Source organism: Capsicum annuum, chromosome 5 (assembly GCF_002878395.1).
Source record: "Capsicum annuum cultivar UCD-10X-F1 chromosome 5, UCD10Xv1.1, whole genome shotgun sequence".
NCBI lineage: Eukaryota > Viridiplantae > Streptophyta > Magnoliopsida > Solanales > Solanaceae > Capsicum > Capsicum annuum.
In genome coordinates, this window is record NC_061115.1 from 181,714,048 (window position 1) to 181,786,136 (window position 72,089).

Sequence of the window (72,089 nt, forward strand, 5' to 3'; positions counted from 1 at the left end):
ATATGTTGCGCCTAATGAACCCTTTATCTAAGAGGTATTTTAATTGTTCTTTCAACTCTTTAAGTTCAGGTGGAGCCATTCTATATGGTAGAATAGAGATGGGCTGTGTATCAGGAAGAAGGCCTATTCCGAAGTCAATTTCCCTTTCAGGAGAAACTTTGGGGAGATCTTTGGGAAACATATCTGGAAATTCACTTGCGACTAGAACTGACTCAAGATTAGGATTCTCAGAACTACAGTCTTTGATTCGCACTAGATAATAGACACATCCCTTGGATATCATTTTTCTCGCTCTAAGGTATGAAACAAGTTGAGCCTTAAGTGTTGTGGTACTACCCCACCATTTTACAAAAAGTTCATTCAGGAACTAAAAATAGACAATTCTGCTCCAACAATCAACTGAAGCATACCATGAATGGAGCCAATCCATGTCGAGAATGACGTTAAAATCTATTATCTCTAGCTCTACATGGTCTGCTGAAGTAACTTTCTGAGACACCATAATCGGACTGTTCTTGTATACCTGCTGGGCTATGGTAGACTTACCCATTAGAGTAGAGACTAAGAAAGGCTTTGTTAGGATTTCGAGGCTGACTCCAAAGTTGATGGCTATGTAAGGAGTTACAAAAGACAAAGAAGCTCTAGGACATAACAAAGCATAAATATGTAAATAAAAGACTTGCAACGTCCCAGTAACCACATCAAAAAACTCTCCTAATCCTGTCAGGACTGAAGTGCATAGAGCCTGTTTGGGCGCTGCCCGCTAGTGGTACTGGAAGAAACACCCTACTTAGATGGGTGACCAGACTAAATAGAGGGACAGTTATGCTAACTCTGTGAACCCACCTGAGGACATTCTCTGATCCTATGGCATAGCTTACCACACCCAAAACACACGGCGCTGCCAGCCCTGTAGATACCCTCATGGTTTCTGCCACATGTTTTGTTAAAAGGATTTGTTCCAGCACATTTCACACAACACTAAGATTTAGAGCCTGGCGCCCTATTCTTATTATCATTCCTAAATTTGGGCATCAGCGCACTAGCCGAAGATAGAGCTAGGACAAAAGATTTTGGGTGGAACTGAGGACAATTTCCACCTTCTGACTTTGGTTAAGAGAAATTGAAGCTTCCTATCCTAGCCATTTTATTCTCCCTCTCTTTCTTCTTAGTCTTCTATTTATCAATCTTTTGAGCATGGAACATCAACCTAGATAATTACATCTCCTTAATCAGCATTAAGGTCCTACACTCTTTAAACACACTGTCAGATACACCAGACACAAACTTGCTCATCTTAGACCTGCTATCAGGTACCATATGAGGAGCATACTTGGCCAACTGAGTAAACTTAAGGGAATACGCTTTCACATTAATGTTGACCTGCTTCAGATTGATGAAATCTAATACCTTAACTCCCTTAACTCCAACAGAAAGAACCTATCTAAGAAGGCAGTAGGAAACTCTTCCCATTTTATAGGCCCTGTATCTGCACCTCTGTATACTTTTCACTACTTAAAACATGTAGGAGCTACATCTTTCAGGTGATAGGTAGCTAACTTATCACTTTTACTAGAAGTTACCCCCATAATGTTTGTTACTTTTTGAACTACGTCGAGGAATTCCTATGGATCGTCTTCATACTTAGACCCCAAAATGAAGGAGGGTTCATTCAAGTGAAGTTTCGAATTCTAGTTGCATCAATATTGGCCACTGGGTTAGCCTAAACATCAGCTGGCCAAACATTCTGAGCTACCATAGAATGGGTAGAGTGGTGAATGCTGCTCTGAATTCTACCTGACAAACGTGCTCATTCAGGGGATCTTCTTTAATGGGCGATGGTGTTTGCTAGTTCCCAATTCTTCTTCCATTAGTCTTTCTGGAGGCATGTTCAATAAATGGAAGGAAAAGTTGGATTAGGCAGAGTGTTTCACTTGAGCTCATGATCACTCACATGATATGAACACCAAAAGAAGAGACTTTTCCTAAAAATGCCTCGTAGCCTCTTGCCCATGCATAAGACTCTACTTGATGTGGCTTTTAGGCCCCCTAGGACACTTTAGAATCTTAAGCTCTGATACCATGTTTTTAATGCTGGGAGAGTACACCCTGGGCGTCATATGATGGTTACGACCTTGAAGGACCACAAGCTAACCCATGACTGGTACCTATCATGAATACTGAATAATAATCATAAAATATATGTGGAAGTAAAGCTGAAAATGACATAAGCTCCATAATAATGAAAATAAAATACTAAGTACATCTGTGGAATAAATGCTAACTAAAAGTATCTGAAAGCCTCTAAACATCTAAAATAAAAGAGTTGGTTGGACAGGCCCCAACTAACTCTAACTACAGTCTGAAACTAACTAAACCACTAAAATACTATAAGTAATGCAATGACTAAATGAATATCATGTCCTCGATTGATGAGGACTGACAACTCTAGATATAGCTGATCGAATGATCCTCCTTAGTACAGTCAGGAACCCGAGCATCCGAACCTATGATATGAGACATCATAGCACAAAGAGAGTATATATCAGTACTTTGAATGTACTGGTACGCTAGGTGAGGTTAAGCAAATATGCATAGGTTCATGTGTATGAGTAATAATAACTAAATATCATGAAGGAACTGGATAAGAGTACAAGAAAGACTGGGACTACTGAAAGTACTGAACGTATAATACCAAGCATATATCGTCTGCTTAAATTAGACTAAAACTAAAGTACTAAGTTCTGGTAACTGAATACTGATAACTGAATTTTAGACTGAAACTGAAGTACTGAATTTCTAATAACTAAATAATTAATAACTATAAGTCATGATCATGTAGAACTGAACTGGGTTCTATACTAAATAATGGATACTAAAACTGACACTGTAGGAGTTATCATCTAACCGAGATATCTTGATTATAGACTGATTTGGGGTCCAACCTGTAACCCTAGTTGGAAGGCTGTTAGCATAGTGCCATGGGTTACTAACACCGATTGGGTTAACCCTAATCTGGTAGGAAGACTCCTAAGATGTATAAGGTTATGTCAACCCTAGTCTGGTAGGAAGACAATTTACCCTATGCAGGCTATGTAGTTTTGTAACTCAAGGACTGCTACTAGGGGTCAAACCCTACACTGGCAAGAATGCCTCCATCCCTAGGTTTTCTTGGTGCTAAATCCTACTCCCAACTAAATTAACATTGGAACTGATGACTAGACTGTGCTAGGATTGACTGAACTCACATTGATTCTGTTAACTGACCAAATAATATTGTTCGAGATACCACAGAATCATTATATTTCAATTGGGGACTAGATAAATAGATAATTTTGGGTATTCAGTACCCCCAGGACATGATACCATAGATAATGGAACCATATCTCAACTTTAAAAGCATCACACATAGGTTACCATGCTCAATCCATTCACATAGACATTTTGTCAAACACCTAGGATGCATACTTCTTGTACATGAGAATGAGTAATATATGAAAGTCATGACTACCACATTAAACATCAAAATTCAAAGATTTAACATGAGGGTTACATAAATCAACACACATTCTAGTTTATTTACATGAAACTTAAAATCTTCTTAGCTTGAAACCCATACATCAACACATACATGAACACAATTCCATTCAAGTATGTAAATCATAATCTAAGTTTTGGAAAAAGATTCTTGAACTCCAAGGGTGAAATGAACCCAAGGATGAACACCTAACATACCTTGGTTTCTGAATTAGTGAGAATTATTGGTTAATTCTTGATACTTGGACTTGAATTTGATGAACCTAGGGTTTTGTTCTTGAGAGGTTTTGTGAAATAATGAGTGAATTTTCCTTTTGGAAGGCTTAATTTTATGTTGTGGATGAATAATGTAAGGGTAAAATGACTAAACTGCCCCTACAAACCCATAATTAATAGATAAAAATATGCCAGTGATACGATAGGGGACACGATTGTCGATGCACTGCGTTGATGGTGACGATGCGATGGCCAATGTGGTGCATCCTGATCATGTTTTCACACTATTTTGGTTATCCAAACATGTCTTAAACGATGTCCAAGAATTTTGAAACTCACCCGAGATGACCTATACATAACCCTAATTGACAATCTAAGGCCAGGAAAACCAGAAATGAGACCATTGAAATATTGAGGCAAAAAATGAGACTAAGTCATAACACTTTGCTAATTTTTTTTAAGTCTGAGACCTCTTTTGGCATGCTATATAAGATTCAAGTGGACTAGGACTTTATGAGGTCTTACAGTACCAAGATCGTCTTAATACATCTTTTTACCCTCAGATAGATGGTCAGGCAAAGAGGACCATTCAGACCTAAGAAGATATATTGAGAGCGTGTGTTATCGACTTTAAGGGTAGTTGGGATGATCACTTGCCTTTGATCCAGTTTGCCTACAATAACATTTACCATTCCAATATTTAGATGGCTTTATTTGAGGCTCTGGATAAGAGGAGATATAGATCTCCCATTAGTTTGTTTGAGGTGAGTGAGACAATGTTGATAGGGCCTAATTCAGTATTGATGCATTAGAGAAAGTTCAGTTGATCAGGGAGAAGCTTAAAACAACCCAAAGCTATCAGAAATCCTGTGCCGATGTGCGGAGAAAGAATCTTGAGTTTGAGTTTGGCGACTTAGCCTATTTGAAGATGTCATCCATGAAGGAGTGAAGACATTTACCTATAAGGGGAAACTCAGTCCTCGATATGTTGGTGTAACACCCCCATTTTCTAAATCAAAATGCTACATGGTGATTATGACCCCGAAGGACCACAAGCTAACCCATGACTGATATCTATATCTATACACTACATAATATAACATGAAAATGCTGAAACATGTACTGAATGTCCATAAGGTTCAAATCTGAATAAACATCTGATAAGACAATGTCTGAAAATGGTATAACAATACCAAAATAAATCTAAAATAACTGTCTGACATGCTATAGTCTGGAAAGCCTTTAAATTGTCTGAATAAGAAATAAATGGGACATGTCCCCCAACTAACTTTATCTAGCAACTGAACTAAAATAGTAAATGAAGCAATAATCATATCGTCCTTGAATGAGAAGGACTCACTGCAAACTTTGAACACTAGAATGCTACTACTGATCTAGAGCTCGTGCCTCTGAACCTATAGTGTAACATAATAGAAACCACCATAGCGCAAATACGTCAATACGTCTGAATGTACTGAGTATACGAGTTAGGTAGGCTAAATACAAAGGGTTATATGCATGAACAATACTGACTGATATGAACGTAAGAATGCATACATGCATATGTAACTGTTACTATACTCGTGGAGATACTAACTACTGAGTCTGAATACTGACAACATGAGTACACTGATACTGAGATACTAAATAGATGAACGACTACTTCTGACAGTTCAAATTATGAAGAATTGGTCTGAATGACTGTATCTGGAAGTCCTAAAATTGAGTACTGATAGCATGAGTTTACTGATATCTAATATAACTGACAGATGAGTTTTGATAGCTAATATAGCTGATAACATGAGTTTTAACAACTGATATATCTGATAACATAAGTCACTATATCTGATAGCCCTGATATTGATTACTGATAACATGAGTAACTATATCTAACAACCCTGATACTGGATACTGATAGCATGAGTGACTATATTTGATAGCCCTAATATTGATTACTGATAACATGAGTGACTGTATCTGACAGTCCTAAATCTGAAAACTATGGGAGGTAGTTGTTTAACCAACATACCCCATGTATGCTATTATAGCTGAGCTGGGGTCCAATCTCTGCCCTGACTGGAAGGGTGTCAATACTGCACCACTGGTAAAGACAACGTGTGAGTAACACTCATATAATAGGTAATTCTAGTGAGAACAGTGGGAACCCTCATATAACAGGTTAAGTCACCTCATCTACCCTCATATAATAGGTTGTGATGTCTCAACCTATGCAAGGCTATATAGTTCTGTAATGCAAGGATGACTACTAAGAATCACACCCTCATATAATAGGTGAGTTCCCATCCTTGGGTTCACTCGGTGCTAACTCCTACTTCTATGTAAAGAGACTGAACATAATCTAACCGAATAGGTTAATTGACTAAACTAAACTGATTTATTAAACTAAACAAAGTGACTGAACTAATTAAGTGAATTGATATTAGTGGAATTGTTTAGCGGAGTTAAACTGAGCTTGCTGGATTCCGAAGACTGACGAAGTACTACTGATATTCGGTAGCTAACTGAGTTCATGAGATTATTGATCTTACTGAGTACTGAGCTCATGAAATTTCTGAGAGTACTAAATTATAGAGATATCTGAAGTTTCCAATATCACTGAGTATTGAGATTAACTGAGTTTAACTAAGATTGACTGAGTTACTAAACTTTCCTGAGTCACATGACTGACTGAATTTTTTGGAAAATGTCTTGACTGAGAGTATCATGAATACATGACATGCCTCTAGGCACACAACTATGTTTTCTGGGACAAGTACCCCCAGGACTCGATGGAAGGAAACTGACAAACATGACTTTCTAAAATGCATGACCAACATCAACAATCCATAATATCATAACTAAGGGAATTTCATAAAGTACATGGTTATCATACATCTTTTACATAAGTAGGATCTTTGCAAGTAAATATGGTATAGTCTCATAAGACTAGTTCATGAACAATCCAACAACATTTATTAGACACAACATCAACATGAAAGTCATTGGAACATAGGGGCATATCATGAATCCTTCACTTAGTCATAATTTATCTATATTGCATGATTTATAGTTCCTTAGGCATTTTATCAAACACCTTGCATGCACTCTTTAAGGCATAGGTATATTCATGAGTTTCACCATATTAAACCACTCAAATTCATGAGTTCCAACTAACATGATCATAATCTCCATGAAAATACATCAAAATACTACTTTTCAACATAAATAACAACCCCCAACATGTATAGAATCATATCGCCATGAAACAATCATAGTTTAGTATTTAAAGATTGATTCTTGAACTCCACGGATGAAAGGGATCTGTGGATGAACACTACGCATACCTTTGTGATTGAATCTTGAAAGAGATCTAATATTTCTGAAGGTTCTTAAAGAAATCTTTAGGCTTGCTCTTGAGAAGATGATCTTGAGAGGAAATCCTAATCTTATGGTTGAGAGTGTATGAGAGAGCTTTTTGAGATATTTAACTAAAGAGAATGAAAGATAATATGTTTCTTGAGGGTTATAAGTCATGGGAACTGAATTAAAAAGACTAAAATACCCTTACTAAAACATCCCTTAATTGTTGAAAAAAATAGCTGAAGACATTCATGACAAGCCACCATACTGTTGATAGGTCGTCACAAATTATTGTCATAAAAAGGTGAAATCTTGATTTTCTGGTTAAGGTTGACGACATTGGTGATAGGCCATCACGGTCATAACGGCTTGTCACAATATGTTGCCACTGGAGGTGAAAATCTTCCTAGGGATAACGACATTGGTGATAGGTCATCACGGGCGTGACGACTTGTCACAAAATGTCGTCACGGGGTTTCCCAGCCTGACATGCCGGAGTAAAATGGGCATAACTCGTTGTTCTGATATCGTATTTAGGAAAAATTGGTATCGTTGGAAACATAATTCAAAGAAATTTAATTTTATATATAGTAATCCACTCAGTTCATCATATATAATGAGTTATCGTTGATTGAAGTTAACCCAAGTTTTGATGCTCACTAAAACTTGAACGATAGGAAAGCTTTCAACTTGTACTTGAGTTAGGGGACCTCTATGATCTAAATTCATGCTCAAATTGATTCCCACACTACATAATTGATTAACACACTAAATTTACATAGGATTCAAGGATTTTGAAACATCTACGCATAGGAATGATGGATTTTCATCCTAGTTCAAAATATGGGGTATTACAATATCTCCTTCTTGGGAACATTTATCCTCAAATGAAAATTAACTGAGATAATAGAAAAGACAACTGATGTGGACATATAGCATGAAAGACTGATCATGATTTCATGGTTGACATGATTGATAAGTTGAACATATCATACTAAACATGCATATGTGATGCATGTATAACTGATTCATAAGTATATGAGGGAGAGTACTGATAAGCTGATCACACATATCAGATGCATGAATATTTGAATAAACTGGCTCATGATTATGCAAACAAATATGCAATGGTAAAGATACCAAGTTTGAACTGGGAATTGAGCATGGAGCGGAATACTAAGTTTGTACTAAAGTTTGAACATGAGAATGATTAAGCTCAAAGAAGACTGCTACCATGAACTAAAAATACCGATGAGTCTGAGATTGATTACTCAATATGAATGAGCAGAGACATAAGAACATAACTGAGTCTGAAACATGATATATGAACTGAACTAAGTCTCTAATGCGTGACATGGACAGAGTATCGTATCGTGGCTACACTGAGCCATTGAGTACATGGCTTACTACTGAGTTTTGAAGCTAGAGGGTTGGCTCATGAGTAACACTTCCTCTAAGATAGATGCATCAAAGAAAAAGACATGTATAAATCAAGAAAGTTTGAGGGCTATATTGTATCTCCCCCTTGGGATACTATGTCCTTTGTAGGATACTGGAATGACCTTGATGATATATTGAGGAAGTTAAGGTGATGCATAAGTTACCTAGGTATGAAATTGTGACTGATTATCTGAGATCTGAAATTGAAGCATGATGCATGAATGCATAGACATACTAACTTATTTGATTAACTGAGTAACTAGTTACTGAATATTGGGTATGCAAGACTGAATAGTACTTAATCTGAGTAGATGGGCTGAGGCCATAAAGTATTATGCATATAAGAAGGGACTGACTGAGTAACATGGGGTAACTGATCATGGATTTCATGAAAGCTATATTGTCTAAAAATACAGGACCAAGCATATTACCTAATTTGGAAACATTCCATAGCCTGAGGTATTGGAATACCTATAACTGAGTAGCTGATAACTGTATGCTATGGTCAAGCAAGTCTAAAACTGAACTGAATTTTTCAGCTGACTACAGATCTGAAGCTGACACTATAACTTAAGACTATAACTAGGATCCATACTGGAACTAAATGTTGGGTCCCAATAATTGAATACTGAAACTGAGGTTTTGACTAATACTGAAGTGCTTAATTCTGAGACTGAGCACTAATTACTGAGTGTTGAGTATTGAAACTGTAATTGAGATGGAAACTGAGTTATGATAGTAGCACCATGAAGGCTGACATAAGTCAAGGATCTGAATATACTTTCACACTAAAATTTTTTTCCAATTTCTAAGTACTACCTCTTGCTAACCCTTTGCTTGCATACTAACAGGATATTCAAGCCTATCTTCGTATCTACACCCTCGTATAAAACATGCATGCAATAAGCTGCTTTTAACATGAAACATTAACTCTCTCCCATCTAAGCAATTTCTCAACACTACACTATTCTCATAAAGAGAGCTCATAAAGGGTTAAATCAGGAGAACCTGAAACATGAATGGATATTGGCTGAACTTGACACATGAATAAACCCTGTGAAATAGAATATCAATAACATAGATTTACCAAAAAGGTTTGAACTGAGTATATACATGATATAGTCTAAATTTATCTAATCAATGGGGGCGTAGCATGGGTCATGGAAATTGAGTATATTGGGGAGCATGATATGTGTACATGAGTCATAAGTTGTAGCACCTGAGTGTGGAATTTCTGAGTTCATAGAACATAATTTGTAACACTGAGTGATCTAGAACTGAACTTCCTACACTGGGAACTAAAGGCACACATAATTCTATGGAATACATGTGAACATAAGCTATATCCATGGAATCTTAGACATGAATAATTCATAGACACTATAGTGACTGAAGTACAAAGCTTTACGCTGAGATAAGAATGGGTTGGGAATCGCCTTTCCTAACTACTTTTCTGCACATACTGGCACTACTATTGAAATCTAAGAGCCTAACTTAGTTACTTGATCTACCATCTCCCCCTTGGATTTAAGTCATCATCATAAGTCTATGAACACTTTACTAAGTTCTGGACTAAACTTCAATCATCACCACATACTTACACTCTGCTCGACACATGCTTGCCTTACTAAACACATTATCTGCTACTATTTCCTCATATACTACTAATATTGCATCCATACCTTCATGCCTAATTTCAAGTCAATAAAATTAAATTTCTAAATCCCACTGTTCAAGCCTACTAATTTATTCTGGCACAACTACCCCCATGCATACATAGTCTGTTCAATCTGCATATCATTATCCCAATTTATCTACTGCAAAACTCTTGAGTTCATGCTTTTAACTCTGGGTCATATGCTATTATAAGATTCTGAGAAGGTATCTTATGGCATATCTTAATCTGGGTTTAGGAACGAGTTCTCATGAACATGAATGAGATCCGAACAACTTTAAAACATAACTTAACTAATGGGATACTATCTGAGAAAGCCCTATCTTTAGGACTTGAGCTTTACTATTTCTATTACCTTGAAAGTAAGGTGGAATTAACATGAGTGAAACAAGATAAGAATCTATATGAGTTTCTTAGAGAACCTTACTATAGTACGATCCGAGACATGAAAGATGGGAAATTGTTCCTAAAATATCTCAAAGCCTCCTGTACATAAGTGTGGTGTACAATACACGCATGTACAAGACTCTACTAGATGTGGCTTTCAGACTTCATAGGACTCTATTGAACCTTGGGCTCTGATACCAAGATTGTAACACCCCGATTTTTCAAATCTGAAAGCTACACGGTGCTCATGACCCCAAAGGACCATAAGCTAACCCAAGACTGATATCTATACCTGTACACTGCATAATATAACATGAAAATATGGAAACATGTACTAAATATCCATAAGGCTCAAATCTGAATATACATATGATAAGACAATGTCTGAAAATGGTATAACAATACCAAAACAAATCTGAAATAACAATCTAATATGATATAGTCTTGAAAGCCTCTAAACTGTCTGAATAAGGAATTGATAGGATATGTCTCCAACTAATTCCATCTAGCAGCAAAACTAAAATAGTAAATGAAGCAATAATCATATCGTCCTTGAATGAGAAGGACTCACTTCAAACTCTGAACATCGGAATGCTACTACTGATCTGGAGCTCTTTCCTCTGAACCTATGGTGTAACATAAGAGAAAGAACCATAGCGCGAATGTGTTAGTACGTCTGAATATATTGAGTATACGAGTGAGGTAGGCTAAATACAAAGGGTTATATGTATGAATAATACTGACTAATATAAACGTTAGAATACATAGATGTATACGTAACTGTAACTATACTCATGGAGATACTTACTACTGAGTCTGAATAGTGACAACATGAGTGTACTGATACTGAGATACTAAATAGATGAACTACTATTTCTGACAGTTCAAATTATGAAGAATTGGTCTGATTGACTGTATCTGACAGTCCTAAAACTGAATACTGATAGCATGAGTTTACTGATATCTAATATAACTGACAGATGAGTTCTGATAGCTAATATAGCTGATAACATAAGTTTGGACAACTGATATATATGATAACATAAGTAACTATATCTGATAGTCCTGATACTGATTATTGATAACATGAGAAACTAAATCTGACAACCTGATACTGGTTACTGATAACATGAGTGACTATATCTGATAGTCGTGATACAAATTACTAATAACATGAGTGACTATATCTAACAGTCCAAAATCTGATGGAAATATCTAAGTCCCATACTATATCTAATTTGACTGTATATGACTGTCATGATATACTGAAATCTAAAGATCTGAGTTTTTTTACTAAGATTAAGAATGAAAACTGTGGGAGGTAGTTGTTTAATCGAGATGCCCCATGTATGCTATTATAGTAGACTTGGGGTCTAATCTCTGCCCTGACTAGAAGAGTGTCAATACCGCACTACTGGTAAAGACAACGTGTGAGTGACCCTCATATAACAGGTAACTCTAGTGAGAATGGTGGGAACCCACGTATAATAAGTTAAGCCACTTCATTTACCCTCATATAACAGGTTGTGATGTCTCAACCTATGATGGCTATATAGTTCTAGAATGCAAGGATGAATGCTAAGAATCACACCCTCATATAACAGGTGAGTTCCCATCCTTAGGTTCACTCGGTACTAATTCCTACTCCTATCTGAAGAGACTGAACATGATCTAACTAACTGGGTTAATTGACTAAACTAAATTGATTTATTTAACTGAACTGATTGACTGAACTAATTAAGTGAACTGATGTTAATGGGATTATTTAGCGGAGCTAAACAGAGTTTACTGGATTCCTATAACTGATGGAGTACTGCTGATATTCGATAGCTAACTAAGTTCATGAGATTACTTATCTTACTGAGTACTGTGTTCATGAGATTTCTGAGAGTACAAAATTATGGAGATTTCTAAAGTTTCTGATATAACTGAGTATTGAGATTAACTGAGATTAACTGAGTTTAACTAAGATTAACTGAGTTACTGAACTTTCCTGAGTCACATGACTGACTTAATTCTTTGGAACATGGCTTGACTAAGAGTATCATGAATACATGACATGGCTCTAGGCACACAACTATATTTTTTGGGTACAAGTACCCCCAGGACTCAATGGAAGGAAACTTACAAACATGACTTTCTAAAATGCATGACCAACATCAATAATCCATAATATCATAACTTAGGGAATTTCATGAAGTACATGGTTATCATACATCTTTTACATAAGTAGGATCTTTGTAAGTAAGTATGGCATAATCTCATAAGACTAGTTTATGAACAATCCAACAACATTTACAAGACACAACATCAACATGAAAGTCATTATAACATAGAGGCATATCATAAATCCTTCACTTAGTCACAATTTTGCTATATTGCATGATTTCTACTTCCTTGGGAATTTTATCAAACACCTTGCATGCACTCTTTAAGGCATAGGTATATTCATAAGTTTCACCATATTAAACTACTCAAATTCATGAGTTCCAACTAACATGATCATAATCTTCATAAAAATAAATATCACCATGAAACAATCTTAGTTTAGTATTTAAAGATTGATTCTTCAACTCCACGGATGAAAGGGATCCGTGGATGAACACTACACATTCCTTAGTGATTGAATCTTGAAAGAGATCTAATGTTTTTGAAGATTCTTGAAGAAATCCTTAGGCTTGCTCTTGAGGAGATGATCTTGAGAGGAAACCCTAATCTTATGGTTGAGAGTGTATGAGAGATCTTTTTGAGATGTTTAACTATAGCTAATAGAAGATAATATATTTCTTGAGGGTTATAAGTTGTGGGAAGTGAAGGAAAAAAACCAAAATTCCCTTACTAAAACGTCCCTCAATTGCTGGAAAAAATAGCGGACGACGTTTGTGACAAGCCGTTATACTGGTGATAGGTCGTCACGTATTGTCGTCACGTATTGTCGTCACAAAAAGGTGAAATATTGGTTCTTTGGTTAAGGTTGACGACATTGGTGATAGGTCATCACGGGTGTGACATCTTATCACAAAATGTTATCACTGGGGGTGAAAATCTGCCCAGGACTAACGATATTGGTGATAGGCCGTCACGGGCTTGACGGTTTGTCACAAAATATCGTCACTGGGTTTCCCAACCTAAAATTCCAGAGTAAAATAGGCATAATTCCTTGCTCCGATATTGAATTTAGGCAAAATTGGTATCGTTGGAAAGATAATCCAAAGATACTTTATTTGATATATAGTAAGCGACCAAGTTCATCGTATACAATGAGTTATGGTAGATTAAAGTTAACCCAAGTTTTGACGCTCAATAAAACTTGAACAATAGAAAAGCTTTCAACTTGTACTTGAGTTAGGGGACCTCTATGATCTAAATTCATGCTCAAATAGATTCCCATACTACATAATTGATTAACACACTAAATTTATATAGGATTTGAGGATTTTGAAATGTCTACACATAGGAATGATGGATTTTCATCCTAGTCCAAAATGTGAGGTATTACAGTTAGCTCTCACATAATCTTGAGCCGCTATAGGAAAGTAGCATATGAGCTTGAGTTGTTCGCAGATTTTGGATCCGTTCACCCAGTATTCAATGTTTCTTTGTTAAAGAAGTATATCGCTGATCCAGCTATAGTTGTTCCTTTAGAAAGTAGAAATTCAGTGTTGCCTTTCTTACGAAGAAATCCCAATCAATATCCTGATCGTTAAATTCGTGGACAAAGGAACAAGGAAATTTCCTTGGTCAAAGTTCTTTGGCAGAACAAGTCTGTTAAAGGAGCCACTTAGGAAACAGAAGCAAACATACAAATCAAGTACCCTTATCTCTTCTTCAGAAACTTAGACTCAGTTTAAGGTAATAGATTTCCTTAGATTGCATCTTTTCCATTCTCATTTCTAGCCATGCAATCACCTTCATTTCATTATATACGTTCACGAATTAGTTTAGTTATATATCATATTTCAGGCCCAGATATGTAACCATGTTTTCAGTTATACATAATCAGTATGTACTCTTAGCACCTCAGTATTCTCAGTTTAATCAGTATCATTCAAGGACAAATGTTTCTAAGGGGTAGATATTGTAAGACCCCATAAGATCCTAGCTCATTTCATCTACTATTGTATGTTAAAGGAGTCCAAGACTTAGAAAATTTCACTAAGTGTTAAGGCTTAGTCTTCTCCAAAGCCCCTTAAAATTCGATGATTTTATTTTTGACCTTCCTGACCTTGGAAAGTTAGTTTCTAAGTTGATTCATGATTGAGGTTGTCGATAGTTCATATTGAGTGATTTTGGGATTTTTTGAATGATGTTTGAGACTTGTTTGGATGGCCAAAATAGAGAGGGTCCGTAATGGGGTCATGGTGCATCGCATTTTGCGTTGGTGGGGGGTATCGCGATGCATCATATTTTGTATCGACATAGCTACGCGGTGCACTGTATTTCTCATTGGCTGGTCCAGTTCAATTTCATTAGTTTCGGGTTTAGAAGGGTGTTTGAGTCATTTCCCTCACCCTATCTCACTCATAACGTGAGATTTTGGTCCTAGAAAGCATTATTTGTCATCTTTTACACAAGATTCTCTAAAAAAAAAAAGCAATTCTCTCTCAAGAACAAACCCTTACCTCTTCAAAATTCAAACTCATGCTTTAGGAAATCACTAAGAACTTTCACTAGTTCATCAATTAAGGTATGTTAGATGTTCATCCATGGGCCCTTTTCACATATGGAGTCCAAGAATCCATTTTCAAGTTTGAAGTTATGATTTTTATATGTTATTATGAGTTATCATCATGAAGCTATTATGAACTTTGATTACTAATTATGTTTACAATGTGTTCTCATTAAAAATTGCCCTCAACACGTTTGAATGGTGATATTCACATGTCAAGTCCTTAACCCATGTCTTAATATTGTAATCATGTTATTATCACATGATTTAACTATTCTAATGTTTTAACTCATGACCCACATGTGTTTGATAGAATGCCTAAAAGGTTAGGTTTGGAACAATGACTAGTTATTATGTTTCCCAAAGCTTTAGTATGATCTTATTGTTAATGTTATTAGAGGTTATGAATACCCAAAACTTAGCTAATTACTTAGCCTCAGTATATTCAGAATGGCTTTAGATGCATTTGAGCATTGTCACTATAGTTAGTTATCATATCAATAAAACTTAGATTGGATCAGTAATTCGAGTCAGTTTAATTGGGAGTAGGATTTAGCATCGAGTAAACCCAGGGATGGGGATTCACCTGCCAGTAGAGTGTGTGATCCTTAGTAGCAATCCCTATGTCTCGAAACTACGCGGACAACATAGGCTGAGATGTCTACCTGGCAGTTAAGGGTTGACACATATCTTTTTAGAGTACCTGCTAGTTGAGGGTGGCTCGCTAGTCCTCGGGGACATTAGTTTAGTGGATCCACATAGCCATTGTAGTTCCCGTGGCATGGTACTGACACCATTTCATCTTGTGTCATAGGTTGGACCCCAAGTAGCTCATATTGGGGCATATCAGTTAGATGATAGCTCCCATAGTCTTTGTCCAGTATTCAGTATAGAATTTAGTTTCAGGTTTGTTTGACCATATCATATAATTATCATTTATTCAGTTATTAATATTTCAGTTTAACGACTTATTCAAAATCAGTTTATATGATTAGTCATGCATTCTCAGATTTTACAATTTTTATGCATTTAAAATCATTTATCTCATGTTATACATTCAGTCATTATCTTATACACATAACCCTATGTATTTCAGCCTAACCCCATCTCGCATACAGTGCATTCAAAGTACTGATCGCATATATTTTCTTTATGCTATGATGTCTGATATCATTGGTTTGGATGCTTAGTTTCCTAATCTCACTTAGACAGATTTTCCTATCAATAGCAGTAGTCGTGGTGAGTGCTCATCTATCGAGGACATGGTTATTTATTTCAGTTATTTTAGTTAGACAGTTGGAGTTAGTTGGGGCCTGTCCCATCAACTCTTTTTAGTCAGTTAGAGGCTTTTAAACAATAGACAATTAGTTAGTTTATCAGTGTTTTTATTTGACTTTTAGTATGTCTTTAGACTCATAATTCAGTAATGATCTCAAAGTTTTAAATCATTGGCATTATTCAGTTATTTCCGTACATATGTATTTTATACTATACTATTCAGTGCTCATAGCAGGTACCAGCTCATGGGTTAGCTTATAGTCCTTCAGGATTGCAAGCATCATGTGGCATCTAGGGTGTATTTCTGGGGCATTACATGTAAAGAGCTGAATGAAAGTCCTCCAAAGACAACTAAGAAGGTAGAAGCAGAGTTGGCTCCTCAATAGGCAGATGACAAAGTTGTTAATAATTTGAGAGTGTCTGAGTACTAAAAAACAAAAGTTGTTGAACAGGTTAATGAGAGACCTCTACCACCATTTCTACAGAGGCTAAGAAAAGCACAAGAGGATACATGCTTCAAGAAGTTCTTTGATATGCTTAGAGAGCTTCACATTAACCTTTCTCTTTTAGATGTTTTACAAGGAATGCCCAAGTATTCTAAGTATTTCAAGGATATGACTAATAAAATTAAGCAGCAGGTTGTTTAGATAGTAGCACTCACTGACGAGTATAGCTCTATAGTAATGCAGAAGATGCCCAAAAAACTCAAAGATCCTGGGAGTTTTACTCTCCCCATTTAGATTAGCAAAAGTGAGGTGGTCCATACACTAAGTGATTTGGAGGAAAGTATTAATTTGATGACCCTATACTTATTCAAAAATTTGGGATTGAGGAAGCCAGTACCGAGCTCTGTGATACTCCAATCGACAGACTGGACCCTAGCCCTTCCTGAAGGAATCATAGAGAATGTTCTTATCAAGGTTGATAAGTTTATTATTCCTGCTGATTTTATTGTTTTAGATTTTTAGGTAGATAAAATGGTGATGGTCAACTTGGGACGTCCATTCTTGGTGACGAGAGTAGAATTGATAGATGTGAGAGAAGGAACACCCACAATAAGGTTGGAGAATAAAGAGACTATTTTCAAAGTTTACAAACCACTCAACACACTATCCCACTACAAAGATTTGTGCATAATTATAGTGATTAAAGGGAATAAGTGTAGGGTGGTGAAGTTTAGTACACCAAAGACCTCTTCAAACTTTCTCATTGAGCTTCCCAAGCCAAAAGTACCCCAGACTGAAGTGATGCTGATTGATGAGCCTAGAAAGGCTATTGTTGATAAAGTTGTTGACCTTGAGAGTTCACACTCATGAGGTCAGAAATAAATAAGAAGATGTCCTCCAAGTAGGAGGAATGGTATGAAGGAAAATGGCTAAGTATAATATTAGGTCATGCCGCGACACTAAATCAGGCGCTTCTTGGGAGGCAACCCAAGTTAAGGTAGGTTTTAATTTTTAGTATTTTAATTTTTACTTCATGTAGATTTTTTTCTTGGGTCACAAGTTGTTGGAAAGTTTGAGTACCGAAAATCTAAGCTAAGGAGCTTGGAGAAGAGTAAGTGTGGGGTCCCTGAACCCTCTTGATGTATAAAGATTAAACTAGCTAGGCCTAGAGGCTTCAGGAATTTCTATCTCTACTTTTAAATACACTTTGGGGACAAAGTAGATTTATAAGTGTGGGTGGGGAAATTTTTAATTTTAGAAAAATTTTAAAAATTTTGTATTTGGAATAATTGGGATATTCTTGTTGGTACTAACTATGATTACATGATGCAAGTGTTTTGATTATAAAGAGCATGTTGATAGGGTGAATTATTACTTTTTAGACTCCTAGGCTCATGATTATGATGATATTGTACTTGTTGGCTTAATGTTGAATTTATGCCATTATTTGGTTGAGAGTCTATAATGATCCTACTTGAGTTGAGCATGTGCCATATGTGTGTGAGGTGTTTATATATTCCTTGTTGCATTTGATGCTAGAACTTTCCTTGTATGTATGCAAAGCAAAATAAAGAGTGTCGGATTAGTAGTTGATATAGGCATTTATTTGATAGCCATGTTTAATACCCTCTTCTGACCTACCATTGTGCATAATCCTAGTTGTCCCCATTGAGCCTCTAGCTTATTTTCTTTGGCATCCTAGTATGTAGACTATATCCCTTTCTTTGATTGAACGTAATTTGATCCAAATCTCCCAAGCTCTTTAGTTAAATTTTCAATTGAGTGAAGGAGTTTTAAATTTAAGTAGGAAAAAAGTGAAATTGAATCCCCAAAGTAATAGCTCTTAGTGTTGAAGATTTGATATGTGTGGTAGTTGGGAGTTGTGTACTGAGAAGAATAAAGATTGCTCAAATCGAATAATGTGTACATTGAATACTCCCACCATATTGTATGTTACTAAGCTTAATGAGATGGGGCAATACAAAAGATATGGGTAGACAGAAGTGGTGGAATTTGATTGTTAGAGGTGAATTAAATGAAAAGTGAGATTTATTAAAGCTCTTAGGGAAGATTGTCACTATTCTTGGCCAAAATAGTTCCTACCCGTACCTTAGAAAACATGACAACCCTTAAATACCTATTTGATCCTAATATTCATCATTCTGATACTAGTGGAGTACTATACTAAGGGTAAGCCTATGTTTCATCTTGTGTACATTATGAATTCTTTGTTTGAGAGAGTGTAACTAGATTCTTATACCCATTATGTGATAATTTAACGCCCCAAGTCTGTAGCCCGGGTGCAACACGATGCTCATAATCCCGAAGGAGCATAAGCTAACCCATGACTGGTACCTACTGTAATAACTGACTAATAATACTGTAATTATGCAGAAATTAGGAGGAAATCTACCATAAGGTTCAAATAAGAAATAAATACTGAATATCAATACTGAGAATGGAATATTGATATATCTATCTGAAATACTCTAGTCTGAAAAGCCTTTACTGTCTGAACAAGCAGTTGATGGGACAAGTCCTCAACTAACTTTGACTGCTAAAATAAATTGAGTACTGATATAACTGAAATAATAAATCTATCCTCGAACTATGAGGAATCACCACTAACTCTACTACTGATAGACTGGACTGCTAAGCATGGTCAGGAGCCCATGCGTTAGAACCTATGATATAAGACATCATATTGCAAAAAAAAAGTATGTGTCAGTACTTTGAATGTACTGGTATGCTAAGTGAGGTAGGATGATGTACATAGGTTCATATGCATGAACAATAACTTACTGAATAACATGATCATAACTGTAAAAGAGTACATGTATGAATACTTAAACTATAACTGAGGTCATAGTGACACCAAATACTGAGTTCTGAATCACTGGTTTAATGATATCTGAGTTTATTGATACTGTATTACTGATAACTGAGTGACTGTATCTGACATTCATAATTTTAGTAGAATTATTCTGAGTTCAACATTGAACTGAGTGACTATGTCAGACAGTCTTGATTTTTGTAGAATTGAACTTAGTTCTATACTAAGACTAGAACTGAAACTAAGACTATGGGAGGTAATCATCTAACCGACATGCCCCTCTCTAAACTGATTAGGGTACAACCTGTAACCCCAGCTAGAAGGGTCTTAGAAATGTTTCACGGGTAAATACAAATGTTGAGTCACCCTCATTTGGCAGGTGCTCTAGATGAGAATGGTAGTACCCTCAACTGGAAGGTAAAACACCTCATCAACCCTTAACTGGCAAGTTGATGTCTCAACCTACATTGGCTACATAGCTCTGGAATGCAAGGACTACTTTTAAGGATCACACCCTCTACTGGCAGGTGAGTCCCCATCCTTCGGTTCACTCAGTACTGAATCTACTCCCAACGTAAAGACACTAAACTGATGTACTGAATTGAACTGTACTGATACTGAGCTATGTATCTGACTGAGAGTTCTACTGATCATGACATTACTGATACTATTCTGTACTGATACAGGCTCTAGGTAAACAGCTAAATTTTCGGGTATTAAATATCCCAGGACTCGATAGCATAGATAATACTAAGACATGGCACTTCTTGATAACATGACAACAGTCAACTATTCACAATGAAGTCACTGATACATTTTGCCATATTCTTGGGCTTTGTTATAAATGAAAACGCTATCTAGCATATTATAATTTCACTATTCAATTCTTATGGACATTCCATCAATCACTTACAAAGTATAGCTTTAATATGGGAGCAAATTTGGAACATGTAGTTCTAGCATGAATTCATCATAAGGTCACCAATTGACTATAATGCACAATTTATTCACTTAGGCATTTTGTAAAACACATGGAAGGCATAACCTTACGCATGAACAACATGATAATTCATCATGACTACCATAATAAAATTACATATTGAAGGGTTTAACATGGATTCACGTGATACTACAAATATATCAATTAATTACCTATAAAACTTGTAATAAAACTTGGATTAGAAACCCAACTAATCATTATAATCAAACCCAACATGGAATTCATGAAATCAATACACTTGAAGTTTTAAAAATGGTTTCTTAAACTCCAAGGGTGTAAGGAGCCCTTGGATGAACACTTTAGTACCTTAATTGTTAACTTTGTGGAGATTGGGGTGAATTCTTGAGGTTTATTTCTTGAACTTTATAAAGCTAGGGCTTGTTCTTGAGAGGATTTTGTGTAAGAATGAGTGATTTTGCTATTTGGGGATTTAATCCCGTGTTATGGAGCCATTGGGTGAAGGGAAAATAACCCCTTTGCCCTTAAAAATATAGAACCTTACTGCAAAAATTACCTAGACCGGACTGGACAGGGCACCGCTCTGGCTGAGGCACCATAGTCTCCATCGAGGGCTTCCCCTAGCACTGTACTGGGTGACATTCCATGGGATAATCGCCCTGAGCTACTATTTGCGAGTTTAAACACACCCTTACACTTGTTCAAAAATTTCAAAACTCACCTGACATGTATTATTGACTTCCCCGATCATGAATCAACTTAAAAACTAAATTTCGTAGGTCGATAAGGTCGTAAATTAATTCCTCAAAGTTTGAGGCCTTAGAAAAGACTAAGTTCTAACAATTAGCTGAAATTTTCCAAGTCTGACCCCTTATCAAGCTCTAAGGGACTGAGTTACTCTTAGGATTTTTTTACAGGGTCTTACAATATCTCCCCCTTGAGAACATGCTGAGAATATTAAAAGACTGAATTTATGTACCGAACATGCACAATTGAACATGATTACATAACTGTTAATACTGACATACTAAAATTTCATACTGAACATGCATATCTGATGCATGAATACATGACTGAACTGACTTATAAATGTATGACTGAATATGTAGTTGTAACCGATACAAAGTTTATATGGGAAATCTGAGCATGAAATTGAGTAAGTTTAAGGAAAACTATTACCTTGGGCTGAGTATAAGTTTGCGGAGAAAAGGTGAGGATACTTGGTCCGTAATCTGCTTCTGCTTCCTAAGTAGCTCCCTCAACAGTCTGATTCCGCCAAAGAATTTTAACTAGAGGGACTTCATTATTCCTCAGTCTGTGAATCTGGTAGTCAAGGATTTCGACTGGAACCTCTTCGTAAGAGAGACTATTTTGAATATATTTGCCCTCTATAGGGGCTACAACTGCTGGGTCACCTATGCACTTTTTAAGAAAGTAGATATGAAACACTGGATGTACTGAATCTAGATCTGAAGGCAACTCAAGCTCGTAAGCTACCTTTTTTAAACGGTTGAGAATTAGGTAAAGACCGTTATATTGGGGACTGAGCTTCCCCTTCTTGAAAAATCACTTCTCTCCTTTCATAGGAGAAATTTTCAAATACATATAATCACTAATCTCGAACTCAAAATCCTTTCTGTGCATATCTTCATATGATTTTTATCGGCTCTGATCTATCTTAAGCCCTTCCCTGATAAATGGAACTTTTTCTAAAGTATCAAATACCAAATCAGGCCCTACTATTGCTGCCTCACCCACTTCAAACCAACCAATGGGAGATCTACATCTCCTTCTATAAAGTGCCTCAAATATAGCCATATGAATGCTAGAATAATAACTGTTATTATATGCGAACTCAATCAAAGACAAATGGCCATCCCAACTACCTTTAAAATCAATGACACATACTCTTAACATATCTTCCAAAGTCTTAATGGTCCTTTCTGCTTAACCATCCATCAGAGGGTAGAAGGCTGTACTGAGAAGAACTTGGGCTCCAAGACCTTTTTGGAAGGCTTTCTAAAAATAAGAGGACCTCTATCTTAGATAATGGACAACGGAACTCCGTGTAATCTGACCAACTCTCTGACATAGAACTTGGCATAGTCCTTGGCTAAACGAGAGTTATAGACTGGTAGGAAATGAGCTCATTTGGTCATCCTATCTATAATGACCCAAATTGAATTGTGCTGATGACAAGTACGAGGTAAACCCATCACAAAATCCATGTTCACCTCTTCCCACTTCTAAGTGGGAATACTGAACTCCTACATAGACCCACTAGGTTTTTGGTGCTCAAACTTAACCTACTGGCATGTTGAGCACTTAGCTACAAACTCTACAATGTCTCTCTTCATCCCACTCCACCAATAGATTTCCTACAAGCTGTGGTACATATTGGTAGCCCCTGGATGAATACAATAACGCACACTATGTGCTTCTGCAAGAATCCACTATCTCAGGTCACCTATACCTGGCACACATAGCCGACCCTGATAACACAATACACCATGTCCCCCTTAGGAGGAAACATCTATCTTATGATCCCTGACTGATTCTTTTAACTTAACTAGGCTAGGATCCATATACTGTTTTTCCTACACCTCAGAAATCATAGATGATTCTGAACTATTCTACACCCATACACTACCTTCTACTGAATCAACTAAGTGGACACCTAGTTGAGAAAGCTGATGAACATCCTGAGCTAACTTCTTCTTAACATTTTCCACATGAGTAACACTATCCATAGACATCCTACTTAAAGCATCAACCATTACATTGGCTTTATCCAAATGATATAGAACACTCATGTTGTAGCCTTTCAACAACTCTAATCACCTTCTTTGATGGAGGTTTAGGTCTTTCTGTCAGAATAAATACTATAGGTTCTTATGGTCAGTGAACACATCAACGTGCACACCATACAAATAGTGCCTCCAAATCTTTAAGGAAAATACTACTCCTGCTAACTCAAGATCATTAGTAGGATAGTTATTTCCATGGGGTTTGAGTTGTCTAGAGGCGTAGGCTATGACCTTACCTCTTTGCATCAAAACATACCCCTAAACCAACTTTGGAAGCATCACAATAAATGACAAATCCATCTAAACCATCTGGTAGAGTCAAAAATAGGGTTTTAGTGAGTCGAGTCTTCAACTCCTAAAAACTCATCTCACAGGAATCTAACCACTGAAATTTGACCTTCTTCTGAGTCAATCTAGACATAAGAGCTGCAATAGACAAAACTCCCTCAATAAACCATCGGTAATATCCAGCCAAACCCAAGAAACTCTGAATATCTGATAGAGAGATGGGTCTGGGCCAATTTCTCACTACTTTAGTCTTTTGGGGATCAACTTCAATGCCATCACTGGAAACGATATGACAAAGGAAAGCTACTAAACTTAGCCAAAATTCGCACTTATTAAATTTGGTGAAAAGTTGATGGTTTCTAAGAGTCTGCAATACTATTCTGAGATGGTCTGTATGATCATGCTTACTATGGGAGTAGACAAGGATGTCATCTATGAAGACTATGACAAGCATGTCCAAGTACTGCTTGAACACACGATTCATTAAGTCCATGAAAGTTGTTGGGGCATTGGTAAGATCAAATGACATGACTAAGACTTCGAAGTGAACATACCAAGTTCTGAAGGCTATTTTCAAAATGTCACATACTCTGACTCTGAGTTGACGATAGCCTAATCTGAGTTCTATCTGTGAAAAGTAACTAGCACCCTGAAGTTAGTCAAATAAGTCATCGATTATGGGGAGTAGATACTTGTTCTTGATCATAACCTTATTTAGCTGACATTAATTGATATACATTCTGAGGGAATCATCTTTCTTACGCACGAATAGAACTGCTACGCCCCACAGGGACATGGTGGGTCTAATGAATCCCTTATCTAAGAGATCCTTCAACTGTTCCTCTAACTCCTTGAGTTCTGCTGGAGCCATTCTGTATGGCATAATAGAGATAGGTTGAGTATCTATAAGGATGTCTATTCCAAAGTTAATTTCCCTTTCAGAAGAAACTCTGGGAAGATCTTCGGGAAATACATCTGGGAATTCACATGCTACTAACACTGATTCAAGATTAGGGGTTTTTGAGCTAGAGTATTAGACTCAAACAAGATGGTAGACATACCCCTTAGATATCATTTTTCTTTCCCTTAGGTAGGAAATAAGTTGACCCTTAAGTGATGAAGTACTACCTCTCCACTCTAGGACAGGTTCATTTAGAAACTAAAACTGGACAATTTTATTTTTGTAGTCAACTGAGGCATAACAAGAATGAAGCCAATATATGCCGAGAATGACATAAAAATCACTCATCTCTAATTCAACTAAGTCTGTTGAGGTAACTTTCTGAGATACCATAATCAGACAGTTTATGTATACCCGCGGAGCTATGATAGATTTAGCCACTAGGGTAGAGACTGATAAAGGGTCTGCTAGAATTTTGAGACTAACTCTAAAGTCAACAGCTATATAGGGAGTAAGAAAGGAGAAAAAATCTCCTAGATCTAGCAAAGAATAAACATGTAAATGATAAACTAGTAACATACCAGTGACCATATCAGGAGAACTTTTCTGATCCTGCCGAGACTAAAGAGCATAGAGACTATTTGGGCGTTACCTACTGGTGGCACTGGAAGAGGCACCCTGCTGATTTGGGTGAATTGAATATGCTGGGGGATGATTATGATGACCCTGGGAACCTGATTGGGGACAATTTCTAACTCTGTGACCAAGCTTTCCATACCCGAAGCACACATCACTTCCAGCCCTACAGATACCCTGGTGGTTTTTGCCATATTTCTAGCAAAGGGGATTAGTTCAGGTGTTGCTGACACTTCCCTAAGGCTTAGGGCCTGGCACCCTATCTCTGTTGCTGTCTCTGAATTTTGGTACTGGAGCACTGGCTGAGGATTGAGCTAGAACTGAGGATTTTAGGCAGAACTAAGAACGATTTCCTCCCTCTGACTTAGGTTGGGTGAAGTTGAAACTACCTGTCCTCGCCCTCTTTTTCTCCCTTTCTTTCTCCCTACTCTTAGCCTTCTCTCTCTACTTAGCGTGGCCTATGAGCCTAGATATGTCCATCTCCTTAATCAATATGTTTGCTCTACACACCTTGACCACACTGCTAGAAACCCAAACACAAACTTACTCATCCTGGACCTGCTATCTGCCACCACATAAGGAGTGTAGGTAGCTAATTGAGTAAACTTGAGAGAATAATATTTTACTATCATGTTTCCCTACTTCAGATTTATAAATTCAAAAACCTTCGCTTCCCTTAACTCCAGTGGAAAGAACCTATCTAGAAAAGTAGTGGTTAACTTCTCCCATTCTATGGGCCCTGCATATGTGGCCCTCTCTACTTTCCACTATTTAAACCATGAGTTTGAAATATCCTGCAACTGATATATGGCCAACTCAGCACTCTCAATAGACGTCACCCCTATAATATCTGTAACTTTCTGCACCTGATCAAAAAATTCTTAAGGGTTCTCATATGACTTAGACCCAATAAAAGATAGAGGGTTCATTCGGGTGAAGTTCTAAATCCTGACTGCAGCATTATTGGCCACTGAGTTAGCTGGAATGACTGCTAGGCATTCATTCTAGGCTGCCACAGAATGAGCTAGAGGGGTGAAAGCTACTCTGAATTCAGCGTGGGAGATGTGTTCATCTACGGGATATGGCTAGACGGGCTGAGGTGCTGGCTGGGCTCCCGTTCCTGTTCCCTTAATACTCTTTAGAGGTATATTCTATAAATGGAAGAGAAACTTAGATTAGACAAAGAGTTTAACTTGAGCTTGTTCTTACCCGCACGACATGATTACTGAAAGAAGGAAAACTTTTCCTAGAAGTTCTAATAGCCTCCTGTGCATAAGTGTGGTACGCTACACACCCATGCACAAAACTCTACTAGAATTGTGAATGTTATCTAACTATGAAAACCTCATATCTTCAACTCAAGATTAAATTAATGTTTTATTAAATATTGTTCCCATGTTTACACCCGAGTACTACCTCCATAATCAAATTTATAATCTTTTAATGATTACTATGTCTCCATCTACCTAACCATAATACTCCTATGTTTTTATAAACATAAGAAAATGTTACAGTAATTAGCAAACTATAAATTCGCACAACTCATAGATATCTAAACTAGAAGATAAGCACCACATATTTAAACATAAATCAAATATAAGTAAATTAACAATCAACACATAACAATATTTATACCAATAAATTACAATCCAGATATATAAAAAAAATACATAAATGGATATATGATTGACTGCTGCAGTGGGCACCTGCCTGATGTAGTGGCACTGCTACAACAGACAGTGATCCGCCATAGCAAGACATGATACTCTTTTTAAGAAGGGGGAATAAAAAATTTCCTCCCATTTTGAATTCTAACTATTACTTTCCAAATCTGAATATTTATTTCCATCCTTCTCCATCATTGATTAGTTAAGGTAATTCTTTCCTATCTTTGCTCTATTACATTATTTAGGACTTCTAATTAATGAAACTATGTTAAAATCAATTACCTTGGGCGAGATTTAGGTTAGCAGGTCAAGTCTTGGTTCTTACCCAAATTCATATAGTGTCTTGAAGCGTTATAGTATTTTTTTTTTTTTACATTTATAATTCTCTCATAGAATCTTAGGCATAAGATTCACAAAGTTCATAGGGATCTTAAACTTGGAATAAATTGGGTAGATGAAACGTTGTTCTTTGAATGGATTCAAGAATTCAATTCTTGTTTAGGGTGTTAATATTCAAATAAAAACTAAATAGAATAGTCCAATGCTACTTTACTACACTTGATCCATGTTTAAAATTGAGAAAATAAAGCAAAAACACAAAATAGCGTTGGTTGGAGTTGGGATTTATTGTGAAAGACAAAGTCTCACTGCAGTGGGCCGCTTTGCTATAGGAACTCAATGTAGTGGAGACCCTTCACTACATCAGCCTCATGTAGAAACCTTAGGTTTCTCTAGGGGTGGTAGGTATTGCCTAGGGAAATTTTGGAATTTTTTCCCAAGATTCTTTTTTACGACATCCTTAGTTTTGCACCTAATTCTTTGTCAAGCATTATGATACACTTATCTAACTATTTTGACTTCTTATTTAGGTATTACGAGTAGTTTAGATAAATAAATTGATGCTCACCCTTCCTATGAGAAATTTTTTGACCCACAATGCAGGAGGTACTATTTTGACTTGCATATTAGATAAATCATGCAAGAGCATAGGTTCATGATGCATTTGATGAAGGATAATGCTCTAGATTTTGTTACCCAGCTGCAGGACCTAAGCTGGGAGAATATAGTGTAGCTAATAAATATCTATAATGAGAACTAGGGAGGGATTTTAACATTATCCTCCCTACCATATATTGGATTTGCGTGAACACCTTTACAAAAATTTAGGGGAAAATTATCCCCATCAAGGTGGATATGATTAATTAGAACTTCGGGGTGCCCATCCATCACATTCTAGCTCTCAAGTGAAGTAGAGGGAGAACAACTATGTTGGTTAGTTAATATTCTAGTTGTGGAGGGCAAGGGTAGAAGGTACATTATGATCTTATTACAAATGTAATTAAGATTCCCATTTTACTATAGAGGTGCATTGATTGTTCAACATGGTCTCCAACTGGATTTATCCCTTTAGGAATGTCACTAATATGACCCTTCCATAAGAATTGATGGTCGCTTACATTCTTGCTAAGATAGATATGAATATGAAGTAACTAGTTATAGAAGAGCGGAATTCCTTCTTCAATCACTAAAAGGATCTATTTCTTAACTCAATTATTACAAAGCTATTATAGAAGGTAAAGGTGTTGATGTATCCATATTATATTTAGACTAAGTTTCGTGCGCCGCCTATTGAATATGAAGGGTGCCCAAGAGAGGAGAAGGAATAAGAAAAAGATAAGCATCAATTGTCCTCTGATATTATGAGGCCCTCAAACCTCTATTGTGATAACTTTAGATTAGACCAAGACCATATGGATATCCCAAAGGACTTGTAGATAGAGAAGAAGAAACAACACTTTTGAGACTAACTATATTTCTACCTATGAAAGGGTATGAAGTTCGTCTTAGGTTTTGTCAACTAGAGCAACAAGCATTGTAAGGTGAAAATGTATAATTCTAAAGATTTCTCATTGCTAAGTGGTCTTAAGAAGGAAGGCTCTGATGCATCCTTAGAGATTATGATACGACCAGTCAGGTCTAGCTTAGTATCCCTCTTATTTCAGACTATGTTGATTTTAGCCCATATGTGGGCATGTTTAAGACATATCTTTATTTCCCACACTAAGTATTTTTATAAATCACTTTTGGTATTTTGATGTTATTTGTGGAATCTTTGGATGATGTCCTTGTTTATAGCCTTGTACTTTTACAAATATTATATTAGTATCTAGATTTTGCTTCTAAATAATGGTTTTTCCAAAATATATTTTTCTAAAAATTTAGGCAAATATTTTTCCTATAACTACTGAAGTAGTACAATTCTTATTGCAAAGGTCCCATTGTAGAAACAGAGGGTTTGCAATAGTAGCCTTGGCCAGCCTACTATGTGATCTTAGGTGCATTTATACACCAAAGTGTCATTAGCTATGCTTGTTTAGCATAGTTTTAAGGATAAATTGATGTGATTAATGAGGTATTAAGTGTGTAATTGTGTATTTATGTAATAATTTACATGTTTAGAGTGTTTAAGGTTCATTCAAAACAAGTCAAGATTCAAAATTATCAAATAGAGTTTAGACGAGAAAACAAGTGATGCTAGCTTGGACTATGCTTGTTCTAGTGTAATTTGATGAGATCGATTGTGTTGTATGCACTAATGATTGTTATATGATGTTTTAAGATACCACTGAGGTGTTATGAAAGATAATTCAAGCCTACAAACAAGTTATAGTAAATTGTGAAACGAAGGAACAAGTGTACAGGAAGATAAGAACAAAAATTGGACAAAACCTCACCCTTAGGTAGAGGACTTGACTCGCAAACCCTAAGGAGAGGGAAAAATACCTCACATATTCTATGGGACAACACCATACCCCCTGAGGCATGCAATTTTCTTGTGGTGCAACCCCACCCCCACTCCCTCTCCGAACATCCAAAAGTTATTTTTTTTACCTTATAAAGTTGAGGGGAATGTGTAAATGTATATGTTTCGTATTGTCATCCTATGGATTATCTAAGACAATATCAACAATTACACCTCACTTCTGGAACAACAAAAGATTGGATAGAGGAGAAGGCATAAAAAAGGCTCTACATCAGGGCTTATTTTCTTTACTTTACTTTACTTGTAGTTTTTACGTTACTCTATTGTGTAAATGTATTCTTTGTATGACTATGAGTGGATAAACACCCTCATTATAGGGTTGAGTCTATGAATATGATTACATAGTATTCAATCAAGTTAATTTAAAGTTGATTATCATATTCGAATGTTCATATGTACATATAATTATTATTTTATTTACTCGCGACCTTTATCATACATTTATATTTCTACTGTGAGCCTAGAAGGAGGAACTTTAGGTTATAACATAGTGGTGGGTTCTTGACATATAGATGAATTATATATGGTATTCATGGTTACAATAGGAATATACCTAATTCGCCCAATTTGGTTCAAATACAGGATGCCATACAAATGTGTTTGAACTATTTATCATATCCCCTCTCAAAGATATAGTTGTGGGGATAATTTAGATAGATGATTAGAGGCTCAAAAGACCATAATTAACCCCATCAATGAAAAAACAAGATAAACTTAACTGACAATATTGTATAAGTTTCTAGGATTGTCAAATTACCTTGACCTTGATTTCTCTGAATTATTGTTCCAGACTTTTAACTTTCTCGTTATCATTTATTGTTAATTTTAAAATCTCATTACTCTATTGAATTACAAATTACACTTGCTTAACTTTAGTAGTAACACATGAATTGGATTGTGTGCTAATTATCAAGTCCCTTAGGGATCGATATTTGGCTCGAAAGGACTATTTTATTACTTGCACAACCACATACACCTGGGTTTGTAGTATGACACAATAAGTTTTGGAATTGTTGGGGACTTAAAAATTAGGAACATTCTAATTTTTAGTTTTGATATTTTGTTTGATAAGTGTTGACAACTTGGTCTTAGTTACTGAACTTGTAGGTACAGGTTTGAGTTTCAAGTAAGCTGGCAAGGAAAGGGATTTGGTTGAACCACATCCCAAACCTGAGTGATGTTTGCAGCAATTATGAGCTAAGCAACACTTCTCTATCAAATCCCACAAGTTCAATGAGACGATACCATTATAGCAGTCATGGGTGATGAAGAACTAGCCTACATTATAGTGCGCAAAATGGCAATCCCACTCATAACTAATGTTACCTCAAGTATTTGCGGACTGACTGCAAAAGGTCAATTTGATCTTAAATGGAACATGGCGCAATTATTGCACAAAATTAATCAGTTCACATCCTTGTCATATGAGGATCCATAGGTCTACTTATAGAAAATCTTAGAGATTGGTGACATATTTATTCCCATTAGAATCTCTACAGACTATGTGAGGCTCACACTCTTCCCAATTTCATTATTAGGGGAGAAAAGAAATGGTTAAAGGTAAAACCTTCAAACTCAATCACAACTTGGGATGACTTGGCAAGGAAGTTCCTCATCTAATTCTTTCCTTCGAGCAAAAATCCCAGGTTGAGGTGTAGGATCTCAAATCTCAAGCAGAAGGAGTACAAAAATCTCTATCATGCATGGGAGAGATCCATTATTGTTCTCTGGGACTTTTGTATCACCAACAGATCAACGAGGTATTACTTCACACTTTTGTTGAAATAATTGACAATAACACAAAAATTTTGCTAGATTCAGCTTGTAGTTGGTCAGGTTTTGGAGAAAATCTATGATGAGTTCTATACTCTCCACTACCAAATTACACAAGGTAATCAAGAATTGTAGAAGGATGTACCCAAAAGTGTGGTGAAGAAGCCTGAAGGGATGATCAAGGCAGACAATATCGTAGCCTTGACTAAACAGTTGACCTCCTTTTAGAACCCAAAAATAATATAGTTCAACAAGTTGAGTATAAATCAACCTCAGGCCTAAGTTAATGCAATTTAGCAGGGCCAGACCTGGTGTAAAACTTATAAAGGTAGTGGTCACTCTGTAGACTTATGTGGATCAAATATAGAGTTGGTGAATTTTTTGGTCAATGCATAAAAGGAAAATCATAATTATTGCAATACTTACAACTGCAACTAGAAGACTCAACCCAAATACCCATGAGGTAATAATTAGGATCAACTTAGTAGTTTCAGTCGCAACAAGGCATTAAGAAACACTCAAGTCAGCAATATTGAAGAAACTTTAAAAAAATATACTAACCAGCTAACAATAAATGGTTATAGAAATAAAAAAACAAGAAAATAGCTCAGAAAAATTTGGAGACACATGCTTAGACACAGAACACAAGACCTCAAAGGGGTTTACCTAGTGATACAGAAAATCCAAAGCAAGTGATGGAAATCACCTTGATGAATGTTAGAGATTTGGTTGATGCACTCCCAAAGAAAAATAATAAGGTGCAAGCAGAGTTGATCACACCATGGCAGATTAAAAAGCAAGTGACAACCAAAGAAGCTGTCAAAAGAGAAAGCCTGAGTACCCAAAAGAAAATCCAATTAATCAAATACGTAACCCCCCCCCCCAGGAGTACACCCTAGATGCCACACGGTGGAACATGGTGCTTACAGTCAAGTGACCACAAGCTAACCCATAAGCTGGTACCTGATGTGAGCTCTAGATAAAGTAATAAAATACACATATGCAGAAATAAACTACTAATGCAACAAGGTTTAAAATACTAAAAATAATATAACTGATGGACTGAATAACTATCTAAATGTCTGAAAATCCTATACGAACTGAGGATTTGATGGGACAAACCCCCCAACTAACTCCGACTGACTAACTGTAAGGAACTACTAAAATACTGAAATAAATATAATCAATTCTCAAAACATGGGGACTCACCACTGCTGCTGATGATGATAAGCTAAAGTATCTAAGCGTGGTTAGGAAACTGAGAGTCCAGACCATTGATATTAAATATCATAGCGCAAGAAACAAATATGCGATCAGTACTTTGAATTTACTAGTATGAGAGATAAGGTTAGGCCGATATGCATAGTTTATGTGTATCAATAATAACTGATTGAATGAGTAGCATGGGATACCTGAATATAAGTACATGAAAAACTATAAAATTTAAGAATGCATGACCAAGCATAAAATATGTTCTGAAATAGTATTTAAACTAAAATACTGAAATCTGATAATTGAATAACTGATAAACTGTGTGCTATGGTCAAGTAAGACTGAAATGAATACTGAACTGAGTACTGAAACTAAAACTGTGGGAGGTATAATCTAAGAGACATTCCCTAAATCTAAGTTGATAGGGGTCCTACCTATAACCCAGCTAGAAGGGTGCTAGTATCATGCCACGGGTACTAACAATGGCTATATCAACCCAAAACTAGAAGAAAGACATCTTTCCAACCCTAAACTAATAGGAAGACTCATAAGATATGTGTCAACCCTTAACTAGTAGGAAGACATCTCAAACCTATGTTGGCTACGTAGTTTTGTAACTTGGGGATTGCTACTAAGGGTCAAACCCTATACAAACAGAAATGCCCCCGTCCCCAGATTCGCTCGATGTTGAATCCTACTTCCAATGGAAATGACTCGGATTACTGAACTGATCTAAGTTTGACTGATATAATAACTGACTGAACTGACAATTCTCATATATCTCTGAAACCATTTTGAAAATACGGAGACTAAGTAAATAGCTGAATTTTGGGTATTCATAACCCCTAGGACTCGATAGCAATAATAATAGGACAACATGAAAACCTTGAAACCATAGAAGGAAATCATTATTTAACATTCAATACTTAGGTATTTCATCAAACACATAAGAATCATAATTTAAAGCATGAGAATAGTTAAATCATGTGATAATAACATAATCAAAATATTTAAATTCATGGGTTAAGGATGTAACATGTGAAAATCACCATTCAAATGTGCCAAGGGAAAATTCTAATAAAAACACATGGTAAACATAATTTGAATCAAAGATCATAATAGCTTCTTGAAGATAACTCATAATAACATATAAAAATCATAACTTTAAACTTAAAAATAGATGCTTGGGCTCCATGAGTGAAAAGGACCCATTAATAAACATCACACATATCTTAATTGATGAATTTGTGAAAGTTCTTGGTGATTTTCTTGAAGACTAAATGTAACGCCCCGATTCTGTACCCCGGATGCTACACGGTGCTCATAATCCCGAAGGATCACAAGCTAACCCATGACTGGTACCTGCTGCAATAACTGAATAATAATACTGAAATATGTGGAAATTAGGAGGAAAACATGTCATAAGGTTCAATACTGTAGTGAAACAGAATACAATATAACACTACTAAAACTGAAATATCTGTCTGAAAATACACTAGTCTGAAAAATCCTCTAAATTGACAGAAATATGGAGTTCATGGGACAAGTCCCTAACTAACTTCGAAATACTGAAATAAGCTGAACTACTGAGATAATCATCATGTCCTCAAACTAAGAGGGCTCACAACTAACTATGTCAGCTGAATATCTGAACTGCTAAGGATGATCGAGAGTCATACGTCTAAACCTATGATATAAAACATCATAGCACAAGAGAAAAGTATATGTCAGTACTTTAAATATACTGGTATGCTAAGTGAGGTAGGCTGAAATGCCTGGGTTCATATGCATGAATGATACTGACTGAATGACATAAGTATAACTAGATGAGAGTACATACATGACTACGTAAATTGTAACTAAGATCTTGATAACACTGAATACTGATTCTGAATACTGATTAACTGATATTTAAGTATATTGATACTGAATTATTGATAAATAAATGATGATATGTGATATTGTTGATTCTTTGGAACTATACTAAGTTACATACTAAATTGAGTGATTGTGCCTGACAATCTTGAATCTGTGAACTAAACTGAGTTCTGTACTAAGATTGAATCTAAAACTAAGATTGTAGGAGATAATCATCTAATCGACATGCCCCTATCTAAATAGATTGGGGTCTAACTTGTAACCCTAGTTGGAAGGGTGTCAATACCATTCCATGGGTAAAGACAAGTTGTGAGTTAACCTTCACTGGCAGAAAGATCTATCATCAACCCTCACTGGCAAAAAAACTCGAATGAGATGTATCAACCCTCATAATATCTGGTAGGAATATATCTCAACCTACGTTAGCTACATAGTTCTGTAATGCAGGGATTTCTACTCAGGGTAAAACCCTTTGCTGGCAGGAATGCCCCCATCCCTGGGTTAACTCGATACTGAATCCTACTCCTATCTGAATAGAAACTAAACTGATTCCTAGTTCATATTAGGCTTGACTAAACTATTACTATTTATACTATCTAACTAAACTGAACTGAGTTCACTGAGTTCCATTGACTGATGAAATACTACTGAATTCTGTTAACTGACAAAATTTACTGAGGTCTAAATTAAATGCTGAACTGGACTAGACTGATACTGAGTCTACTTAGATTTTCCTTAGTTCTGTAATTGACTGAGGATACTACTTATCGTGACATGACTAATACTATCCTGAGACTAACCATGGCTCTAGGTAATCAGCTAAATTATCGAGTATTAAATACCCCTAGGACTCGATGGCATAAATTATAGGACATGGCATAATCTTGAAACATAATAAATAACTACTTGATCATCATTCATTCATTAGGACATTCTAGCAAACACTTGCATGACGTGAACTTGCATACATACTAACACGATATAATTTCATTATTTAATTTTCATGAACAACTCATCAAACACTTGGAAGTCATTGTATATGCACATAGTACTAATAAACACATGAGCATCACAATTTCAAGGATTTAACATGAATTCACATGATACTACATACATAATAGTTGTTTTTGAATAAATCATGCACTTAATAATGGAATAGAAATCCAATCAACATTATAATCATGAATACACTTGAATCCAAATCATGGAAAGCATGAAATCAAGCTACTTAAAATTTTGAAAGAGTTTCTTGTACTCCAAGGGTGGAAGGAACCCTTGGATGAACACTTGACATACCTTGGTTGCTAAATTCTTGAAGATTAATGGTGAAATCTTGAGCGTGGAATTTGAAATTCAATCACCCAGGATTTTTGTTATTGTGCAATTTGTAAAATAATGAGTGTATTTTACAAATAGAAGGCTAAATTTTGTATTTTTGGGGGCTGAAGGACGTGGGAAAAGACCCAAAAACCCTTAAGGACTCAGCTTTTTAATGACTGAAACCTGAACTGTCGATGCGCAGAATAACGCATCGCGTTGTTGGCATTGATTCGATGGCCAATACACTGCATCGAGTCTGCGTCGGTTCACTGTAATTTTCCACTGGGAGCCAACAAAATATCAATCGACGCAATGGAAAATGCGCCGCATTGAGATCGCATTGATACACTATTTTGGTCACTTAAACATGGTCTAAACAAGGTTCAAAAAATCCAAAACTCGTTCGGGAATACCTACTAACATTCCTGATCATGAATCAATCTAAAGATCGATACTTTAAGGTCATAAGAGTTATGAAATAGAGTTGCCAACTTTCGAAGGGTAAAATAATACTAAGTCTGAATACTTAGCTAGAATGTTCTAAGTCTGGGACCCTTAGCAAGCTTAAAAGACTAAGTTGAGCTTTGGATTTTGCGGGGTCTTACAATATCTCCCCCTTAGGAACATTCTTCCTTGAATGAGACTGATTAAACTGAGAATACTGATAGACTGGATTTAGTCACTGGACATGCACAACTGAAGCATGATTTCATGATTGAAATTACTGATATACTAAATTATCATACTGAACATGTATATCTGATGCATGAGTACATAGCAGAACATGATTCATGAATGCATGACTGGTATTACTAATAAGCTAAGTGTATATACTAGACATACATGTCTGATACATGTGACATGACTGAATAGATTCATTAATGCATGAGTGAGTATGCAAAGTTAATTGATACCAAGTTGGTATTTATATCTAAACATGAGACTGAGTAAATTCAAAGAAAAATTGTTACCTTGGGCTGAGTCTGAGCTTGCGGAGAAGAGGTGAGGATACTCAGTCCTCAAGTCTGGCTCTGCTTCCGAAGTAGCTCCCTCAACGGGCTGATTCTACCAAAAAACTAACTAGAGAGACTTCTTTGTTCCTTAGTCAGCGAATATGATAATCAAGGATTTTGATGGGAGTCTCTTCATAAGAAAGGCTATTCTGAATATCTATGCCCTCTATAGAGACTATGACTGTTGGGTCACCTATGCATTTCTTAAGCAAGGATACATGGAACATTGGATGCACTAAAGCTAAGTCTGTAAGCAAATCAAGCTCATAAGCTACCTTTTCAAAATAGTTAAGAATTCGGTAAGGACCGACACATCGGTGACAAAGCTTTCCCTTCTTGCCAAACCTCTTCACTCTTTACATAGAAGATATTTTCAAGAATACAAAAGCATCAATCTCCAACTCAAGATCATTTACTGAATACGCATGATTGGGAACATGAAAACATGACTATACAATAAATGTGATATAGGAACTGAATATCATGAACGTAACTGAGCCCCTGAATACATGTCTTATGACTGAGATTTGAACTTGTGGGTCCACCTATGAGTACCCACTACTCCAAACTAGATTCATCATTTGAAGAGAAGATAGAAGTTTTAGGTCATGAAAGCTCGAGGATTATAGTGCATCTCCCCCTTGGGATATTATGTCCCCTGAAGAATGCTGACTTGGCTGAGATACTGAGAAAAAATTGAGATGATGCAAAGGGCACCTACGAACTGAATCATGACTGCATATTGGGCATCTAAAATTGAGGAATGACACCTAAACAAAACTAAACTCACAACCACATAGTTGCTCGATCTTAGAATAGTTACATTTATGAGACGTTGAATAGTGTGATTAGATGGAAGGATGGGAAACCCAACCATATGAGCATCATCTTCCTAAGTGCTAAATTGAATTACTGGTTTGGCGGACTAACTTATGTTGACAACTTATATTCGACTGGAGCCTTTCTTTGACACTCTTTCTGTAGATTTCTAGTGGCTTTAGGGAGTAGGTAAATCTTGGCGTGGTCTGAATAAGACATATGAATAAGAAATCACCACGTGGCTGAAGTTCAATAATATAGTGCAAGCCCTATGAAACATCATCTAAGATAGAGTTACTAAGCCTTATGTACTGAAACTACTAGCTTGAAATCTTAGCCACATTCCTCGACTATTCCCTCAACTGGAATTTCTACTTCAACACTGCATGCATTTCACTTGAGGCTACTGAAAGTATTCACATGGGGGCTGAGCACGAACGCATAAATGTACTAACTTATATGATTAACTGAGTGGCTAATAGTTGAATACTGGTTATGTAGGATTGAATTGTACTTAGTCTGGACTGAAACTATATAGTATTCATCATATACGATAGGGACTGACTGAGTAACATAAGATAACTGTGCATGAATTCTCAAAAAGTATACTATTTGAGAAGGCAAGACCAAGTGTATAACATAATTTTAAAATAGTCTATAAACAGAAGTACTAAAATACTGATAACTAAATAACTGATAACTGTACGATATGGTCAAGCAAATCTAAAACTGAACTGAGTTACTAATCTGATTACTATACTAGGACTGGGCCTGAGACTATAATTAAGACTGCAACTAAGACTGTACTAGAACTAAATACTGGGTTCTGATAACTCTACCTACTGAGGTCTGATTTGGACTGAATTTTCCCACTATATTAAAGCCTACTCAAATCTTCGAAATATATTTAGCCACTTACACATCAATATGACCTTCAATCCTATCTTTATAACTACAGCCTCGTGTAAAACTAGCATGCAATAATCTTTTATTAACATAAAATGTTTACTCTCTCCTTTCTAAGCAACTGCTCATCACTATATCATTTTGTAAGGAGAGTCCATTGAAGGGTTAAAACATGAGAACCTGAGGTATGCACGAATACTATACCAAACTTGACACTTAATCGAGGTCTGAGGAACAGAATATAAACACCTTGGAGTTATCAAAAGATCTAAACTAAGGATATGCATGACGAAATCTGAATTTTGTCGATCTCTGGGAGTGTAGCATGGGTCATGGGAACTGATCATACTGTATAGCATTATATGTATACTTGAGGCATAAGCTGTATGACCTGAGTCTAGAGTTTCTTTATTCATGGAACATGATTCGTAACACTGGGTGAACTGGAACTCCTTATACTAGGAACTGTAAGCATGCATGACTGCAAATGTGCACGAGTATGGGCTATGATCATAGAGCTGACAAGTAAGACATGAATGGATATCATAATAACTGATTGTTTTTTAGAGTCTGAAGTACAAGTCTGAGATGATCAACGAGTTCATCCTTATTATGGGAATAGATAAGAGTGTCATCTATGTAGACTATGACTAACATGTATAAGTACTGCTTGAACACACGGCTCATCAAGTCTATGAAAGTTGTTGGGGCATTAGTAAGACCAAATAACATGACTAATAATTTGAAGTGACCATATCGAGTTTTGAAATCTATTTTTTGGGATGTCACATCCTCTGACTCTGAGCTTATAATAGCCCGATCTGAGGTCTATCTTGGAGAAATAACTGGTACCCTGTAGTTGGTAAAACAAGTCATCGATTCTAGGAAGTGGGTACTTGTTCTTGATCGTGACTTTATTTAACTAACGGTAATCAATACATATTCTGAGAGAACTATCTCTCTTATGCACGAATAAAATCGGTGCACTCTATGAGGACAAATTGGGTCTGATGAATCCCTTATCTAGGAGATCCTTCAACTGTTCTTTTAATTCTCTGAGTTTTGCAGGTGCCATTCTACATGGCGGGATAAATTTAGACTGAGTGTCTAGAAGAAGGTCTATTCGAAAGTCAATTTCCCTTCTGGGAGAAACTCTGGGAAGATCTTTATGAAACACATCTGGGAATTCACATAGAACTGACAGTAATTAAAGATGAGGGGTTTCTGAGCTAGAGTCCTAGACTCAAACGAGATGGTAGACACATGCCTTAGATATCATTTTTCTCGCCTGAAGGTAAGAAACAAGTTGACCCTTAAGTGCTAAAGTACTACCCCTCCATTCTAGGATGAGCTCATTGAGAAACTGAAACTGGACAATTCTATTTCTGCAGTCGACTGAGGCATAGTGGAAACAAGCCATTCCATGCCGAGAATGATATCAAAATCAGTCATCTCTAATTTTACTATGTCTATGAAAGTGAATTTCTAAGATATCATAACGGAATAGTTCCTGTATACCCATCGGGCTATGATAGATTTGCCCACTGGGGTAGATACTGAGAAGGGATATGCTAGAATTTTAGGACTGACTTCGAAATTGTAAGACCCCCCAAAATCCTAAGATTAATTTAGTCCTTTAGTCTTGTCAAGGGGTCCCAGACTTAGAATATTTTAGCTAAGTACTCAGACTTAGTGTCATTTTCATCTACGAAGGTCGAAAATATTATTTCACAACCTTTACGTCCATTAAATATGGATGTTTAGGGTGATTCATGATCAGGAATGTCCATAGGCATTTCTGTACTAGTTTTGGATTTTTTGGACTTCGTTTGAAGCAACTTTAAAATCCTAAAATAGTGAATCAATGCGATCTTGGCACGCCACATCGACTGTCACATTGATTATTATTTTCCCAAGCTACCAACGTCCAAATCCATTGAATTAATGTGAACATGGAATGACGCGTTGGCTATTGTGTCGATACCATTGACACGCCATGTCGATCTGTACGTCGGTAAACCGGTTTTCAATCATTAAAAGACCGAGTTCTTAGGGGTATTTAGGTCTTTTTCCCTCAACCGTCAGCCCCCAAAATACAAAATTAAACTCCCTATAGAGCAAATATAGTCATTCTTCCTCAAATTTTCTTAAGAACAAAATCCTAGAAGATCCAATTTCAAATCAAGAACTCAAGATTCAACCATAAACTTTTAAAAATTCTTCAACAAAGGTATGTAAAGTGTTCATCCAAGGGTTTCTTCCACCCTTGGAATCCAAGAATCTCTTTTGAACTTCAAGTAATTGATTTTATGATTTCCATGGTTGGAATTAAAGTGTATCCATGATTGCTATTTGGATTAAGTTTCTAATTCATAATAGATATATCTCTCATGTGAAATTGATCATTATGTGTGTAAATTCATGTGAACCTATGATAAACCCTTGAGTTGTGAAATTAGATATGAATTATGATGCTCACTTTTTGTTCAACACTATGTGCATATACTATGCCCACCAAGTGCTTGATAAATTGTCCATGTGAACTATGTGCAAGTTATATCATCCAAGTGCTTGTCAAAATGCCCCAATGAATGAATGATGATCAATTTCATAGTTTACATGTTTCATGTTCTGCCATGTCTCTTAATTTATGCTATCGAGTACTGGGGGTACTTATCCCAAACAACTTAGTTGATTACCTAGAGCCATGGTCGGTCATAGAATAGTATCAGTCACAACACGATCAGTAGTAGTCTCAGTTAGTTACAGAACTCAGGAAAACTCAGTAAAATCTATATTAGTCCAGTCTAATTCTGTATCTAGTTCAGACCTTAGTAAACTCAGTCAGCTAACAGAATTTAGTAGTATTCCATCAGTCAACGAAACTCAGTGAACTCAATTCAGTTTAGCTAAATAGTAATCTCAATAACCATTCAGTTCAACCTAGTATAGACTAGAAATTAGTTCAGTGTTTATTAAGTTGGGAGTAGAATTCAACACTGAGTTAATCCAGGTATGGGGCCATTCCTGTCAGAAGAGGGTTTGACCCTTAGTAGTAATCTTTGCATTACAGAACTACATAGCCAGCGTAGGTTGAGGTATCTTCCTGCCAGACATTATGAGGGTTGATACTTCTCATCAAAGTTATCCTGCTAGCGAGGGTTAATGAAAGAGCTTCTTGTCAGAGAGGGTTAGCTCATAGCTTATTCTTACCCATGGTACGGTATTGACACCCTTCCAATTGGAGTTATAGGTTGACCCAAATTAGTTAGAGGTTGGTTAGATGATTACCTCCTAGAGTCTCAGTCTCAGAATAGAACTCAGTTTAGTTCTACAGATCCAAGACTATCAAATGTAGTCACTCAGCTCAGTACAGAACTCAGTATGGTTACACAGTATTCAAAACTATCAAATACAGTCATTTGGATAGCCAGTAATACAGTATTTATAAACTTAAATATTGGTTATCAATATTCTAATTCAGAACTTAGTATTACCACGATCTTAGTTACAGTCTATGTATTTATGCATGTACTCTTACTTAGTCATACTCGTGTTATTCAGTTATTATTATACATGTATATGAACCCAGGCATATTAGCCTACCTCACTGAGTGTACCAATATATTCAAAGTACTGGCACATGCTTTTCTTTATGCTATGATGTCTTATATCATAGGTTTAGATACACAGACTCCAGAGCACCCTTAACAGTTTTGATTCTCAGCTTTCAGAGTAGTGGTGAGTCCTTATAGTTTGAGGACATACTTATTATTTATAGTACTTTAGTTTTATTTTAGTATATGGAGTTAATTAGGGACTTGTCCCATCAACTCCACAGTTCAGACAATTAGAGGCTTTTTCAGACTAGAGTATTTTCAGACAGTTGTTTAATTTTCAGTACTTATATTCATTTTTTGGATTTTGATATCATATTCAAATTTATTTACAGATTTGAATCTTATGGCAAGTTTTTGTCTATTTATGCATAAGTATAGTACTTATTACTCAGATATTGTAGCAGGTACCATTCATGGGTTAGCTTGTGGTCCTTCAGGATTATGAGAATCGTGTAGCATCTGGGGTACAAACTCAGGGCATTACAAAATCAACGGCTATATATGGAGTAACTAAGGACAACGAAGCTCCTAGATCAAGTAAAGCATAAATATATAAATGAAAAACTTGAAACGTACCAGTGACCACATCAGGAGAACATTCCTGATATTGTCGGAACTGAAAAGCATAGAGTTTATTCGGGCACTGCCCACTGGTGGCACTGGAAGTGGTACCCTGCTGATTCGGGCGACCGAACTGAACTGAGGGATGTTTATACTGACCCTAAGAACCTAACTTAGGACAATCTCTAACTCTGTGACCTGGCTTTCCATACCTAAAACATACATCAATGCTAGCTCTGTAGATACCCTTGTGGTTTCTACCACATTTCAGACAAAGGGGATTGGTTCGGCCACTCTTTGGCCTAGACGTTCTGGCCCTCTTATTCTTTCTCCCCTTTCTTCTACACCTCTCCTCCTTACTCTGTGGAGCATGATCTGTAAGCCTATATAGGATAATAATTAGCTGACTATTTTAAGCAACTACTGAATAAGCTAAGGCGGTGAAGGAAGGTCTAAATTTAGTGTGAGAAACATGCTCATTCAGGGGATCTGCCTGAATGGATGGAGGGGCTGACTGGTTTTTATTACTTTTTTCATTAACTTCTCTGGAAGACATGTTCTAGAAGCATAAGGAAGAGATGAATTTGACTGAGAGCTTAACTTGAGCCCATGCTCACTCGCATGACATGAATACTGAAAGAAGGGAAACTTTTCCTAAAATATCTAATAACCTCCTGTCCATAAGTGTAGCGTTGTACACCCACGAACAAGACTCTACTAGATGTGGCTTTTAGACTTCTTAGGACTCTATTGAACCTTAGCCTCTGATACTAAGTTTATAACACCCCGAGTCTATACCCCAAATGCTACATGGAATAATTAAATAATAATACTGTAATAGGAAAAAATTAGGAGAAAAATATGCCATAAGGTTCAATACTGCAACAAAACTTAATATGGTATAACAATACCAAAACTGAAACATCTGTCTGAAAATACTCTAGTCTAAAAAAGCCTCTAAACTATTTGAAATATGGAGTTGATGGGGCAAGTCCCTTTGACAACCCAACTTAGGAAGGAGTCCCATATCGGTAAAACACAGGAGGGATGCTGGGTATATAAGTGAGAAATCCTTACTCCCTATTAAAGCATTTAAAAGCCGTATGGGCCTGGGCCCAGAGCAGATAATATCACTAGTGGGTTGGGGAATGGCAGGGGTATCTCAAGCCTGTGTGGTTCGGGATACCCATTGCTGCCAGGGCCTCAGGTTGGGTCGTGACAGAATGGTATCAAAGCCGCTCCTATATCTTCCCTATCGATATGGGCTAGAGTTCAAACTGAGTGTAGGCGAATCCCAAAAAGGTGGGGCAAACCTCAGTCCTGATATAGGTAAATCCCATTCGGTGGGACAAACCTTAGCGAGGACGCTAATCCCATAAGGAGGGGTATATATGACACCCCAACGTAGGAAGAAGTCCCACATTGGCAAAACACAAAAGGGATGCTGGGTATATAAGTGAGAAAGCCTTACTCCCTAGTGACACATTTTAAAGCCATGCGTGCCTCGGCCCAGAGCGGACAATATCACTAGTGGGTTGGGGAGTTGCAGGGGTATCTCGGGCCTGTGTCGGGTTAGATGATGACATGTGTTTGGGGGTGCCAGATCTGAGGGAGTGCCAAGTTCCAAAGCCCATAGTAGTGCTAGCGGTGTTCGTACCCATCCGCGTTGTGGAGAGTGTGGAAGGCACCACCAAGGTGCGTGTAGAGCCAGTAGTGAAGTGTGATTTGGGTGTGGTAATCCAGGCCATAGCATGCGAGAATGTAGAGTGCTGACTCAAAGGGGTAGACTCCAGGCGCTTCAGGCTCTCCTTGGTCGGGAAGGATTCCCTGAAATAGACCCAGGTAAGTTATGAGCCCTTCATCTTTATGATATGCATTATTAGGTCCTTTCTTTCCATTTTGAGCTTATATGGTATCATGAGTCATGCACGAGTGTTAGATCATAATCGGTCAATTATGACCTAGTCTATAGGTGCCCCGCGCACCGCCCCAGTATTTCAGCAAAGTGTGTTTAGAAGGACATAGAGTCCCAAGGGGGAGATACCCTATAGTATTATGATGTTGCATGTCATTAGATTCATCTAGATGCATGTTCAAATTTTCTTTATGAAGTTACCATCAGTCGTTATTGCATTATCAAGTCGTGATTTCAAAAATCAGCTTAGCCGAACATCCATGCATCAGATATGCATATGTGTTATGAGAATTCAGCTATGAGTAGATTTAGTCGAGTATTCTATGCATCAGATATGCATGCCCAGTGTGAGAACTCAGTATATCAGTCATTCCAATTACGTAGTCATGCCTTGAGATGTTTCTGTTTCTTGAGTAAGTTCTGTTGATCCGTATTCTCAGTCTATCAAGCGACATTCGAGGATGAATGTTCCCAAGGGAGAGATATTGTAATACCCTGAGAATTCCAACTGATAGTAGAATTATGATTCAAGCTCATGAGAAATAAATCTTAGTGATTTGGTAGTTTTATGATCAAGTTTGATGTGTATTAAGGCCTTAAATATGTCCTAACTATTAGACGAATCAAAACATGCCTTACTAATTGAATTCTTGAGAAGGACATTGCCATAGTCAACTTCAAACAAGTATATCTGCCATACTACAAAGAATCTTTGAGCTCATGACATATCAACAGATAGATAATTGAATTATTTTTCCAACTATACCAATTTCTCCAAAATTTGATATCGGAGTAAGAAGTTATGGCATTTTACTGAGAGTTTTTCGAGTTGTCCAAAATGACGAACAAACAGATGGACCATCAAGTCAGTGATGGCCCGTCACTTTGGCCATCAAAACTGAATTAGTAAGGCCCTTTTATGGACCAAAAGTGATGGTTAGTCACCAGAGTGACAGTCCATCACTCTGACCATTAGTTTTTTCCTAGACAAAGTTGAAACACCGTTTTAAAGAAATTTTTGGATCATTGTTCACCCTATTTAACACCCAATAACCCCAAATCAAGGAACATAACTTCTCATTCATTTAAAATATAAAATTAGGGTTTCTTACAAAGATCAAAACCCTTATTTCTTCTTCAATAAAAATCAAGAGAGATCAAGAGAAGTCAAGAAATCAAGAATCTCTCCAAGAACCTTCAAGAAAGAAGTTTTTCCATGGTATTAGATATTGATTCTTGGGTCCTTTTCATCCAAGAATCTCAAGCACCCATCTTTAAGACTTAAAGATTTTATGTTTGTAAAATTACATGATTTGTATAATTTGAAATTGATGTTCCATGCGTTGTTGAGATTTGATTCATGTTTGTTTACAAGATTTGTGAGCTTTGTCTAATACCCCATATGTTTCTAAGCTAGGAGACGAACCATTTTTCCTACATATAAAACCTCCTATCCTGTGAGTAGAATTTTAGTTCATTACTTAAAATGAGTATCCTAGCGATAAGATAGCTTATGATACATTAAGCATGTTCATATTATTCACTTAAGGTAATACAAGCTAAGAGTTTTTGAATCCATCAAGTTTTAGTGTTTGATTTTTCAAGGGTAATATTTGAATGAGTATAACTCGATGTTAATGTGGTTTTTTGGCTTATTTATACCCACCAAATTGTAGAGAATTGAATTATCTTTCCAACGATACCAATTTTGCCTTAATCCAATACCCGAGTGAAAAGTTATGCCCTTTTTGTGAGAGACAGTGAGGATAGGTGATTGGTTAGGCGCCGCCCAACCCAAACATAGGCGATTGGTTAGGAGCCGCCCAACCTAGCTTAGGCAATCACTTGGGTGCCACCTAAGTAAGTTCTAGGTGTCAAAAACACTCTGTTTTGAGTTATTTTAAGGGTAATTAAGTCTTTAACACTCCTTACACGTCCCTAAACTTAACACTATGAAATATATAGCTTCTAAACACATTACAACCCTATTGACATCTCAAACACTCATCATCCAAGAGCACTAAAAGAGGAAAAAAACTAGGGTTGCATAATTAAGCTTGAAGATCCAATTACAAGGAAATTCCTTGGTCAATCAACAAGAACCTCCCTACCAAGGTATGCGTGGTGTTCATCCACGGATTCCTTTCGTCTGTGGAGTTCAAGAATCAATATTTAAAATACAAAAGCTTGCTTGATTGTGGTGATATTATCATACCTATGTTGATGCTTATTTGTTTTGCAATATAATAGTATTGTGGCTGTATATCTCATGAAAGTTATGTTGTTAGTTGAAAAACATAATCTTTAGATGGATTGATAGAATGCAAGTATGAAATCCACCTATGCCTTAAAGAATACATGCAAGGTGTTCTATAAAATGCCTAGTATGTTAGAACTTCATATTTACATGATTTCATGATATCTAAATAATAAGTTCATGTTAGTCATACACTCCAATATGAATTTCCATGCAAATTATGTGTTGTTATTATTATGGTATAAAACATGTATGATAATGGAGATAAAAATTATGTACACAAAATATATCCATGCTTTCCCTACCATGTTTGAGATGTTGAATAAATACATGAAGTAAAATATCCCCAAATCATTACAATATAAACTAAACGCTACATGTTGCCGTTCCCTTACTCTTGAATGGTTTCCATGTGATTGCTATGAATAGTATATATTGTCGGAATTTCCATGATATTAGAATATGAGATTTATGACTTGAATAGAAGCATTCCTATTAATGATAGATATTATGATGACCATGTACTTCATGAAATCCCCCGCTCATGTATTATGGATTTTATTGATGGTCGTGTACTCAAGAAATTCAAGTAGTGTCAGTTTCCTTCCATCGAGTCCTGGGGGTACTTATACCCGAAAAATATAGTTGTGTTCCTAGAGCCATGTCATATTTTCATGATACTCTCAGTTAAGCCATGATCTATAGAATTCAGCTAGTCATGTGACTCAGGAAAACTCAGAAATTTCAGTAATCTCAGTAGTCCTGTAATCTTAGTGCTCAGTAACCTCAGCAACCTTAGTATTCACAGTCAATCTCAGTAACTTTAGTACTCTCAACCAGTCCTCATAACTCAGTACATTCCGTCAGTCATTGGAATCCAGTAAACTTAGTTTAGCTCTGCTAAACAATACCACTAGAATCAGTCCAGTTAATTAGTATCGGTTCAGCTAATCAGTTCAGCTTAGTTATTCATTTCAGTGTCCTTCAGATAGGAGTAGAAGTTAGCACCGAGTGAACCCAAGGATGGAAACTCACCTGCCATTTCAGGGTGTGATTCTTAGTAGTCATCCTTGTGTTCCAGAACTACGTAGCCAACGTAGGTTGAGACATCTTAACCCTTCAGATTAGCATTGATGAGGTGGCTTATCCCATTAATTTAGGGTTCCCACCATTCTCATTGAGTACCTGCCAGTATAGGACTATTGTCACGATATGGACACCCCTCCAGTCGGGGCAAAGATTGGCCCCCAGCTTAGTTATTATAGCGTATTTAGGGCATGTTAGTTAGATAACTACTTCCCATAGTTTTAGTTATAGATTTCAGGACTACCATCTATAGCTACCCAGTCTCAGTAAAGAACTCAGATAGCTCTTCAGATTTTAGTATATCAGGGCTGTCAGATATAATCAACTCAAAAATAGAATAGAACTCAAATAGTTTTCTTCAGATTTATGGACTATGAGATATAGTATCTTATGCTATCAATCACAATAGTTATCAGAACTCATCTATCAGTACTCAGCTTCAAGACTATCAGATACAGTCAATCAGACCAGTTCTTCATAATTCAAACTGTCAGAAATAATCATTCATTTATCAGTAATGAAATATCAGTCTCTCAGTATATCGGTAATACAGTATCATATCCATCACTTATTAGTGATTAACATATCAATATCAGTAAACTCAGTCTTTCAGAATCTCATTATCAGTATACTCATGTTGCCAGTATTCAGACTCGGTAGTCTGTATCTCTATGAGTTTAGTTACAGTTATGTATGCATGTATGTACTCTCACGTTCATATCAATCAGTATTGTCCATGTATATAACCCTTTACATTTAGTCTACCTCACACATATACTCAGTACATTCAGGCGTACTGACGCATTTGTGCTATGGTGCTTTCTCTTATGTTACACTATAGGTTTAGAGGCATGAGCTCTAAATCAACAGTAGATTCGAGGATCAATAGTCAGAGTTAGACGTGAGTCCTCATCCTTTGAGGACATAATGATTTCATTTCTATTTAAGTTTTTACTTTATTTCAGTAGTTGGAGTTAGTTAAGGACCTGTCCCATCAACTCCTTATTCAGTTCAGTTAGAGGCTGTCAGACTAGATGTCAGATTAGATGTTCAGACTTTAGTATTTATATTCCTTTTTGGTATTGATATACCATATTTTCCAAATATGTATTAGTATTAAACCTTATGGCCTTACAGTTCATGTTTCCCTATATTTTATGAGATATTATGCAGTTTACAGGTACAGATATCAGTCATGGGTTACTTTGTGGTCCTTCAGGGTCATGAGCACCGTGTAGCATTTCGGTTTAGAAAATCAGGGCGTTAAAAACTTTGTATCAGAGCCTAAGGTTCAACAGTGTCCTAGGAAGTCTGAAAGTTGCATCAAGTAGAGTCTAGTACATGGGCGTGTTGTGCACCACACTTATGTGTAAGAGGCTATGAGATGTTTTAGGAATAGTTTCCCTTCTTTCATGTCTCAAGATCGTGCTATAGTAAGTTTCTTTAAGGAAACCATGTAGATTCATATCATGCACCCCTCATGTTCACTTTACCTTACTTTCAAGGTAATAGAAACAGTGAAGTTCAAAGTCCTAAAGATAGGGCTTTCTCAGACAGTCCCCACGGTCAGTTATGAGATTAGAAACAGTATCCCATCAGTTTATTATTGTTCCAAGGTCGTACAGATTTTATTCATGATCGTGAGAACTCATTCTTGAACCCAGAAGTTTAGCAGTAGTAGAGTTGGGATAGTATTATTCTATTTGATTAGATTATGTATTCATGGGGATTAGATCAGTAGGCTTGAACAGTATGAGCTAAACACTTAAGTTTATTAACTCAAAATTAAGCATGAAGGTGTGAATGTGATATTAGCAGTATATAAGGAAACATAATCAGATGATGTGTTTAGTAAGACGGACAGGTGTTGAACATAATGTAGGTATGTGATGGTAGATCAAGTATGTGATGGTAGATCAAGTACCTACGCCAGGCCCTCAGATTTTAGTAGTAGAGCCAGTATGTATAGAAAGCAGTAAGGGAAGACAATTCCAGACCCATTCTCATCTCAGTGCAGAGTTTTTCACTTCAGCTATCACAAAACCAACTCAGGCATTGCATACCAACTATATGGTCACGAACTATAATCATGTATGAATTTAATTTCCAGCATAAGGAATCCTTTTTACTCCACAGTACAAGTCATGTTCCATTAGAACTATCTACTTTCACACACTTTCCATGGGATTATGTGCGCCTTCAGTTCCCTGTATAAGGGGTTCAGTTCCAGCTCCCTTAATATTCGAATCATATCCAATGAGTACAGAAAACTCTAGACTCAGGTCATGCAGCTCATGACTCATGTACGCGTATCATGCTTTCCAGTATACTTAGCTTTCATGACTCATGATATGCCCCTACAGATCAGATACATTTAGACTATGTTATGTATATCCTTAGTTCAGCTTATTGGTAAATCCAAACTATTGATATTTTATTCCTCAAGTTTCAGTCATGTGTCAAGTTTAGTTTGTATCTATTCATGTTTCAGGTCCTCCTGATTTACTCCTCCAGTTAGCTCTCCTTATGGAATAGTGTAGTGATGAGCAGTTGTTTAGATAAGAGAAGATTGTTGCATGCTTACTTTGCACGTGGGTGTAGTTGTGAAGATAGGCTTGAATGTCATGATAAATGTGCAAGTAAACATCTAGCAAAGGGTCGTATTTAGAAGTTGGTAAAGTACAAAGTGTAAGTGTACATTTAGATCCTTGACTTATGTCAGTCCCCAACATGTAGCCATCAAAAACTCAATTGTAAACGTAATTATAGTTTCAGTATCCAGCACTCAGTGATCAGTGTTCAGTCCTTGAATTCAGTACTTCTATACTAGCTATAGGCTTAGTTATAATGTCATCTTCAGTTCAGTAACCAGATTTGAAACTCAGTTCAGTTCCAGACATTCTTGACCATAGCATTCAAGTTGTCAGTACTCAGTTATCAGTGTTTCCGTCCCCCAGTTTATAGAATACCTCAGAGCCATATCGTATGCTTGGTCCCGTATTCAAAAATAATACAGACTTTATGAATCCATGCTTAGATACCTCATTCTACTCAGTTAGTCCTTATCTCTTATGCATAAAACTCAAAAATCTCAGCCCAGCTATTCAGACAAAGTACAGTTTAGCTTTGCAGATCCAGTATTTAGCTATTAGTTATTTAGTTAATCAGATAAGTTAGTGTATTTATGAACTCGTGTTCAGCTCAGTTTATGTATCATGTCTCAGTTTTAGATCCTAGCTATACAGTCATGACTCAGTTCCTAGGTGTCTTGCACATCACCTCAATTTCCCTCTGTAGCTCATCCAAGTTAGTATCCTTTGAGGGACATAGTGTCCCAAGGGGGAGATACATCATACCCCCAAAATTTCATGACATAAACATGCTGCTCTATTTTATTTTGATTAATCTAGTTTGGAGATACTCATAAGTTAACCCTTAAACTCCAACTTCAGTCGTATGCCATGTTTTCAAGATTCAGTTTAGATTATGATATTCAGTATATCTACCACGTCCCAGACTTAGTTATGTTCTCATGTTTCGATCATGCATATGGAGTAATTAATCTCAAACTTATCGGTATTATCAGTTCAAGGTAACAGTTTTCCTTAAACTTACTCATTCTCATGTTCATATTTCAGTGCGAAACTTGGTATTCAGTTCCATGCTCAGGTTTCAGTTCAAACTTGATACCTTTACCATTGCATGTTTATGAGTAATTTTAGTCATGAATTCACGTATCAGATATGTGTGATCAGCTCATTGGTACTTTCAGTCCTGCATTTACGTATTATATCAATCATATAATCATGAATCAGATATGCATGGATTCATCCTTTCAGTTGTCCATCAGATATGCATTCTTATTTTGAGAAAATTTACTTTTTTAGAATCCTCAGTCTTATATTCATGAATCAGCTTCCCATGCATCAGATATGAATGTTCAGTATGTTCCGCTCAGCTTTCAGCCATGCCAGTCATGAACCCATATTTCAGTAGTGTATGTCTCTTGTATGTATTTTATCTTATCATCTCTCACGCTTCAGTTAATTTCCATTCGAGGATGAATGTTCCCAATAGGGAGATATTGTAATACCTCGTATATTTCTAAGCTAGGAGACGAACCATTTTTCCTACGTATGAAACCTCCTATCCTGTGAGTAGCATTTTAGTACATTAGTTACAATGAGTATCCTAGAGATAAGATAGCTTATGATACATTAAGAATGTTCATATTTTCACTTAAGGAAATACAAGCTAAGAGTTATTGAATCCATCAAGTTTTGGTGTTCGATTTAGCAAGGGCCATATTTGAACGAGTATAACTCAATGTTAATATGGTATTTTGTCTGATTTAGACCCACCAAATTGTAGAGAATCTAATTATCTTTCCAACGACACCAATTTTGCCTTAATCTAATACCCGAGTGAAAAGTTATGCCCTTTTTCGTGAGAGACAGTAAGGATAGAAGATTGGTTAGGCGCCGCCCAACCCAAACATAGACGATTGGTTAGGCGCTGCCCAACCTAGCTTAGGCAATCACTTGGGCGCCACCTAAGTCAGTTCCAGGTGCCAAAAAACTCCGTTTTGAGTTATTCTAAGGGTAACTAAGTCTTTTAACACTCCTTACATGACCCTAAACTTAACCCTATGAAATATATAGCTTCTAAACACATTACAACCCTATTAACATCTCAAACACTCATCATCCAAAAGCACTAAAAGAGAAGAACAATTAGGGTTGCATAATTAAGCTTGAAGATCCAATTTCAAGGAAATTCCTCCGTCAATCATCAAGAACCTCCCTTCCAAGGTATGCATAGTGTTCATCCACGAATTTCTTTCATCTGTGGAGTTCAAGAATCAATCTTTAAAACAAAAAAGCTTGGTTGATTGTGGTGATATGATCATACCCATGTTGATGCTTGTTTGTTTTGCTATATAATAGTATTACGGCTGTATATCTCATGAAAGTTATGTTGTTAGTTGAAAAACATGATCTTTATATGCATTGATAGAATGCAAGTATGAAATTCACCTATGCCTTAAAGAATGCATGCAAGGTATTCGATAAAATGCCTAGTATGTTAGAACTTTATATTTACATGATTTCATGATATCTAAATAACAAGTTCATGTTAGTCATACACTCCAATATGAATTTCCATGCAAATTATGTGTTGTTATTGTTGTGGTATAAAGCATGTATGATAATGGAGATAAAATTTATGTACACAAAATATATCCATGTTTTCCCTACCATGTTTGAGATCTTGAATAAATACATGAAGTATAATATCCCTAAATTATTTCAATATGAACTAAACGCTACATGTTGCCGTTCCCTTACGCTTGAATGGTTTCTATGCGATTGCTATGAATAGTATATGTTGTCGGAATGCCTATGATATTAGAATATGAGATTTATGACTTGATTATAAGCATTCCTATTCATGATAGATATTATGATGACCATGTACTTCATGAAATCCCCCACCCATGTATTATGGATTTTTATTGATGGTCGTGTACTCAAGAAATTCAAGTTGTCTCAGTTTTCTTCCATCGAGTCCTGGGGGTACTTGTACCCAAAAAATATAGTTATGTGCGTTGAGCCATGTCATGTTTTCATGATACTCTCAGTCAAGCCATGATCTATAGAATTTAGTTAGTCATGTGACTCAGGAAAACTCAAAAATTTTAGTAATCTCAGTAATCTCAGTACTCAATAACCTCAGCAACCTCAGTATTCACAGTCAATCTCAGTAACTTTAGTACTCTCAACCATTCCTCAGAACTCAGTACATTCCGTCAGTCATTGGAATCCAGTAAACTTAGTTTAGCTCTGCTAAACAATACCAATAGTATCAGTCCAGTTAATCAGTTTCAGTTCAGCTAATTAGTTCAGTTTAGTTATTCAGTTCAGTGTCCTTCAGATGGGAGTAGAATTTAGCACCGAGTGAACCTAAGGATGGAAACTCACTCGCCAAGTCAGGGTATGATTCTTAGTAGTCATCCTTGTGTTCCAGAACTGTGTAGCCAGCGTAGGTTGAGACATCTTAACCCGTTAGATTAGGGTTGATGAGGTGGATTAACCAGTCAGTTTAGGGTTCCCACCATTCTCATTGAGTACCTGCAAGTATAGGGTTCTCATAGTTGTCCTTACTAGTGGCGCGGTATTGACACCCCTCCAATCGGGGCAGAGATTGGACCCCAGCTTAGCTATTCTAGCGTATTTGGGGTATGTCTGTTAGATAACTACTTCCCATAGTTTTAGTTATAGACTTCAGGACTATCAGCAATAGCTACCCAATTTCAATAAAGAACTTAGATAGCTCTTCAAATTTCAGTATGTCAGGCCTGTCAGATATAGTCAACTCAGAAATAGAATGGAACTCAGATAGTTTCCTTCAGATTTATGGACTGTGAGATATAGTCACTTATGTTATCAATCACAACAGTTATCAGAACTCATACTATCAGTACTCAGCATCAGGACTGTCAGATACAGTCAACCAAACCAGTTCTTTATAATTCAAAATGTCAGAAACAATCATTCATTTATCAGTAATGAAATATCAGTCTCTTAGTATATCAGTAATACAGTATCAGATCCATCACTTATTAGTGATTTACATATCAATATTAGTAAACTCAGTCTTTCAAAATCTCATTATCAGTACACTCATGTTGTCAGTATTCAGACTCAGTAGTCCGTATCTCCACGAGTTCAGTTACAGTTATGTATGCATGTATGTTCTCTCACATTCATATCAGTCAGTATCGTCCATGCATATAACACTTTTTATTTAGCCTACCTCACTTGTATACTCAGTACATTCAGAAATACTGACGCATTTATGCTATGGTGCTTTCTCTTATATTACACCATAGATTCAGAGGTATGAGCTCCAAATCATCAGTAGATTCGAGGATCAGCAGTCAGAGTTAGACGTGAGTCCTCATCCTTCGAGGACATGATGATTTTGTTTCTATTTCAGTTTTTACTTTATTTAAGTAGTTAGAGTTAGTTGGGGATATGTCCCATCTTATTCAGTTCAGTTAGAGGGTTTCGGACTAGATGTTAGATTAGATGTTCAGACTTTAGTATTTATGTTCCTTTTTGGTATTGATATACCATATTTTTCAAATATGTATTAGTATTGAACCTTATGGCCTTATAGTTTATGTTTCTGCATATTTTATGAGATATTATGTAGTTTACAGGTACAGATATCAGTCATGAGTTAGCTTGTGGTCCTTCAGGGTCATGAGCACCATGTAGTGTTTCAGTTCAGAAAATCAGGGCATTACACTTTGACCCTTGTATGTGGAATTCATGTGATGTTTGTGATAAACCCTCTTGAAGTTGCTCTCTCTGTGATGTGTTCATGACTTTTGGGTGTAGAATTTGTTGAATAAGCAAAGCATGTCTCCCATAGGTTTGATAAAATCTTTGGACAAGCATATGGGCCATTAAAGTATGTTGAATAGGAAGCCCCAAATTGTGAGCTAGTCTATACATGCCTAGTGTTTGATAAAATGCCCAAGTGAATGAATTATACCATAATAGTAGGAAATTCCCAAATAAATGTGAACCTATGCATGTCTAGTGTTTGTTGAAGGACCTTAGTGAACAAGTGGAGATGTGATAGTAGTAAATTCCCTAATTATGTGATCTTTGATATATGCTAAGTTTTTAATACATGCTTAGTGGTCAGCAAGTAAGTTATGACATGAATGATTGTTATGATACATGAATTATTGCAATGATACATGAATGATTATGATGATGAATGAATGCTTCTGACGATGAATGAATGATTGGGATGAAACATGAATGATTGCGATGATACATGAATTATTATGATGATAAATGAATGTTTGTGATGATGAATGAATGATTGTGATGATGAATGGATGATCATGATGATGCAAGAATAATTATGTTTTACTTTTATGTTATCGAGTCTTGGGGGTATTTATACCCAACAATAGAGCTGTTGCCTAGAGCCCATGTCAGTTCCTCGATAATTCCAGTCGAGCCATGATTCTCAAAACTCAGTGAACTATAGAACTTTGTATCCTCATACAATTGCAGAACTTAAGAAAGCTCAGTAATCTCAGTTATTTACATAACCTCCATATCACTAGTAATCTAGCCCCAGTCCTGTAAATCAGTCAGATCTAATAGTATTCAAATGATTTAATTCTAATCTCAGAAGTGATTCGAGTAATCTATTCAAGCTTCGTATCATCAGTTAGATACCATGATTCAATACCATTTCCATCAGATACAAAACTAAGTGATTTCAGCATAACTCGGTTAGATCTTTTGAGAAACATGATTAGTATTAGATTCAGTTCAGTTGTATTCAGTTAATAATTCAATTTAGAGTCTTTCAGTTAGGAGTAGAAACTAGCATCGAGTGGGGGAAGGGACGACGGCTCTCCATGTCAGCGAGAGAGGCCAGAGTCGTTAGTAGAAATCCCTGAACTCTAGAACTGCATAGCCAGCGCAGGATACAGGAGTCACCATCAATACAGACTGTCATCTCCAGAGAGATTATTTGACTATTATATTGCCTTAGGTCGACTTCTTAGTGAGGGTCATCCACTAGAGAGGATTGACCAAAGAGAGGTCTTTACCCGTGGCATGGTATTGACACCCTTCCAGCTAGGGTTACAAGTTAGACCCCATCTGTGGTAGGTTAGGGTATGTCGGTTAACAAACTATTTCCCACAATTTCAAATTCAGTCTTAATTTTAGTATAAATCTTCAGAAATCAAGACTGTCAGATACAGTCATCTATCTCTATGAAGAACTCAGATAGTTCCATTGATTCATGGACCATCCCGTTAGATAGGCTTGGTCTCACATACAGTTATTTGATATCATATTCAGAGATATGCTGTCAGATAGGCTTGATCACAGTATCAGATTTTTATTAAGTATTGTTGTTGTCAGATTCAGATATAATCATATTTCTTATCATCGATAATAGCTTCCAGAATTATCTGTTAGAAAAGTTGATCTCTAATCCTATCAATCGAAAGTAGTAAGCTCAGAATTCAGTCGTTGATGTAAATACATCCAGATCCTCAGTTAACAGTATCAGTTAAGTCATTGATTTAGTATCTCAGTGTTAGTAATGAGTTTAGTTTGCAGTAAAGTGGTATCCGATTTTTCAGCATCTAGAGTCGCGATGATTGTGTTCATGGTATGTGCATTCATGTTGTATTCTCGTGTGACATCTTCATGATTATTCAGTTTAGATATTGTGCATGTATAAGCCCTTGCATTAGCATACCTCGTCTACATACTCAGTACATTTCTATACTGACGCATTTGTGCTATGGTGTTTTATTTGGAACCATAGGTTTAGAGGCACAGGATCCAGAGTTTCCTCAGCAGTTCAGTCCCATTCAGCAGTAGTAGCCATAGTAGTGAGTCTTCTTCTTTTGAGGACAAATCTCAGTTTACTATTATTGCATCAGATTTTGTTTATTTTTCGTTGACAGAGTTAGTTGGGGACATGTCTTATCAACTCCACAGTTCAGATAGTTTAGAGGCTTTTCAGACAGATGTATTAGAATTCAATTTTCAATTTTGAGTATGTATAGATTTCTTGAACCTTATGGCAAGTTTCCGTATTTATTTCAGATATTATGCAGTGTACAGGTACAGATATCAGTAAAGGGTTAGCTTGTGGTCCTTCGGGTCCATAAGCACCTTGTGACGTCTCGGGATGGGATATTGGGGCATTACAATATCAGACTCCTAATGAATTTCGAGCACCCCATCGAAGTATGAAATGACTTAAAAAAACAACTTTTAAAGCAATAGTTGTGGCAGAAAAATCTGCAATAATAAATAACAACTTTTGGCATATTTTGCTCATTTTTCATCTTGACTCTTGGAATTTAAACCCTAAAATAGTGTGAGAGCTTAGAAGTGAACTTGTGGGATCTTGAGAAGCTAGATTAACATCTATTTCTTGATTCTATTATGGATTTAAGGTAAGAATTAACTCTTTTCTTAGTAATTTATTGACTAATTTCTCCAAACCCCAAAAATCTTAGGGCTTGATTTTAAATCTAAATTTCACACCTTATCACTTGATTAATATTTTAATCTTATAATTACTAGCTTTTCATCAAATTAACCTTCAAAACAACTTTGATTCTTGATTTTAATCCAAATTTAAAGATTTTACCTGGTAAAGCTTAAAAATAATTTTTCTTCGAATTGAACCTCATTTTTAACTTGATTTAGCTTGGATTTTCAACTTTATGTTTCTAACTTCGAGAGTAGATGTCCGTATCTATCTTCGAGAGTCTATAGGATGTCTTTAGGAAGCTTCCCTTTTTTATTCTTTATCGTGCTAAGATCTTTCATACCTTGTGTTCTGATTTATGCTTTAGTTTTTCTACACGGATGGTGTGGTTTATACTATATCTTATTAGTTGAGAGATATGATGAGAGATTGTTGGAGGTTGTTTGTCAGTTGTAGACCCCATGATTCTCCTGAGATGACTTGGTATCAGTTTGTCGAGGCTTTCCTAGAGAGATTAAGCCTTTCAGTTTGAGAGACCGTATGCGGGATGATCATTTGGAGAAGGGCTCCATAATAGTTGTTGAGTATAAGGCACGCTTCCATGCCATGTCCAGATATTGCTATGATAGCATTTCTACATAGTCTGAGAAGACTCAAAAGTTTGCTATGATAGCATTTCTACCGAGTCCAGATATTGGGGCTTCTTTTCAAAGTATTGAATCATGCTAAGATTTTCGAAGATATTCTTATTGCATCTAAGGGAGGCACCAAGAAGGCATAGCGTTTTGGTGATTTCAGGAGTTAGACCTCTCGAGGTAGAGATTTTAGAGGTTCTCGTAGATTCCATAGTAGGCTAGTGCAGGCGGCCTTACAGATTTCAGGTGGTGGAATTTCTAGTTCAGCAGTTCAGGGTGGTTGTTCGAGCTTATTTGTATCTTATTTTGCTGAGACTGGTCGTAGAGGTTGCTATGTGTGTGATGAGATAGGTCATGTGGCCAAGGACTGTCCCCTCTATGTTACTAGAGCTATTTCTATTATAGCTATGATAGGTAGAGGTTCTACCAGAGGTGCGAGGGGTAAAGGTAGTGGAGCCCACAGTGGTGGTCGTAGGGCTATTCAGCTAGTTTGTGATCATGGTTAGCGTTATTGTCAACACCCGAGGCTACCTCCTAGTCACAACAATGGTGCTTACGGTCACAAATGACCACAAGCTAACCCATGAGTTAGTACCTGTTGTGAGCACTAAATATTATACTAATAATAAGAGACATATGCGGAAGTAACTGATAAAAGCCATAAAATTTTAAATACTAACAAGATAATATAAAACTGGATACTAAAATATGTATCAAAATATTTTTGAAACATCTGAGAAAACTAGCTAAATATCTAACTGACTGACTGCATGTTTGAAACCCTCTAAACTGGCTGAAAAGAGTTGATGGGACAGGCCCCAACTAACTCCAAACTGTCTAACTGAAATGAAACACGAAAATAATAAAATAACATAACAAGTCCTCATCATATGAGGACTCACCACTACTGTTGCGGTTGACTAGTTGAACTATCTAAGCTCGGTCGGGAAACTGATCGTCTAAACCTATGAAATAAATCATCATAGCGTGAAGAAAGTATGCGGTCAGTACTTTGAATGTCCTAGTATATGAGATGAGGTTAGGCTAAAATACAAAGGTTAACTGTGCATGAAATAATAACTTACTTAATAGCATGAGATACTAATGCATAAATGCGTGAAAGTTGTAAAATCTGATAATGCATGACCAAGAATATAACATGATTCTAATATAGTTTGAAATTGAAATACTGAAATCTAGTAACTGAATAACTATTGAGTTGTATGCTATGGTGAAGCAAATCTGAACTGAGACATACTGAATACTGACTGAAACTATGGGAGGTATTATCTAGCCTACATGCCCCAATCTGAGCTAATCAGGGTCTAACCTGTAACCCTAGTTGGAAGGGTGTTAGTACCATGCCACGGGTAATAACAAACTAAAGAGTCACCCTCATCTGGAAGGAGCCCTAATGAGATATTTATTACCCTCAACTGGCAGTAAACACTTTATCAACCCTCAACTAGCAAGTTGATATCTCTAACCTACGCTAGCTACGTAGTTCTGAAACTCAGGGATTGCTACTTAAGGTCACACCCTCTACGGGTAGGTGCGCCCCCATCCTTGGGTTCGCTCTATGCTAAATCCTACTCCCAACTGAACTGACACTAATTACTGGACTGAGCTAAGTTTAACTAATTCTGAATTCTGATAATGCTCATTATAGTAAAAAAAAAGCTGAAAAATCAACTATGCTCTTGGTTTAACTGAAATCATTCTAAAAATATTGAAACTATTTAAATAGCTAAGTTTCGGGTACTCATAACCCCCAACACTGCATAGAAATAACAATAAGGATGCAAAAAAGCTTTGAAGCTATAGTAGGGAATCATTGTTCAAAATTCAACACTTAAGCATTTCATCAAACATATGTGCGGTCATGATCTTAAACATAAGAAAGGGTAAAGCATATGAAAATACCATAGTTCCAACACAAAACCATGAATGAGAGATTTAACATGAAAATTTCATATTTCAAGCGTATAAGTACCAATTCCAACGAAAACACTTATAAACATAATGTAAAATCAAAATTCATAACAGCTTCATGGAGATAATTCATCATAAACAAGTAAATTCATAATTTAAATCATAAAAAATGGGTTCTTGGACTCTATGGGTGAAAAGGGCCCATGGATGAACATCACACTTACCTTAAACCCTTAAGCTTGAAAGGGAAACACAATCTTGAAAGCTTTCTTAAAAGTTCTTCGATTGGGAAACTTGAATCCTTGGTTTTTTTAAAGAGAATGTAATTGAATTGATGTTCTTGGGAGAGGTTTAGGGTTTCTTTGATAGAAAATTGGAGAAGAATGGGAAATAATGCCCAAATTACTGCTATAAGTTAGGTTATGACGACTTAGATTAAGGGGAAAAGACATTACTGCCCCTCAGACATTTAAATTTGCAACTGAAATGCAGATTAGAGGGGCACCACGATGCGACAAGGGCCTCATCGCTATACCCACCGCAATGCACCACTAACCTAAGACATGATCTTTTAGCCCTGAACATGAATTAGCGCAAAAATTTACATCTCGGGGTCGGGAAGGCAAGTTTAAAAATCCTCGAAGTTAAGAGGTCAAAAATAAGACTAAGTCCCCAACACATAGTTAAATTTCAGGTTCTAAGCCTCTTATGCATGCACTATGAGCTGAACTGAACTAGGAAAAAGTATGGGGTATTACATTACATCCCTCTTGGGAACAGTCATCCTCGAATGAGACTGATTAAGCTGAGAATACTGGGAAACTAAAATCACATACTGAACATGCATAACTTAAAACATGATTACATGACTGAGCCTGAAACATGATACATGACTGAACTGATTTGTGAATGCACGCAATGACAAGAGAATGATTATAGAGCTATAAATGAGAAGGGAAAAGAGCCAATCTAACGAAAACTTTTACCTTAAGTTGATTCTAAGTTTGCGGAGAAAAAATAAGGGTACTTGGTATGCATATTTGCTTCTACTTCACAAGTGGCTCCATAAATAGAATTCCGCCAAAGATCAAACACATGTGGGGTCATGATCTTAAACATGGGAAAGGGTAAAGCAAGTGAAAATGCCATAGTTGCAACACAAAACCATGAATTAGGGATTTAACATGGAAATTTCATGTTTCAAGTGTGTAAGTACCAATTCCAACGAAAACACTGGTAAATATAATGTAAAATCAAAATTCATAAAAGCTTCATGGAGATAATTCATCATAAACATGTAAATTCCTAATTTAAATAATAAAAATGGGTTCTTGGACTCCATGGGTGAAAATGGCCCATGGATGAACATCACACATACCTTAAACCCTTAAGCTTGAAAGGAAAACACAATCTTGAAAGCTTTCTTGAAAGTTCTTGGATTGGGAAACTTAAATCCTTAGTTTTCTTAAAGAGAATATAATTGAATTGATGTTCTTGGGAGAGGTTTAGGGTTTCTTTGATATAAAATTGGAGAAGAATGGGAAAATAATGACCAAATAACTCTTATAAGTCGGATATGACGACTTGGATTGAGGGAAAAAGATGTTACTGCCCCTCAAATATTTAAATTTGCAACTGACATGCGGATTAGAGGGGTACCGTGATGTGACAAGGGCCTCATCGCTATACCCATCCCGACGCACTACTATCGCAATGAGGTTCTGGAATTGAAATCCAAACACGACCAAAACCGTGTTTGAAAAATCCAAAACTTACCTAAGACATGCTCTTTGCACCCCTGAACATGAATTAACTCAAAAACCTATGTCTCAGGGTTGGGAAGGCCAGTTTAAAAAATCATCAAAGTTAAGAGGCCAAAAATAAGACTAAGTCCCCAACACATAGTTAAATTTCAAGTTCTAAGCCTCTTATGCATGCACTATGAGCTGAACTGAACTAGGAAAAAGTATGGGGTATTACAATATATCCCTCTTGGGAACAGTCGTCCTCGAATGAGACTGATTAAGCTGAGAATACTAGGAAACTTAAATCACATATTGAATATGCATAACTAAAAACATGATTACATGACTGGGTCTGAAACATGATACATTACTGAACTAATTCGTGAATGCATGCAATGAAAAGAGAATGATTATATAGTTGGAACTGAGGAAGGAAAAGAGCCAATCTAAGGAAAATTGTTACCTTAAGCTGATTCTGAGTTTGCAGAGAAAAGATGAGGGTACTTGGTACGCACATCTGCTTCTACTTCACAAGTGGCTCCCTCAACAGACTGATTCCGCCAAAAAACTTTGACCAAGGGAACTTCTTTGTTCCTTAGTCTGCGAATCTGATGATCAAGGATTTCAACTAGGACTTTTTCATAAGAAAGGCTATCCTAAACATCTATATCCTCTAAGGGAACAAATACAGCTGAATCACCATTACATTTCTTTTACAGTGAAACATAAAATATTGGGTACACTGATGCCAAATCTGTAGGCAACTCTAACACATAAGTCACCTTCCCAAAATGACTCAAGATTCTATAAGAGTTAAAATATCGGGGACTGAGTTTCTCTTTCTTGTAAAATCACTTCACTCCGTTCATGGGTGACATTTTCAAATACATCAAATCCCCAAATACAAACTCAAAATCTTTCCTACACACATCTGTATAGGATTCCTGACGGTTTTGGGCTTCCTTAAGTCTCTCCCTATTTAACTGAACTTTTTCCATCACATCAAACACTAAATCTATCCCTATCAAAGCAGTCTCACCTACTCAAACTAACCAATAGAAGATCTATATCTGCTTCCACAGAAATCCTCAAACGTAACCATATGAATATTGGAGTAACAATGTTATTGTAGGCAAACACTATCAAGGGTTAGTGATCATCCCAACTTCCCTTGGAATCAAGAACACACGCCCTAAACATATCCTCTAGGGTCTGAATGGTCCTCTCTACCTGAACATTTATCTGAGGATGAAAAGATGTACTGAGATGAACTTGGGTACCAAGACCCTTCTAAAAAGCTTTCCAAAAGTGAGAAGTAAACTGAGTACCTCTATCTAAAATAATAGACAACGGGACTCCATGCAGCCTAACCAACTCTCTAATATAGAGCTTGGCATAGTCCTCGACTGAATAAGAAGTATGAACTGGTAAGAAATGGGTTGATTTGGTCATTTTGTCTTATCACGGCCCAATTTTTGAGTCATGATGGCACCTACCATAACCCACCAGTAGGTAAGACGACACCGTAACCGGAGCTAACGTAATAGATTACCTTGGTGTAAACATCCAACACAGACCCTATATAGGAACATAATACAACAAAAATATTCCACAAAAGAAACAACTGACATTCGAATACCAATCCCATGACCTGATAGTATAAGCATAAGTGAAACTCTAAATCCGATAACAGAAATTACAACTCAAAGTCTAATAAGATTAAATAGTCTCAAATTATCTCATACATTTGTCTGGAATACAAAAGATAGAATAAGGATAGAGGAGGAAAAGTCAACTCAAACTCTGAGAGCTCACCCTATCTCTTGTGATCGACACGGCATGATCTTGACTCAACAGTGGTAACTAAAACTCGAGTCTACACCAAAAAGGTACAAAAGTGTAGTATGAGTACCAAAACACAGATACCCAATAGGAATCAATGGTCAACTGGGCTAAATTATAATATAAGGACAATATAAAGTAAGACAGTAACTTAGAGTCAAGGTATAGGATTGAACCTGAATCTTCTTCAATAGCACTGTATAAAATAACTAATCTACTAGGGCAATAGCATAACGTATCATATCAACATATACCATAATCATCATAAAAATGAGTAATTATTTCAAAAGTGTAAAGCCACATAAATACTATAACAACCATGTATTTACCATAATCAACACCAACCATCATTAGAATATAAAGCACAAGAACTTACCAGGACATCCCATACAGCTGGGAAGTACACACAAAAGAACACCAGAAAGAACTCGTCACGGCATCCCATACCACCAGAGAGTACAATATCATGGCACAACTACACAAGCAAATCACCAAAGCTGCGAGTTGCACATTCCCACTATGGCCTCTTATCAAGGTCTACAATCATTATTAATACCGCAATTTAGCATAAAAAACCGATATCACCATAACATAGTTATATAGTTACTTATTCTCTATATTATTGATGAGCTTCAAGTCTAGTCTATATTAGCTAATCTTCATATCCATGAAACACTAGTTTACTAGTTATCAAAGAAGGAAAAGTTACAAGTTACCAACACTATTATTTATTCATGTATCTCAAGGCCTTTTTCTAGTTAGCATCCTTATTATATAAGTCATCAATTAAGCCACCATGATGTCACATGCTATATGTCAATTTAACTATTCACCATACAATACTAAGTCCAATATCATTAAGCCTGTTACAACCTTAAGGACTAGTTTCAATATTTTAACCAAGTAAGGTCCACCAACTAGTTTACTAGGCTTCTAGCCCACAAGTCATAGTCATTTATTAGAGACAACTAGTTATAACATAAGCCACTTCATTAGGAGAAATTTCATAACTTGACCATTTATCCAAGTCAAGTAAATGTACTAGGTGAGACCTTGGTTCTACACAAGATTACACATATCAATTAGCCTTAACCCAATACTCGGCATATTCAACTTCTAGTTACTAATTATAATTAATACGTGTCACACCTCTTAACTAGTGATTAGTGATGAAAAATGATTAATAATCTACCAAGGAAGACATCATGTCCCAAGTACACAAATGGGTTTATCCACGCATGGCATAACCTCACATATGTCCTTATATTCATATATACTCACCACACACGGTATTATCGTAATATCATTACCTTTTTTGAATTAACCGGGCATCTTCACAACATCAACATATCCTCCGAATTCACCAGGCATCATCATAACATCATTATATCCTCCGGATTCACCGGGTATCATCATAACATCATTACCTCTTTCGAATTAAACGGACATTATCATAACATCAACATATCTTTTGGATTCACCGGGCATCATCATAACACCATTATATCCTCCAGATTCACCGAGCATCATCATAACATCATTATATCCTCCGAATTCACTGGGTATCATCATAACATCATTAAATCTTTTGGATTAATCGGGCATCATCATAACATTAACATATCCTCCGAATTCACTAAGCATCATCATAACATCATTATATCCTCTGGATTCACCGGGTATCATCATAACATCATTAACTTTTTCGAATTAACCAGGCATCATCATAATATCAACATATTCTCCGGATTCACCAGGCATCATCATCACATTATTATATCCTCCGGATTCACTGAGTATCATCATAACATCATTACATTTTTCGAATTAACCGGTCATCATCATAATATCAACATATCCTCTGGATTCATCGGGCATCATCATATCATTAGCACATCTCCTAAGGCAACCAACATTTACATATATATTTAGTCAAATCAATGAACATGTACAAGCCATAATAATAGAGTATAAGTGATGCAAGGTAACGCATATCATCATACTTTACAATTAGTCATCACTACATAATATAAGTAGATGCATAAGCATGAATATCTAAATAATATATGCAATCACCACTTTTCCAAGGTTATACTGTTTATTAGGAAGTCAATTATAAGTCAAGTGCATACTTTCTAGTCACTTCTTTTATTCCCACATTTCATGATACTAACCCAAAAAGGGAAATTGTTCACATAAGTATTACCTTAATCATTAGACTTGGTTCATGCCAAGAGTCGTAACATAATTAGAGGTTCACTTGGTGAACTAATTGATAAGTCAAGCGATAGCATAACCATAAGTGTAATTCACAAGAGTTTCCAAGTCTATATACATCATGACAACAAGATAATCAATCAAGTATACATATTATCTAACCATCGACCACATACATACACCGACAATTGGGTTTAACCAATATAATCTTAATTACGTGATTTAGATGTTCATTAAATATCTAGGTCACTAGGGAATTTCATTGTTCAAGCTTAAGGTGGGATAAGTCCCACACCTAAATCCCAATAATGACAAATTTTACTTCTACAAGGATAAATTCTACCTGGAATTAGGCTAGGTTATCTAAATCACACTATAAGGGCTTATCAATCATTACTAGGCCTATAAGGAAAAATCCTCTTCAAATATTCTTTCTAAGTCGTCCCAACACTAAGAATATTCCATAACTAGTCATATCGAGGTCAACATACTCTTAAGGTTATCGAACAACATCATTCACAACTATTACAGCAACTAGACTATCTCATAATATTCATGAGACTACAAGTACAACTACCTACAGTTCTAGGCTAAAGGTCAAACATCATATTTTACAAATTTAATAGCCTACAATAATCAACTACTACCAGGTATCACCAATCATCCATATATCATCTAAGACCCCACCCAATATCATAAGATATCAATAATTATACTGCAATCAAGCTCAATCTATCTACAAGTAAGCCTAACCTACCTCGAGTCCAATTGCTCACGAACTAACAAGTTTTGCCTTTCGTTTTATTGAAAGTTATTCTTCCACGAGCCAAGCTATCAATAATATAATCTAAGCATAATTACAAGAACAAAAACACCCATTATGGCACCATTATGCCATTGGTCCAAAATGACACCAAACCCCCAAGTGGGTCCTACCTTCGAGAAATGAGTTTTCGAGACCAACCCATTGTTCAAACATCATTAGGGAGCTATAACCCTTAAGAAATTTGAGTAAATCAATCACATTTGTCTCTACAATTGAGCCTCAAATACTTAGGGTTTTTGGGTCAAGAAATCAAGAAATTAATACCAAATTTGAAGGAATCTTACCTTAGATTTGTAACAAAAATGGATTACACAAGTTATTCAAACTCCTAATCAACCCACAATACTTAATTTTAAGTCAACAATCTTTTATGGTTTCTAGGGTTCTCAAAGAAGTGAAAAATGCCCAAGAAATCGGCCAAAAGGGCCTTTTATACGAATTTAAATGGGCGTGCAAGGCCAAAACTTGTGTTTGACCTCCTGGACTCATTCGGACTCCGATTTTTTCAAACGAACTATGTAACCCCACTAAATTCGACATTCTGGATGTATTGATGAAGTTGGATTGTACATCCAAGGTCATTTATGCCACTTATGAGTCCCACATCCATATATGTTGATTTTTAACTTTTTGACTAATGGGTCAAAATAAGCTCGGGTGTTGTGAGATCCGAACCAAGGGTCTACCTATCCTAAAATAGATATTACATAGCTCCTAGTGCAGTCAAAATTTGCATTCGATATCATTTTACTGAAGTTTTTGCTCGGCAGCCATTTGGAATCGACGAAGACTTTTAAATGGGAAATTAGTTCTAAAAATTGATGAACTATCGATAACCGAACTATCAGTTCTAGAAAGTCATAAATGACTTTGGGAAGCTATGTAAAAACTCTAATGGTGAAAATAAGCGAGAATACAAAAAATGACCTGAAGGGTCATTCCAACATCAACTACTAAGGAACTTTCGTCCCCAAAAGTTAAAGACGAGGAAATACCTGAAGTCTCGAATAGGTGAGGATACTGGGATCAAATCTTGCTCTCTAACTCCGCAATGGCCTCCTCCACTGGATGGTTCCTCCACTGAACCTTAACTACTGGAATCTCTCTAGTACGCAACCGCCTCACATCACTAGGCAAAATAAGCATAGGCTCCTCTACAAAGGCCAACTACTCATCTAACTAGATTGAGTCCCACCTAAGCACATGAGATGGGTCAGGAATATACTTTTGCAGCATGGGAATATAAAAAACTGGATGAGCAGAGGCAAAATCTGGAGGTAAATCTAACTCATAAGCCACCCACCCACTGCGTAGAGAACCTCAGAAGGGCCAAAAAAGATATACACAGCATATAGATAGAATGAAAACCGCACCCAAAAGTCCAGAAATCATATAATAAGTCAATGAGAATAATAAGGGAAAACTATCCTATTCATATCCAAGAGTCTAACATAATAAGACTAAGGAAGTACCAGGGTGAACTATCTTATTCCAACTACATTCACTAAAAGTCAATTTCATACCAGATATCCCAGGTATATATAAGAATAAGGAGCAAAAGAAAAATATATAGTAATATACAAGGAGAAGTAATGACTATACAAAATGAACAACGAAGAAAGGGATATACGGTAGTACCATATTTTCAAATTGCAATATATATATACATAAATATATATATACATATCAACATAAGGTTATGTCAAAGGATAACCTATATCATCATATTCTCATTTAAGACTTCATTATAACACTTATCGGGATTTAAATACTATCATACTTGGGGTTTCTAATCCACATGGCTAGACATGAAATAATCGTGCATAGTAATTCAATCATAAGTTAGGAGAGGCCAAAAACGTACCTTAAATCTCGTTATCAGATCAATGACCAATCTGTCATAAGCTAGCCATAATAATAATCATAACAATGATAACAATAATATCAATAACGGCGTGAATAACCGGCTGCTCTGGACAACCAAATACCTAGTCAAGCCTATGCGTACCCCTACTACTCCAGGCTCGAAAGGTTCAATCAACATACAAAAACACAAGGGATATTCTTCACCCATATCTATACAACTATCCCATACCAGCTGATAGACATAGATGCATACTGTGATAGGCAATGCACATGCAGGAAAGAATGTAAGGAACACAATAAATATCAAAAATCATAAAAATTATCCTTATCAAGATCATCATCATCGTAATTGACCTTCGGTCTTGCCGGGTAATAACGCATCATCAATATATCCTTCGGCCTTGCCGGGTATGAGCATCACAATAGTCATTACCGAATAACAACGCTAAAATACTCAAAAACATAATCATATCACCATAGAATACCTCTCTATTCAATACTTCCCAACCACTCATTATTAGTTAACCAACACTTATTATAATAGAATCATTAGTTCGCTAGTCATCACATAATATTTAGTTATTAGACCAAACCTTATCCTTCACATAATCCTTATTTAAGGGATAACAACTAACCACTATTTATTTAATAGTCAATATCTAACATCTAGTCAAGGTTCATCATTAGACCAAAACCATCATTTATCCGCCATTCATTATTATCAACTACTCATCCTATATCTGTTAATCATTACTAGACAATACATTACTACTTGTCACCCAACCATCTTTTATTAACTGACATCATTCCTTAACTAACCATTGTTAGCTACAATGTTTCAACTAAGCAAGATTTATTAACTAATACATTAGATTCCTAGCCATCAAGTGCTATAGTCCCCTAATAGACAACTAGTTACCACATAGCTTAACCAACTAACAAGAGGAGTGGTCATAATATCACATTTCAGCTATAATCACATCATTTATAATGGTAAATAATCTTGAACATACCAAATCTATGCATGTCATCCCAGTATTCTGTCACACAATGCTTCCTAGATTAAGAGTTATACTCGTCTAAAATATTAAAAATTATCGAGGTGTTACATATTTAATTAGTGTAATAATAAGCATCATACCGCATCTTTCTCCATACCATACCGAAGAGATGAGTATACAAACATATACATATTTATATTCATAAACTATAATCACATCATTTATAATGATGAACACTTCTCGACTATTCAATCAATATCATAACATGAACCTTGGCCTATTAATTTATCCAAAATAATCACAACATCATAATCATGGCCTTAGGCCCATACACATATCCGGAACTCATATCAATAATCATATTTATAAGTCCTAGCATATCCCTTATCATCTCACATATAGGAGGCATCTCACATATAGGAGGCATAAAATTGATAAACATGTCATCATCTCTCACATAAGAGGCATCTCACATCTAAGAGGAATAATATAGATAGACATGTAATTGTCTATAGGATATAATATATCAATAGGTCATGCATCATGACATCGAGGAATATTACTTCTCTAAGACAATTTACATATCCAAGAGGAACATCGTCTCTATAGGTCCAACATTCATTACTAAAGAAAATAGCAACTCTACAGGCCAATCATCAAGTCTAAGAGGAAATAGCATCTCTATAGGCCAATAATTAAGTCTAAGAGGAAATAACTACTCCATAGGAAAATCATCAAGTTTAAGAGAAAATAGCATCTCTATAGGCCAATCATCAAGTCTAAGAGGAAATAACAACTATATAGGACAATCATCAAGTCTAAGAAGAAATAGTCCAATCATAAAGTCTAAGAGAAAATAAAATCTCTATAGGACACATAACATATCTATGAGGAATATCATCTCAAAATGCCCAATATCACTTCCACAAGGAGTATCATAACCATAACTCAAAAGCCATAATCCGGGAACATCAATACAAGTTTTGAATTAACCTTATTCCAAGGTTTACTAGCCTCATCTATGTCTAACATCCACAACTAAGTCCACTGGACTTAACACAAGCTTAGGCCTAAGTGGATGATCCCATTTCTAATCCATAATTTCCATAATTAGGCATACTATACCCAAAATTGGGATAAGGTATCTAGTTCATCTTCTGATATCAAGTAAGCCATATCAAAGCCTAAGATAGCAACTTTGACTAGAAACAAGGGCACTCAAGTCAACTCTACCCAACTTATGATTTCAAAACTATCACACTATCCCAATAAGGCTAAATATACAAATCATTCTTCAAATGCTAAAACCATATTCCAAAAATAGCATTATATCATATCCATGCTATAACTAATCTAGATTAAAGAGGGAAGGCAATAGGATACAAAAGGATCATAAACATGTCATCTTATGGATCCAAAACCCTCATCTATTCCCCAAACATCAATAATCAAGGTCAAGTTATCCTACTCATAGTCAAGCCTAACATCCATATTCACACGCAACATATATCACACATCATCTATGAAGAAAAGTAGATAGAAGCCTACCTCAAGGTCAAACCGCAAAACCTTACTTCATGCACCACATACTCGTCCTCGCTTGACAATCCTAAAAATGTCATCATACTATCAAAACCATAATCTACTAATTAACACGAGTCTAATGATACCCATATTGCACTATTGT